The 62029-nt window shown below is 32.0% G+C and overlaps 4 protein-coding genes and 1 non-coding gene across 9 annotated transcripts in view; 2 read left to right on the plus strand and 3 right to left on the minus strand.

The window, feature by feature from the left end:
* The window catches only part of LOC21386354, a 4170-nt gene extending 3424 nt beyond the window's left edge, over positions 1-746 (minus strand). For all 3 annotated transcript variants that reach the window (XR_002903594.1, XM_024175762.1, XM_010113653.2), the window contains exons 1-2: positions 508-746; positions 396-427 (exon numbers count right to left, since the gene is read on the minus strand). Coding sequence is in view for 2 of the 3 variants with exons in the window: in XM_024175762.1 (XP_024031530.1) it covers positions 396-427; positions 508-603 (128 nt within the window). In the remaining variant the exon portion in view is untranslated. The remainder of the gene's footprint in view (positions 1-395; positions 428-507) is intronic.
* A 5257-nt stretch (positions 747-6003) lies between these two features.
* On the minus strand, positions 6004-9506 carry LOC21386355 (probable fructokinase-7). The gene is made up of 7 exons (XM_010113654.2): positions 9263-9506; positions 8232-8425; positions 7575-7787; positions 7269-7466; positions 6986-7126; positions 6650-6766; positions 6004-6315 (listed from the first exon to the last, which is right to left on the minus strand). Exons 1-7 carry the CDS (start codon positions 9282-9284, stop codon positions 6181-6183), a joined length of 1020 nt encoding a protein of 339 aa, XP_010111956.1. The 5' UTR covers positions 9285-9506; the 3' UTR covers positions 6004-6180.
* A 14670-nt stretch (positions 9507-24176) lies between these two features.
* Positions 24177-31323, minus strand: LOC21386356 (MADS-box transcription factor 17). 2 transcript variants are annotated; one of them, XM_024175761.1, is made up of 8 exons: positions 30980-31323; positions 28807-28888; positions 27820-27881; positions 27437-27536; positions 26653-26694; positions 25133-25174; positions 24832-24983; positions 24177-24446 (listed from the first exon to the last, which is right to left on the minus strand). In XM_024175761.1, the coding sequence occupies exons 1-8, from the start codon at positions 31159-31161 to the stop codon at positions 24347-24349; spliced, it is 762 nt and encodes a 253-aa protein (XP_024031529.1). In that variant the 5' UTR covers positions 31162-31323; the 3' UTR covers positions 24177-24346. The 2 variants fall into 2 exon arrangements, with proteins under 2 accessions (XP_024031529.1, XP_024031528.1); XM_024175760.1 differs by having other exon boundaries at positions 24179-24446; positions 27820-27887; positions 30980-31321.
* Positions 31324-37685: 6362 nt separating this feature from the next.
* On the plus strand, positions 37686-42737 carry LOC21386357 (phosphoglucomutase, chloroplastic). Of its 2 annotated transcripts, XM_024175759.1 has the most exons (22): positions 37686-38027; positions 38149-38214; positions 38330-38374; positions 38457-38549; positions 38680-38732; positions 38927-38978; positions 39092-39160; positions 39363-39431; positions 39586-39708; positions 39805-39857; positions 40043-40121; positions 40212-40276; positions 40363-40430; positions 40623-40741; positions 40838-40912; positions 41031-41146; positions 41463-41604; positions 41726-41807; positions 41892-41938; positions 42054-42131; positions 42253-42358; positions 42448-42737. In XM_024175759.1, the coding sequence occupies exons 1-22, from the start codon at positions 37782-37784 to the stop codon at positions 42513-42515; spliced, it is 1914 nt and encodes a 637-aa protein (XP_024031527.1). In that variant the 5' UTR covers positions 37686-37781; the 3' UTR covers positions 42516-42737. The 2 variants fall into 2 exon arrangements, with proteins under 2 accessions (XP_024031527.1, XP_024031526.1); XM_024175758.1 differs by having other exon boundaries at positions 41726-41938.
* Positions 42738-52354: 9617 nt separating this feature from the next.
* On the plus strand, positions 52355-52458 carry LOC112094560. The gene has a single exon (XR_002903595.1). It is a non-coding gene; the product is annotated as a small nucleolar RNA R71 (small nucleolar RNA).
* The last annotated feature ends 9571 nt before the right edge of the window (positions 52459-62029 follow it).

A 62029-nucleotide genomic window follows, 5' to 3' on the forward strand; every position in this document is an offset into this window, starting at 1 on the left:
CTCTCAAAGAAGTTGATTGAAAATTTAGCTGACTTCCTAGTTCCTACAACCTCTGACAAGGTTTTACTTGCACCAATAAGAACCTTAAAATAATTTGAAACCTATGATAATGCGGAAACATTCATACATTCTGTAATTTCATATTTGTAAGCCTAATACTTGCATCCCAAAGTACCCCAATTCATATTTTTTCTCCCATAGATCTCAAAAATTTAAGCAAAAGAAATTCTAATTTCAAATGATATATTGCGCAATCATTAATGTAATAGCATCAGAGCTAAATCAATCACTCATTTGATGCATTACTCCAATATCAGTTCAGAGAAAGAAACAGTAACGGATCTGAATAAAAATGAAAGAAAATGTGACAAAGGAGGGAATTTGAAGAAACTCACTTCCTTAATTGAAGTTGCTCTTCCTCGATTATCTGCCATAGAACCAACATATTCAGGAAATTCAAGCTCATACACAAACGAGAGAGAGAGAGAGAGAGAGAGAGAGAGAGACCTTCTCAGTGTAGGCAATGACGGGGGCTTCGCGAGGGAGGCCATCGGGGCCGATCTCGGGAAGCAGTGAAGGATTTAGCGGTGGATTCGAAGCCATAATTTCTCCAATGTTGAGGGGGGTGATTGAACTCGATTTTGAATTAGGATACTACTTGTTTCTAATCAACTCTGAAACGTACAAATTCTCGCCTCTGTCTCTTTCTTTCTTTCGTTTTTCAGATCGCGTTCTTGCTCTCCTCTCACAAGTCTTGTCGTTTCGCTTTCGTTTCAAGAAGAAACGTGAGTGTTGTGGTGCTGTGGTGGTGGGTGGGCCCCCGAAACGACAACATGGAATATCATCGTCATATTCTATTGCAAAAATCGTTATTCATATTACTGTTTGCAACGTCAGATGTACAATTTTGTTATTTTTGGGTATATTTATATATAAAGCGTGTGTATTTACATATAAAGATATATATGTTAAGTTATAAGAAACGACAATGTATATTAATCCTCAAAATATGTATTTTTTATAACAATTAAGTGAACACATAGATAAAAGTATGTATATTGACTGATTTGTTGTATTTCATGTTAATGAATGTAAGCGACAATGTATATAGCGAAATATGCTTTTAATATCTTGTGTTCTTGATAATATTAAAATGATACCTCAACATTTTTAAAAATATATTCTTGGTGCTCTGAAGTTGATTTTTAAGATGTAAAATGACCTTAGTACTCTTTTACTTAATCAAAATCTAATAAATTTAGCAAAAAATCATGAACTTTTTATTTTATTATTTTCCTTTAAATATTTTAATGTCTTAAAATATTTTCATTTTTTTAAGAAACTAGTAAAAGTAGGCACGTGCAATTGCATGAATTTGACTGTTATATTTATTGTCTATTAGAAAAATAATTTTATGATGTAAACAAATAAGTTCTAACTAATCGCCATATTCTATTATTTTTCTTAATATTTAGACCGCACAGCTTATTTTGATGGGGTGAGTTTTGTAGATTCAGAAGCCACGTTTAGAACGTAATTCAAATATTATTTAATTTGACCACTTTTTTTAAACTCTAAATAAGAGAAAACAGTAGATAACAAATAAGTAAAAAGTACAAAAAGTGAATAACATAGAAGGAAACACAAATTAAACCGTTTTTTCTTAAAACTTAAGTAAGATAAAACAATAGATAACAAGTAGATTAAAAATACAAAAATTGATAAAGGCATAAATAGAAACACAAAACTAGTACATAACACATAAATAAAAAGTACAAAAGGTAAATAACATAAATGGAAACACAAATTAAACCGTTTTTTTTTTCTTAAGCCCTAAGTAAGAGAAAATACTAGATAACAAATAAGTAAAAAATATAAATAGTTAAGGGTACCATAAAGAGATAAAAATTAGTTGACACATGCTTGCTTCATCACATTTATTATATATAATAGATATTGATTTTTATTTAACTAATAAGAAAAGTAATTTGGACATTACATGTCCCAAAAATTAGTTTTAAGGTATTAAAAAGATATTTTTAAAAAGATTAAAATACTGTTTTAATATTATTAAAAATATAAAATTTTAAGAGCATATTTCGATATAATATAAAATACCAAAATTTACATTTTTATTTATGTTTTACATTCTAAAATTAATATATGATTTTTAGAAATTAATGCAACAAGCGGCACTATTTTTTTTATGAATATTCTATTTTTTATGATTTTCTTTATTTTTCGTCTTTAAAAAATAAAATAAAATAAAAACGACTTAAAAAAATAATGAAATTTTACAGACACAATCCTTATATTTTTCTAGGCATGCCAGAAAAAAATTACCTCAAAAATTGACAAAAAAGTAAAACCTGTCAAAAAGCCGCCGGCTCGCGTAGTGGGGCACCCAGGGGCTAGCTAAAGGGTCGGGATGGGTAAAAAAATGTACAGTTTTATTTATTTTTTACATTCTAAAATTAATATATGATTTTTAACAATTAATGCAATAAGTGGCACATTTTTTGATAAATATTCTATTTTTTATGATTTTTTTTATTTTTCATCTTTAAAAAATAAAATAAAAATAACGTCAAAAAATAATAAAATTTTACATACACGATCCATACATTTTTCGCCTACTGTAAAACTGTAAAAGCTGCTATTTTTACTAAGCTCTTTCCCCTCCATAAACGATTAAGCCTCACACCCTTTTTTTTTTTTTTTGCTAATCAAACCTCTTTTTGTTTTGTTCAAAAAAAGAGCTTTTTTTTTAATTGGGTTTCACATTTTTTTTAATATATTTTTTCCCTGAGCCATCTCCCTTGTCTCTCACATCATCCATTGTCACTCACATATACACGTGGCCACCAACCTCACTCTTCCTTCTCCCTTTTCTCTTCATTCAATACATGGGCAATAAAAGCTGCCACTTGCAGTGTATGGAAGCTAGCACCTGTGAATGCTTCTGCAAGGATGTGATGAGTCCCACCCGTCCATTTCCATCGAACGGTTGAAAATCACTTACCGGATAAGTCAGGTAAATAGTTGCTTGCGAACTAAAGACCATTCCTATTAATATATTCATACTAGTTTAAGAGCCTAAGGAGAAATTTATTTATACAATTATTTAAAGTCTATTTATATTTTATTTTAAAAAAATATGTATAAAGATAATAATTGATAAAAAAGAATTAAATAGGGGTATATTTGAATAAAAATTATTTTAATTAATTAAAAATAAATGAGAACACATGTAAAAAAAAGTTACTCTCATAAAAGTAAATTGAGCAATAATATATTTTGAAAAAATACACAAGAAAATTAAAATGTAAAAAAATAAAATAATGAAAAAAATAAAAAAAAGAAGTAAGTAGAGCATAGAAAAATATTTTAACTCTTTTATTAATATGAGCTTTGATTTTTACCCATAATTTTTAATTAATATTTTGATTAATATAGTTATTTGACTGATTAATATAGTTATTATTATTATATAGTAGTAAAAGTGCAAAAATCGTTAATTATTGCCTGAGTGCAATATTCATTTTCATTTTTGTTTCTTTAAATTGTCATATCACTTTATTGTTTTTGTTTTTGGTCTGATGACATTAACAGAATGCATTTGGTTAATTAATGATATTCCATTGCAAAAGTCTTTTTTTTTTTGCTAGTGAAATGAAAATTTCATTAATAATTGCCACAGTATAATCTACATTTTTTTTTGTTTCTTTCAAGGGAAGATTCATTTTGAAATTTCTCGCCGTATTACGTTTTATGTCGTTTAATAATTTCGTCGTTTTCCAGCTCTCCTGGCTTCTTTTTGTTGTTTTCTATTCGCTGTCTTTTTTCGCTTTTGCTGTTGTTTATTAATGGTTGTACATTTAGTGTCGTTTTCTGTTGTATGGTTCTTATTTTGTTGTCGTTTTCTCATTGTTGTTTCAGCTCTGTCGTGGCGCCTTTACTTTTTTGTCGTTTTAACCTGCAGGATGTTTTACTTTTGTTGTCGTTTCTTACATGTCCCTTGTGCTTTTTCGTCTTATTTTTACTGCTTATCTGCTTTCGGTTGTTGTCTGTTTTTCAGTTATTGTCCTCTTCCACTGTCCTAGTCTTTTACATTTGTTATCGCTTTTTGAGTTATGGTTTCCTTTTTTGCTGTCGTTTATCGTTATTCTAGTTTTATTGTCGTTTCTTCTTTTTTGTCGTTCTCAGTTTTTGCTCCAGTTGTTGTCGTTTTTACTTCTTGACTATTCCGTCTACTCGGGTCTCTCACTTTAAACTTATGTCAATACCTTTCAACGTGTTTGTCGTTTTGCAGTTTTGTTTTTACAGTTTTCTTGTTTTTATGTAGTTTTGTCTTTCTCTATTTTTTATGTCGTTTGTATATTTCTTGTCTTTTTTTTTTCTTTTCTATTTTGTGGTTGCTTTCGTTTTCAGAGGTAGCCAACTTTATTTAGTGATATTTACAATTTGAGCGGTGTTTGTTTCACCCCCATTATGAAGTCCAGGAATCTCGACTCCGGAATGTCGGACAGCATTTTTGTTAAATTTGTCCTCTTTTTTTTTTTCTTTTGTTTTCTTGGAGTTCTTATCTTTTAACTGTTAAGTTTGTTTTCCTTTCTAGTTTGTCGTCTCTTTCTTTCTTTTTTTTTTAGGGGTCGTTTCTTTTAAGTTGTACGGTTCCGTGCCATTCGGACGTACGAAAATACAATGGTTTGTGCCGTTTGTTTTTATTTTTGCTTTTTGAGTAGTAGCAAGTTGTCATCAATCCTCATTCCGAAATCTTATCCCGTTTTACGATTTCTTGTTGTCGTCTTTTTGTTTGATATTTTATGGTGCTTGTAAGATTTATTCGTCGTTTTTCCATTTTTTTTTTCCGTTTTATGCTTGCTGTTGATTTTTTTTTTCAATTTTGTTGTCGTTTCCTAAATTTTTGTCGCTCAATATTACATGGTTTCTGCGTTTTTGGAATTCGACTATTCGAGTTTAAATTTCATTGTCGTTTCCAACTCTAATCGTCGTTGTAACTTCGCCGGGTCGCTGGCCTTGAAAGTTCCGACGCCTGGAGTCTTCTCGGTTCATGCATTTAGACTAATTTGATTGGGATATACGTAGATGAACGCACATGATCAGCACGTGAATTGCTGCGAAGCTGGTGCAGCAAATAAAGGGGTGTGACTGAGAAGTCCCCACTTTTTTTTTTTTTTTCCTTATTTCTCTCTTTTTTTCTTTTTATTAAGATTATTATTTTACAACCTTACAATGAGGGCAATGCACTACGTAAAATCAGTATTTAAACGTGCTCGGTTTTGCATTTTTAAAATTTATCATTTTGTTTTATATATATATTTTTTTTTTTTTTCTTTTAAGGCGTTATCATGCATAATCTACTAGGCATATATACTCGTACATTTTAATCGTGTACTCAAATAAATTTAAGTAAAAAAGTAAATTTATATAAGAGAAAATATTGTAGGAAAAAAAGTTGAATTTAAATTTTATAAATGAAAAAATTATAATAAAAAATTGAGTTATGATTCGAACTAATAAAAAAAACGAAGGGCCCGTTTAGTTCGCTGATTCGAGTTTTTAATTCGAGTTGAGATGTGATTTTATGTGAGAGCTTTTTACTGTAGTAAAAAAGTTAGATGTGATTGTTTGTGAGAGCTTTTTACTGTAACAAAACTCGAATTCTAAACTCGAATTAACGAAATAAACGGGGCCGAAACCTGTAAATATGTAACAACTTTCCAAAAGATCATATTCTCACTGACGTTCTTTTCCACATTTACCAGCCATTATTATTGCTGGACCACTCATTGGAGGCTCCATTATTAAAAATAAAAGTTGCATAATTGACTACAACTAAAGAGACTGAAATTTATTAAGTTTTATTTTATATCCCCAACTAACATGAAAAATGCAATAAAAAAAATATGGAAAAATCAGTTTCAAGGTGCAAGTGTTGAAAAAAAAAAAAAAGGGAGAAAAGAAAGAACAGAACATGCATTGCAGCGCAAAATGGAAACTTTTTATAACGGGTGAACAGCAGAAGAACACAAGGAGCAAACGCTAAATTGATTGCTCTCGTTAAAGGAAAGTCGGATTACATAGTTTTTGGACTTTGGTACAAGGGGGAAAAAAAAAATACAAGTATTTTAGACTGCTGTGTCTGCCTTTACTTCATCAAGCAGCAACTTTTTGTAAGAATTGGATCACAGTATCTTTTGTGGGCAATGCAGGGATGGCTCCTCTTTCTGTTACCGTGATTGCACCGCAGGCATTGGCGAATGATAGAGCTTCTCGTAGACACTTTTCGTCCTGCCAAAACACAGTTTATGGAGATTGATCAAAGAATGTTCATAACCTGGGTTAAAGAAACGGAAATATGATGCACTTATGTATCATAACATCCCAATTTCTATCAAGGCAACCAAATTTGAGAGCGCTAGCTAGTTTTAATAACTTATTGACCACAAGATCAAGAATCGACTCTATGACAGGGCATGCTTCTGAGTTATTTTCTCAGGAGCAAGGCATAAAGTAAACGGTAAACCACAAAGATTCAAGTAACACTTGATAACAACCCGATGATATCAAAATAAGGAAATGGAAGTTAAAAGGGCAAAAATAAAATTAAGATGGGAGGTTGGACCTGAAATAGATTTAGGTCAGAAGCTAGGCTGTACAGTATCCCACTCACAAATGCATCGCCTGCTCCTGTTGTGTCAATGGGTTTAACTGTAACGCCATGGACCCGGCCCTTGAACTCCTGTACATAATTTTGGTTAGCATCAAATTTAAATGTTCTAACTGATAGATATGTTAACCTTAACTGCTATATGACAAATGCATTGATGTTAGTTTAGCAAAGAAATTTAGGAAATTGTTATACACCAACAAGCGGCAACGTGATGGAGACAATTCTGTTTCTGGAAAGGTAACAGACAGAGTAATGATTATACATAAGAAACTAAATTGATAAAATTACCTTAGTGTAATATCTGCAACCTGCTGACCCTTCAGTCACAATCAAAAGCTTAAGATTTGGATGAAAAAGCTTGGTTAACACCGCATTATCATCATAGGGATCATCACCACCAGTGAGGAATGTGATTTCATCCTCACTTATCTGCAAATTTTGTATGAGAATCCAGCTGTTTTAGACAACAGGTACAATCGAGTTGTGTGTGTGTGCATGATGGTTTTATAATGATATAGAAATCGGCAAATAATTTCCAATTGTACGAACATTACATTTTCAGATATGGTACCTTAATTAAATCAGCCTGATCCCAGATACTCATTATGCCCTTCAGAGCAGCCTCGTGTGAGGGCCACAATGGCAATCTTAAGTTTGGATCATAAGAGAGGAAGCAACCATTCTTTTTGGCAATGCCCATTGCAGCAAGATGCGCCGATCTGCTTGGTTCCTCAATCAAACTAATTGAACCATAGTGGAAGATCTTTGCCTGCAATGAATTTCAGTTGTGCAGGCATAATGTCAACCAAATGGAGTATTATAGCAAAACCATCTTTCCTTTGATGTTTACCGGTTAAAGTAGAAAAAATGCACACACCTGTTTAATAAGAGCAATATCCAGTTCTGCTTCGCGGAGAAGCATATCAGCACTTGGATTTCGGAAAAATAAAAACTCACGCTCACCATCAGCTCTGAGTGTAACAAATGCCAATGCAGTTCTTGCAGTTTGGTCAAATCGCACACCAGAATTGTTTACATTGTTTTCTTTCAAAATGTTAGATAACATGCGCCCAAATTCATCGTCGCCCACCTATGATGCATAAAGCGGAGAACTTGAGATTACGCAATGTAAAGCATAACATGCTAACAGAAAGCTATTTGATCAGGAAACGGGTATGCTTCTCCCTATCACATAATCACATACATATTTTTTGCACTGTACAATTTAGGCGAAAGGAGGTGTAACCGAGTAAACCAGGACAACTAAACACACCGATAACGGAACTAATTTCACATATTCTGAAAACATACAATACTTAAATTTATCCCTTTATTTTCAATAGAGTAGAGGGTGAATCATCTTATATATTGAAATCAAATATCTACGCATTTTTGCAACTAAAAAGTTAATATAAAGTTTTCTGCCACATAGATTTGCAGGCACATATGGACTAGAAAAGTATGTGTGGCAAAAACACATCTAATCTAATATTACCGTTCAACAAAAAAAAAAAGGCAAAATATTATATTTTACCTTGCCTATAAAAGCTGATGAGCCACCAAGTCTTGAGACGCCAACAGCCACATTAGCAGGAGCACCACCTGGAGCTTTCTTGAAAGCAGGAGCTTCAGCAAGCGACACTCCAGCAACAGTTGGGACAAAATCAATCAACATTTCCCCAAAGCAAACAACCAGTGAATTGTTCCTTTCTGAAACTCTATTTGTATCTGAGAAAAGAATAAACAAAAACAAACAAAAGTGATTTCCTTTCCCTACTGATAATGAACTGCACAAGGAGTAAACATTATGCAAATTTTGCTTGTCCTGTTTTGGGTAACTGGCAGGTGGCCACCATGGGGGCCCAAGAATCCATTTTTTGCCAGAAGACCAACAGATTTGTGTTGACATCCGATATTTCCAAAGTGACATATTTATAAAATCAAATGTAAAAGAGAAGCCCATTCATCATTACCATATTCGGTAGCTTTCCAAACATAAAATTTGTACTAAGATTTTACAAATTTTGTTAATAAGCCTAAAAAACTGTTCGAGTAATTAGACCAGTAAAGGTTACTCCATATAGTGAACCCATGTAGAACAAACGCTTTTACGACAAAATAAGATTCAAAATCACTTTCCAAAAAGCGGATAAGAACAATCACATATATCAAACACGAATTCTTGTATATATATAGATTCATAAGCCAGTGTTGTACTTGTGATTGTGAAATCGAAATAAACTCAAAATATTCAGATACCATAGAAACGAATAAGAAAGGTCTATTGCAAAAGAAAATGATCCAACAAACAATATGGAAAAGGCCTGGGAAGAACAATTCCTATATATATATATATATATATATATGAATTTAACAATAAAAAGAAGAAAGAAGAAAGCAAAGATCTTTATCTCGAAAACCAGCTAGAACCCAGATGCCAAATTTCGTAAAAACTCGTGGCAAAAAGATTCGGAATCTCGCCAGAATCTACCGAGAAGGGAAAAAGCTTATGCATGTATATACAATAAACAGTGAAAGAGCTTAAAGAAACGGTGACATATATACCTGATGTGGGATTCTTCGCCATTTTAATGATGAAGATGAGAGCACCGGTAGTGCAATGAGAATTGCACGGAGGAGAGAGAAAGAGAGAGGAGAGAGAGAGAGAAGGTTAGGAATTGGTGTTGAAGGGGACGAGGAAAGAAGAGGAAGAAAAGTAGAAGGGTGGTGGGTTGAAAATCTTGATTAATCTTGTTTTTCTTACTTTTCTCGTTTGAAAGGTGACAAAAAACGACACAATTCATCGGCCACCCGTGATTTTTTTCCACCACTTTTTATAACCCATCGCCCCCACGCCCATTTTAGTCTTTTTACCTTTTTCCTTGTTTTCCTTTTTTTTTTTTTTTTTTTTGAGAGATTTGTCGCCCTTTTCCAAATAATAGAGGGGAAAAAAATTAAGGAAGATTTTTCTACTTTTCTTTTCCTATACCTTGCGTATAATATCTTATCTAAATATTGGTATATGATTTCTTTTCTGCAAGGAAGAATCTTATGATGGGTACAAAAGAATAATCTATGATTATATTTATGTATTAATGGGCAATCAATTCATATACTTGAAGAGTTTAGATTTTAAATAATATTCCACCAAATCTGTTTATTTCCCGAAAGAAAATTGGTTCCAATAAAAAAAATAGTCGTTTTTACTTTCTGAATTTTTTATGAAATGAATTGAATTTTGTATAATGGCAAAATTCTTACGTTGTTTATCAAATTTTATATAGTAAATAACTGAGTTCACATTTCTCAACTTGCTAATCTGTTATAAAAAATTATATTTCCCAATAAAAGATAAAATTCATTTATTAAATTATTTAATATAACATGGATAAGTAAAATGTAAATAGTTGGCATTATTACTATACTTGACCTTTTTACTGTATCATCACTCCATCAAGATTCATTAACTTTTTTCTTTCGCATAATTTGTTAAAATTTGTTAAATAGTTTAATTATATATAAACTTTTGTAATTACTATAACTGGGGTCCACCTTTTGTGGCATCCCGCCGGCCCTAGGTTATCTTTCTTTTTTCGTCCTCTTTATACTTTATATTTCAAGCTACGGCGTTTGTCCTCTTAAGGTGGACCGGACCGTAGGTTATCTTTTTTTTTTTCCTCTTTCTATACTTTTCATTTCAAATTGCGGCGTTCTTCCTCTTAAAGAGGGAGATTCGATCCCTTTTTTATTTATGTACATTTGTAGTTTTACTTTTTATATTTCTAATAAAGATAGGTGTCTACTTAGATCTTGATTTGCAGTGTTGATGAGTTTTCTCCACTCAAATTCGATCTAGTACTAATTTCGCATTTTTTAAGCATTTCTATGATTTTGTATTTTTTATCATATTTGTAGCTTCTAAAAATGTTTTGAGTTTGTTTTGTTTTTATTTTTTACATTTTTCAAAAAAATAAAAATAAAAACAAAAGAGAAACGATATTTAACACAATTAAAAATAAAAAATAAAAATAAAAATAATTTTTTAATTTAGTGTAAAATATGAAAAAAAATAAAAAATAATTTTTTATTATTTTTATTTATTATTTTTATTTTCTCATCTATCGAGTACAATTAAAAGACGTTTTGAAAGAGATAAAGATTTATTTCCCGTGGAGCTCAATGTTCTTTTCTTTTCAGAGATATGTACGCACCAATTCAAATAAGGTGCGCGATAAATTCCTCTTTGTTCTTTACCCGAAATAATGGCTTTGTACTTTTGCTTATCATTACAAATATTTTATTATATTAATCTCAGTGTTTCTTATCATAACTATAGTAATATTCGGTCTGATTGAATGAAAATTATGACCTTTATTTTAAGAAAAAAGTATATATGAAGTTTGACATATAATGTAAGCGTGAATATTTTATTTCTTTCGAAAACAAAGATGAAAGAGTATAAATAATTTCTATGAAGTATTTTTCAGGGAAAAAATTCCCTTGTAGTTGTGATAGTACGATGCAAATGTGAACACTTGCTTCTAGTGTTAATTTTTATATGCGTGCATATAAAAATTAACAATCCTGAAAATATGTTAAAAACCCAATCTTATATACGATAGACGAATAAGATTTTATCAATTTATTCAACGGTTATGCTGGTCATGAGATGTGAAAAGTAATCGTTAATTAGCAAATGTGATGAAGAAAAGCTAAGAGCCCGTTTGGTTGGAGGATTCGTTCTCTGATTCGAATCATAGTTCATAGTTCGTTACAGTATTTTTTCACACAAAAAATGTACGTAAATAAAAAATGATTCTAATCTCATGATTCTAATCCATGAACCAAACGGGCTCTAAGACACTAAGTCGGTGGTCAGCCAACGGGGATTTAGCTGTCCGGTAGCTTCTACATTAAATCCAATTCTTTCATCCTTTTTCTCCTCTTTAAACCGTGGGCAGAAAATGAAAAGAATTTTGTGTGAGAAAATTGCTGCAATAGATTTAGAATTTTATCTCTTATTTGTTCTTATTGATACCCTTTTAACTAATATAATTATATGACTACAAATAAATGGGTTAGTATTTATGGAGTAAACGTTAAAAGAATACTATTTAAATAGGTATTTGTCTCTTTTTTTATGTTTTATTGTGAAAAGTTATGGAAGTGTAATAAAGGAAGAATTTAGGCATACTGCATATATAAACTTGGGAAAATATAATTGCGTTAATTGACCATCAATAATATTTAATCTTTCTTTGCCCCTCCAGTCATGAACTCTCCTAGATGGTTTCGGGAGGAAAATTGTTTTTCCTACAAAACCTTTAAACTTGTGATCACAACTCACCGGAATTATTTGTCAATTTTATTAATAAAATCTTTATTTTTCTTATCTCATGTTTATCACAAACTTATATTATATTTCTATGTTATCAAGCTAGTTTTTTTGATAATTATATTATGGGAATAATTATCAAGCTTAGTTACAATATTCGTAATCTTTCTTATTAAAAAGAATTTTGGATCCATTTGATGGTATACATGTTGTGTTGTAGTTAATATGTTGCTATATATGTAGGCTATATCTTATACCCAATATATATGACAATATTATTATAAATTAACATCTTTCTCAAGTATAAGTTTGATCTAAAAGCCTACAACTATTTGAAGTTTTTAACTATTGTTCCGTTTATTTCACTGATTCGAGTTTAGAATTTGAGTTTTGCTACAGTAAAAAGCTCTCAGAAACAGTCATATCTAAATTTTTTACTACAGTAAAAAGCTCTCACATAAAATCATATCTCAACTCGAATTAAAAATTTAAACCAGCGAACTAAACGGACTTATAAGTTTCTGAATCTTTGTTAATTATTACCGATCATAGTCTCTCAAACGCATCTAATGTCTCTCAAAGTTTGACTTTTTCTAATTCTACAATATTGAATCAAACCATTCTCCACATTTAATCTCAATTGTCCATTTCCATCAAAAGATTAGCCAAACTCTTAACAAGAAACTAACGAGTATTAAAAGATCATGCATATGATAAAGATCATGTATAAATATGTGACTTTGTTTTGTTTTTTTGTTTTTTTTTTTATTGACATGACATGATCCTATTATTCCAAATTAGGACCATAGACCAAACACACTAATTCTCTCAGTCCCATCAAACATGAACTAGATTCCCGTTCTTTTTATCCCCAACACAAACTATTATTCTACGAGTTAAATTCAATTCCCTGATCACATGCATCTTTTGATCTTTCTCTCTCTCTCTCTCTCTCAACGAGTGGAGATAGAATTTGCGTAATCCCAATTCCCATGCATATTTGTTCCGTATTATCCCTATGTGACCCAAAAAAAAAAAAAAATTCAGGCAAAATTTTCTGCCTAAACTAATTATTTATTTGGTGTATCGCCGGCTAAACTTATCTGTTTAGAGGTAAAAAGAAGAATATTAAAGGAAGAAAAAAGAAAATAAATAAAAACTTCTTACTTTTGGGATCGTTATATATATGTCCCAACTAGAGGCACTGCCTTTATTGGTGTAAGATGCTACTATATCTCTTTTAATTTACTGTTTTTTTTTTAATTGAAAAATTCTATATTCTGTTTCATCGAATAATAAAAATAATAAAATAATAAAAAAACTTTAGAGTGATCGTGTTACAATAATATTTCGGTGGCGTGAGAAGCACATCTTGAAGCTTCGTGTCACCATGCATGCCGTGGGTTCGTCAAGAAAATTGCATTTGTTTTTCCCAAATACGAAACCTAATTCGAAAGGGACGTTTTTCTAATTTTTTTTTTTTCCCCTTTGCGCTCTTTTTCTTCCCAGAAATATCTTCCCACTAAATTCCAAAACATTTTAAAATGTAAATGGACGATTCTTGACATTTTTAAGATTAGAATGGAAAATACAAAATAGGCATAATTAACAGCAATCATATTCGAATTTGTCCTTTTCTTTATGAAGCAAGCCTTTCAGAAGTGAAATGCATTTAATGTACATATTATACATACTATTAAAGAGGCACCCAGATTACTATTCTTAGAATAGTGCCCGATCCTTCTTCTCTCTATTCTTTAGAAAAATTTTGGTTGTGTCCTAAATTTGTATCTTTACCGTTTTATCCTTAGTTGCTTATTTTTGCTTTGGTTTTTGTTTGAGTATTTTTGTCTTATCCTCTCAGTCTTCTCAGTTGCTTTTTTGGTTACGTTGTGTGAATTTTCCTTTTTGCCATTAGTTTTTTCCTCATTCATTTGTGCTTTATTTGACCGTTTTCGTAAGTTTGATAGAAGAGAAGTTTCGGGTCTTATCTTTTCTCCGTTTGTCGTTCACCTGGCATGTCTTGGCAAAGAGTTCTTTTCATTTGCTCTGAAAATGTTTTTCCTCCTTTTCCTCTCTCTGTCTGCAGCTTTTCTCACGCGTATTACCCCAGCTCCTTTTTTCTTTTCGTGAATGTTCTGGGTTTCATTTGTTCTAAAAATGCTTTGTCCCCTTTGATTTCCTGCTTCTTGCTTTTGTTTAGGGGTTATTCGGCCTTTATGGTTTTTTTCCAGTAAATGTTTCTAGGCTTCTTTTGTTCTTAATATGTTTTTCGTCTTCTTCTTCTCTCCTTTTTTTCTTGGTCTTTTCGTTTGGCCTTCTTACCCTTTGTGTTGATTTTGGTTCAGTGAAGCTTCAACGAGAAACCCTTTACGTTAGTGTTTTATGTCCGTCAAATTTTTTGCCTTCATTTCCTGCTTCGATTTCCTTTTGTTTATGGGTTATTCTGCTTTCTTAGCCTTTCGCTTTATGCTTTTCTTCCTCTTAAGTTTCTGCTTTTGTTTAGGTTTTTTTTTTCCATATTTTTGTGTTTTGTTCTAATCATTTTCTTTTCATTTTTGTTAATCTTCTGGATTTTGGTTCGGTGAAGCTTCAACGGTTTATTATATTTGAAATTTTTCCATCCATTTTTTTTCCGTTTGCATGTTCTTTGATTATTTTTGTTATCCCTTTTTTTTCTTCTGTTTTATTTTTTCATTTTTTTTCTTCCTTTTTCAATCTTCTATTTCTTCTCTGAATAATTTATCTTTTTTTTTCATCGTTTGTTTTGGTTTAATTTGTTAAATTTTTTTCCCTTTTCATGTTCAATGTTTTTTCCCTTTTCTTTACGGTGTCATTGTCTCTTTCATTTCCGCTAAACATTTTTTCGCTTCGTTTTCTCAATCTCCATTTTTTTTGCTCTTTTTCTTTTTCCGTTCTTTTGCTGCATTGTTATGTTGTCGTGTTCTTCTCTTCTATTGTCACGTGTTTTCATCATTCTATAAATTTTAATAATGGATATATATATATTTTTTTTTTTTTACTGTCGGCTGAATATTGGTTTTTGTAGCCTGTAACACCTGTTCTTAACTACTGATTACATCGCTTGATCTTTGTTTGCAGGAAATTTTAGCGGTCAAATATTGCTTATTTCTTTTTTACCTGTTGAATTTCTGTTTAACGGACTGATCATGTTTGTGTCCGTTAGTTATTGGTTATTGGTTGTAACAATTTCTTTTAAACATAGCCACACAACAAGCACGTGCCTAAGGTAAGGCAATTGTAGCACCTAGAAATAAAACAACAGATGAAATAAATGACTATATGTTATCTTTAGTACCTACAGAGGAGAAAATTTATTATAGTTATGATACAATTATCTCCTCATCTGAAAACCTTGATGAACTAAATCTATTATATCCTCCCAAATTTTTACACACATTAAATTTTAATAATTTACCACCACATGAATTAAAATTAAAGGTTAGAATTCCTATTATGTTACTACGAAATCTTAATCAGTCACAAGGTTTATGTAATGGTACTACATTGATAATTACCCAATTAACAAATAGAATTATCGAATGTCATATTATTAACTCTGTTGATACAAATACTAAAGTTTATATACCTAGAATAGAAATAACTATAAATGAATCTAAATGGCCATTTGTTTTAAAAAGACGACAATTTCCTATAAAATTATGTTACGCAATGACAATAAATAAAAGCCAAGGTTAATCATTAGAAAAAATTGGTATATATTTAGAGAATGAATTTTTTTCTTATGGACAATTATACGTAACTTTATCAAGAGTTACATCACCAAAAGGTTTAAATATTTTAATACACAAATCAATAAACAAATATCTAAATTATATAAAAAATATTGTATATAAAGAAATATTACATAATATTAATAAACATTAATTCATTTATTCTTTATTACATTATAATTAAATAATTAAATCAATATATGAAATATCATTTTTATCAACTTTATTTTAGCAGTGTCAAATTTTTGCAATATTATTATTATATTCTAATGTATATAATCTCATAACATTCTACAAAACCATTCTCTGATTTTTAAAGTGTTATTATAAATTTTTATAATACAATATTCTTTTTCATTTATATATTATGAATTTTTATATCTTTTATATTATTTCTCAGTTTTAACAAGATGTTTGCACCAATAAGAATCCTGAAACCTGGTGAAACACACTTGACTATTCGTGCTCGAATATGTCGTTTATGGAGAAATGTAGATTACAAGACAGGATAACTTATTAGTCATGATATATTGTTGGTTGATGAAGAAAGAGGTAATGTAATATACTCTTTTTATATATCATATAATTAGAAATATATAAATATATATATTTATTACTCAATTTATAACAATAGAAAATCTAATTTATAATTTTACAGCACGAACAATACATGCAGTTATCCGATCAAGAGATGCTGACTACATGAGGCAAATAATTGAAGAATGTAGTATATATGAAATTAATAAATTCTTCATCGATCGGAACAAACTAACATATAAAATTGTTCCCCATTTGGTAATGTTACGAATTGCTAGAGCAACAATTTTTAAACATGTTCCTGAAGACATGCCTGAAATACCTCGACAAAAATTTAATTTTGTCAAATTTGATCTAATTTCTCAAAGAATCGACGTAAACGATGTTCTCTCAGGTTTGATTATTTGATTACTTATTTATTTATGACTATTCGTGCTCGAATATGTCGTTTATGGAGAAATGTAGATTACAAGACAGGATAACTTATTAGTCATGATATATTGTTGGTTGATGAAGAAAGAGGTAATGTAATATACTCTTTTTATATATCATATAATTAGAAATATATAAATATATATATTTATTACTCAATTTATAACAATAGAAAATCTAATTTATAATTTTACAGCACGAACAATACATGCAGTTATCCGATCAAGAGATGCTGACTACATGAGGCAAATAATTGAAGAATGTAGTATATATGAAATTAATAAATTCTTCATCGATCGGAACAAACTAACATATAAAATTGTTCCCCATTTGGTAATGTTACGAATTGCTAGAGCAACAATTTTTAAACATGTTCCTGAAGACATGCCTGAAATACCTCGACAAAAATTTAATTTTGTCAAATTTGATCTAATTTCTCAAAGAATCGACGTAAACGATGTTCTCTCAGGTTTGATTATTTGATTACTTATTTATTTATAATTTTTAATCAATTATTTCTTATTTTATAACAGTTAAAACTAATTGATTATATATGTAATATTTGTATCAGATATAATTGGTCGACTTATATCCTTCCATGGTATTAAAGAATTGACTATCAGTGATAGAATTGTCAAAAGAAGAAGTTTCACAATTCAAAACATAAGGTAAATACAATAGAAATTATTATTATAATAATCAAAAAAAAAATTTATTCATATTTAAATATTTATAATTATGTTTTTCATTGTTCAATACAGAGAATAACAATTAAATATAACACTTTGGGGAGAAACGAGAGAGCTTTTCGATGAAACTGTTGTGCGGTCAATGACAGAACCAATTGGTATTGCTTTTACAGCAATGGCGGCCAAACAGTACCAAGGTTATTATTCATATTATAATATATTATTCCAATTTCTTATAAAACTAACTGTAAATATCTATTTATTACAGGAGGTCTTTATTTATCAAACACATCCGGTACTTTTTTATTTTTTAGATCCAGAAATCCTAGAAACACAGACAATTAAACAGAGGTATAACAAAAAATACTCATTTTCCCACTGTTGACATATATGTATTTTCTCATTTTCATTTATTCATATAAAAAAAATTATTTCCATATAGATTTTGTCATTTCGTTCAGAGTTTAGATTACATTGCTACATCAACAAGGCCAGCAATACCATTAGAAAACCAGAAGATTGCAAATCACATTACCATCGTAAAATTATGAGCATTGGATCCATTCTAAAATTAGATATAAACTTTATAAATATAATCCATTAAATATAATATTATATATATTGAATTAAAGTGTTTCTTCCTCTACTTAACAGGAAACAAAGTATACAGTTAGAGCAACTATAACTGACCTGAATACGTATCAAGGATGGTTTTATTATGCCCGTACAAAGTGTTACAGACAAGTACAAGAATCTGGAACATCATGGTGGTGCGACACTGACGGATATCTATCTACAATGCCACTAACTTGGTAATAAATTCTATCACAAAAAATAAGCGAATTAATTTTCTATTAACAAATACAATAAATTTAATTTAATTTTTTTTACATAGGTACAAAATAAATATACAGATTGAAGATAGCATTGGAAGAACAGACTCTGTAATGTTCGGTAAAACAGTGCAGTCACTTATTAACAAAGCTTGCTTTACGCTTACTTACGATGAGGGATACACTGATTGCTACATGATTCTTCCTATTTTAGAGGAAATAAGAGGAATGTCAAAAATATTTGTCATACAGTTTCGTACTCGAGGAGCTTTTATCGATAAAGTTATTTTAAAGACTTTCAATGACGATCAACCTCAGTTGTACTTACCACCTACAACAATTGGGTCTTCAAAAGAAATAATATCAGTTTCAAAGCCAATTCAGCCTGTTTCAGTCCCTTGTGAATTTACCTCCTTTGCAAGTTCGTCAAAAAAAGAAAACAAATCAGGTAAAATCATGTATTATATATTATATTAAATATTTTAGTAAATATGAACACAATTATTAACATTTGTTACAATTTAATAATAACTATTTTGCTATTTCCTTCTTTCTTAATTGCAGCTCAGAAGAAAGAACAAGCAAAAGCAAAAAGAAATAAGTATATGAATAAACCTCTGTATATCTGTAAATAAGTATGTATATTTTTATTTACAAAGATAGACATATAAATAAATGTGTATATATGTGTTACAAATTTACAGCAACTTATAAACATATATATATATATATGTGTGTATGTGTATGTGTTTTTATACATTTTTTTATTTAAATTACTGTTAATTAAACTATTACATATTCGTGCAAATGCATGGGTAATCCACTAGTTTTACTATATAGGAGGTAGGCTTTCTACTGTTTAAAAAATAATGTGAGATTTTTTTTTGTTCCTTAAAATTGTGAAATTTTCGTGTGTTCTCTCACTTTTATTTTACCATTTTTTCCTTAGTTTATTATTCCTTTACTTTTTTTTCTTTGGACGTTTTGGCCATTTCAGCTGAAATGTGTATTTGCCCTTTCTTTCGGTGAAGCTTCTAGGCTTCATTTTCTCTCTTTTCCTTTCTTTTCTCTGTCTGGATCTCTTTCGATATTCTGTTTTTTTTCCCTTTTGTTTATGGGTTCTTCTGCTTTAGTTGCCTTTCATCTTCTTCCTTTCTCGATCTTCTCTTTCTGGCTTTGTTTGGGTTTCTTCCCTTTCTTCTCTCTGTCTCGATCTCTTGCGATCTTCAGCTTTTTTTTCCTTTTGTTTATGGGTTCTTTTGGTTTGTTTGCCTTTCGTCTTCTTCCTTTCTTGTCACAACCCCAAGGATAGGGCTGTTATTATTGGGATATAATTAAAGAAAATTACCTTAATTAAATTGGATTAATTAAGAAAAATCCATGAAAATAAAATAAAATATTAAAATACCAAAATAGATATTAAAATATATTGCTCCGAAGTCTTTCATTTACAAATAATATTTGAAACAATCCATAAAATCCAAGGAAAATAGTACAACTCTGGGACAATATCGACCAATACAGTTTATATACAGAAATACATTACATCTCAGAATCAAAAACTGTAAATTCGAAACAAACTAACCACTTTGAATCTCGCGCATTCAATCCATTAGCATCCACTCGCCATGTTGTAAATCTAAACTGTTAACTCTGGAGGGGGCTTTAAAACATTGAAAACAGAAGAAAAATGAGCGGAAGGCCCAGTAGGATATAATTCTATAAAAATTTAATAATTAAAGTACTCACGGTCTGAAGACATACACCAGGAACTGATGATCTTTTAAAGAAAGGAAATACTCACGTAATAGTAGCAAAATATTTTAATAATGAAAATATGCAAAGCCATAATATCACCACTGAGTAAGAAGTGGCCCGTACGGGTTTCGAGACCTGCCCCCAAGGATACGATTCCCATATCCCGATCTCTGTGGCCATCATGCGTTTTATCATTTCTTAAAATATCTCATTTTAAGAAAGAAAACTCTTTAAAATCTCATTTCCAAATTATTAGAAACTCAGTAGCATTATTCATGCCATTTCCTTTAAAATTATTTCTTTCTTTAAACATGTTTTGTGTTTAAAACATTTTTATAGGCAAAAATCATTTAAATCATAGCTATCAAGGATATGTACAAGAATATCCTACCTCTCATTTATCAAACCTGAGCTAGCCTTTCATTATCCTAGCCTCCGCTTTCCTCAAAGCTTTTAATCTGATCCTTCAACTAACATTGTCACAAAACAAAGTTTTAGGACACAATCCTCATTCCTAAAACAAATCAAGTTCAATTATGTCTAATTATTTCCTATTAGTGTGCCTCGATCCAAATTCAAAGTTTACAACTTATTTCATAATTCAATTTGGAATTCTTTAAAAATAAAAACTCAAACAATTAATTTGGTTTCAAATTGAAATTTAGCTCAAAAATAAGTTTTCTAAAGAATTTCGGTAGCATTCTGACAGCAGGAAGGAAAAATACCAAAACCTGCTATTTGAGTTCAGTTCTAAAACAAATCCTTAGGAAATCATTAAAATCAGTTTCCAAACACTTCAATAAGTTCAATAACTGAAAATCCCCAAATTTAATCCAAGTTCAACCCCAATTTGTTCAAATCTAAACCCTAACCAAAATTCATCAAATCTAACCAAAATCACACTTCCTCAAGTTTGAAATTCAAATCAAAGAGTGGGTTTCAAGGGGTTTTACCTCAAATTAGTTGATGGAGCCTTGCTCCCTCTGTTTCTCCCGTTTTCTCTATTTTTTGCTTGTTGTTTCGGCAGAACCAACGACAGAGAGAGAGAGGGAGGGAGGGAGGGAGAGAGAAGAGGAGGGAGGGGGGGAGGGGGGGAGAGAGAGAGAGAGAGAGAGAGAGAAGAGAAGAGAAAGAGGTGGCCGGAGAGAGGGAGGGAGTGGTGGCCGGTGGTGAAGGAAGAAAGAGAGAGAGAGTTACCGTGGAGAACCAGAGGAGAAAGAGAGAATAAAATGAAAGAAAGAAAGAAAGAGAGAGAGGTCTGGGCAGCCACAGGAAGGAAGGGAAGGGAAAAAGAAAAATAAAAGAAAGAAAAGAAAAGGAAAAAGAAAGAAAAAAGGAAAAATAAAAGAAAATACATTAAAATTAAGTGTATTTTCAAAAACTTTTGGGGTGAAAATTGAAAAACTCAAAGTAATTTATAAGTCCTTAAAATAACTCAAAAACTTAATCTTTAATCACAAGATTAATTAGAAAAAATTAATTTTAGGCACATTAATATACATAATTAACATAATTAAACATGTTTAATTCTTAAGGGCACTACATTTCTCGATCTTCTATTTCTGGCTTTGTTTGGGGTTCTTCTCTGACGTTTCGGTTAATCTTCTGGGTTTTGTTTCGGTGAAGCCTCTACGGTTCATTTTCTCTGAAAATTTTCCCTTTCATTTTCTTCTCTTCGTCCGGATATTTTCTGATATTTTGGGTTTTCCTGCTTCTTTTTTATTTTGTTTTTTGGTTTTTATGCTTTATTTTTTTTTGCGTCTTCTTCCTTTCTCGATCTTCTCTTTCTTCTCGGAATAATTTAGGGTTTCGTTGTCTCCTTTTTTTTCCTTTCATTCTTTGATTTTATTTTGGTTTGGTTCTTTATTTTAGGGTTTCGTTGTTGTTCTTCTGTCTCTTCGTTGTGGTGGGTCGGTTGAAGATTTAAAAAGATCGAATTTTTCATCTTCTTCTGTTTTGTTTTGTCCTTTAATTATCATTTAGGGTTTCATTTTTTTGATGACTTTTTGATATTTTTGAGGGCTTTATGGGTTTTTTTTCTTCTTCGGAGATAGGTTTTCTTCTCTATTTTTTCTCAGTTATTTTTTAAAAAATTTTCTTTTTTTACTTATTCCTTATTTCTACAGGTTATTTCAAGAGTTGTTGTTGTGTTGTCGAGTTTATTTTTTGTTTTGACGCATGTTTTCCTCATCCTGTAATTTTTTTTGTCTGTTGATTATTGGTTCTGTTGTCCCGTGGTTTTCATGCTATGTAACACATATTGTTGACTAATCATTACATGGGTTGATCTTTGTTTGCAAGATATCTCATCGGGGTATGATCAGAAATTGGGTATGTTGGTTATTAGTTTCATTTTTCGGTGGTTTTCATGCTGCGTACCACTTATTGTTAACTAATTATTACATCAGTTTAGCTATGTTTGCAGGATGTTTTATTGGGAAATGATCAAAATTTTGTTTTCTTTGTGTATATGTTTATATTGTGTTTTATTTTATCATTAGTGTTTCTCACTTTTTCTTCATTTTCGTTCTCAGACTATTATAATCCATATTTTCTACCTTTTTTTTTTCTCCTGGTCAGTTTTGAATACTGAGTTTTTCTGTTTGGTTGTCTTTGTTTTGCAGTTTTTGTTGTTGTCCTGGATCTACTCTGTCCACTGCCCTTTTTCGGCTGAGGTATCTGTTTCTTAAATCTTACATGTGTTTCTTAACTGTTTTAAATACTGTATGTATTATGGTATTAGGATTTGTTTTGTGAATATGTTACGCTGTTAATATATCTGTTACTATCCTATGTTGTTACGATTGTGTTCTTATTGATTTTGTTAATATTATTTGTAACCTATTGTTTAATACCTATGTTATTTAAGTTATTGTTATTATTTAAGTATAAGTTAGGTTTATAGTTTATTTGTTTTGTTGATTTGTGAAGAGTCTATTTTTTCTCAACGTTTTATTCTTCTTTGGTGATGATGATGTATTTTTCTTTTATTGTTGTCATGCATTCAGTAACTATCAATACTAATTTGGCAGGTTTTGATGTTGCCCAGATTATTTGGGATTTATACTGTTATCTTTTTCTTCTCCAATGTTTTTTGAACCTATACATTTTCATTTGTTGTTTACTATTTATGTTATTTAAGTTATTTTAGTCACTGTTATTTAAATGTGATTTAAATTTATAATTTATTGAATTTCTTACTGTGATGTTAAGGGACCTAACATTTTCAGTGTTATTAAATTTCTTACTTAATTTCAATCACTGTTTATGTTGTTTTCTAGTTTATGCTCTTAATTCAGTCACTGATTTATGTTGTTTTTTTGTTTGTGTTGTTATTTAAATATGAAATTCAATCACTAAATTTCAGTCTTTCTTCTTCTTTCATTTTATCTTTCTTCTGTTCTTCTTTTTATTTCATCGTAATTTTCCTTCTTTGGTAGTTTGTGTAAATCTTTTATTAATTTAGTTGGCAGTCAAAGACATTGTTAATTCACATTACAGTTACTCATGATAAATGTTGTTAGCGACAGAAGAATCTCAACCTATTCAGGAGGAGGACAGAGCCCTAAACGACGAAAAACAAAAAAGAAAAATGGCTCTTTCCGGATTGCTCTGTCTTAACAAGAGGAGCATTCCCTCTTCATATATAGAGCGGACCTATCAAAGGTTGCATCTGGATCAGGAGAAAGATCCACGCATCCTGATGGCAGTCCTAGATAAAATCGACGAGTTATGTTATAAACATAATGGGTGGAATGGCGGCGAAGCCTACGGTATCAAACGTGAGGAAGTCAATAAACATCTAGTTAAATGGCTCAAAAATCTTCGAAAAAAATAGACGGCCAGAAGATGAGTAGGGAAGGGGGTCTCTAGTGATGATGATGTATTTCTTCATTGCAGCTCAGAATAAACAAGAAAGAAAAGTAAAGGTGAATATATATATATATATATATATATATATATATATATGTAAGTAAATATGTACCGTTTACAAACTGAACTTTTATTTTGTACCATAAAAAAAATTATAAAATATTTAAATGTTAAATATAGAAATATATATCCGTGCAATAGCACGGGTATTTCTACTTGTCTTATATATAGAGAGCATAATAAGCACATAAAATGGTTCAACAAATTATGTACTTATTAGTACTGATCAGTCACACACTAAACCAGAGAAACAAATTATAGCACATCAAACTATATATTATGTTTGCACAAACATTAATTAATTTATTAATACACCCATCAATATATAAATATATTTATATATATATATATATCATGTGATATAAATTCATGAAACTTCAGAGAAGCCAATCCTGGTTGCGGCTATTAATCCCACTCGCCATGGTCCTTGCTTCATGATGATCAATTGCATTTTCTTGGATCATAGACCTATAATACCTACAACTCAAAAGCTGTACTTATTAAGTACATATAATTTGAAATAGGAAAAAGAAGATAAATATCTCTTAAAATGCACGAGACTTAGATTTTTATCATTTACACTTGATTAATATCCTTTAATTAAAAAACTTATTAGTAGACCCAAAATGATATTAATCAAAAGTAAAGTGTAAAAATTTTAGAACAATGCATTTAAAAAGGGAGTTCACCAATTTTCTCTCTCAAAAATAAGGAACTTTATATAAGCTTTAAACGTTGATGTATGATTGAAAAACATGATTGGAATTTTAGTGTACTAGTCCAAATTAAAACTAGATCAAATGATCATGTAGTGATTTTCGTTAAGGAATTTTAAAAGGAGAAAATATCAATATTTGCTAACCCTTGGTCTATGACAAGTTGAGATTCAACGTGACCATTTGGTTGTGTTGAGTGCAGTTTAAACCCCTTGTTGCCAGAGCCAGAGAGTACTATGTTAAGATCCCCTTGATCTTCCATATTTGACCGAGCTTTTCTTTCTTCTTCTTCTTCGAGCTACAATTTCCAACCACCAGACACGTGCTAAATAATGCTCGTCATAATATATATATTCACACACATATAGATATATATGATAAAAATTCATATGGAACATATAGAGTCAAAATGTATCTATTCATCAAATAATTAATTAGAGAAAGAACCTTGGACGTGAGCTGATTGTGTGTTTTTAAAAGATCGCTCTCCTGTCAATGCATATAAATTAAAAGCCATGAGCGCAATGGATAGATGATTAATAAAATTAAAACACAGTTTAGAAGATGCTAATCTTTTTGGTTATGAGTAGTAAAATATATAGGTGTCAACTTTTTTTTTTTTTTTTTTTTTTTGGTGGAAGAAAACAGTAGGTGCTAACTTGCCATGCATTGAATACCAAATGATATAATAATACCAACTCAAATTCTAATTAGTTAAACAAGCGATATGTACAACTAACTGAAATATCAGTTATATTCAATTGTATCATATAAAAAGTAAGGGGTTATACTGATATACAATATTGATATTTGACATTAATGTATTAGCTACTTAACCAGCTGGTAGCTGGCCTTTGTAGTTTTGAGAGATTATGAAACGAGCAACTAAGTCATATATATATATATATATATATATGACTTTAGGGAAAGTTAACATTTTCAGTTAAATTAATTGTTTTGAATTTATTTGTTTTTGTGTCTAAATTAGAAAATCTTTTGATTTTAAAAGATTCAAGAGTCTTAGATAATTTATGACTTTTACTTGAATTTGTGGGTCCGATCTCCTTTGTGAGTTTTCTCTCTTCTCTTAGTTCGTGGGTGCAGATGAAGTTAAACCACATTGAATATTTATGTTCTCTTATTCTTTTTTTTTTTTTAATATGGTATCAGAGTGCTCTATCAACGAGCAACACTCTCATGGCTCCTATTAGGGAAAAAAAAAATTTCCTAAGACTCCCTGCGCCCTCAACGTTTGTTGTCCTTGCGTTCCTGCCTTCTACACGCGTCGCGGCCTTGCACCAATGAGCCACCGGCTACTGCTTCAACATCCTCTCCTCAAATCTCAATGTGTCACTCAAGTTTTAATGGTACAGTGTTTTCTCTTGTAAAAATTTAAATTCAACTTTTTTATCACAGTATTTTTCTCTCACATATGCACAACTCAAATTATAATTCAAGTTATGACTTAAATTGTGAAATTTGTGAAAATTCAAATGTCTTGTGAAAACCCAACTCCCAAATACCACTAGCCATATCCACATCCCCCCTTCCCACCACAAGCCGTTATCTTGTTGCCGACACTACTGTCACCAACATCCATATATATTGGTTCCTTTTATTGCAGTCCAAGATTAAAATCTACTCCATCTTTCGTGCATATATAGTTATATTTATTAGTAGTTTTGAATTTATTTCAAATTAGGAATTCTTTTTATTTTATAAGATTTTGATATAGTCTCAAGTCACTTACATGATTTTCTACTTGTAATTTATATTTATGTAGAGTTCATTCATAGTGTTTTTCATTAGTTCTTTCTTTTTATATCCTAGTCCATGAATGTAGGTACATTATTGTGGAGCCATGTTAAATCTTTGCGTTCTCTTATTTATTTATTTTCCTCTTTAATTATTAACAAAATATGCGGACGTGGCATTGGGCTTGAGAGAGTGATGATTAGTGTTCTCACCTTTTTCCGCAGTTCTTCCATTCGTTCCGCCAACATGTCATTCTGCATTGATAAGCAGTAAATAGTTGATCAATTATGTACTAATCTTTGAAGTGTTACTAATCAGCGCTGTAGCACAATTTGTATTGAATCTTCTTAGAATCAGGCAAAATATCTAATTACAGTAACTTTTCAAGGAATCATGCGAAATGGAGAATTATTTATATATATATATATATATATGTCATATATAGATAATTAATTCACCACAACATGAACACATGTATAATTGGTCTATACCTATACATAATCGCCACTCAGCATGATCACATATCTAGTTTTAGTAGAGGTAAACTTAATGAGAAGTAACCATCACGTTATCCTTAATGCATGACAATCGATCCAATAAGTCAGTACACAATTATCAAAAACGAGAATATACGTAGATATGTATGTATAAATACAATTAATTTGACTAATTATATCTAATAAATTTGACATTTAACTTATTATTATTAAATAGCTGGAGTACGTACGTAGTGCTAAATATGAAACTTAAGTAACTGATATAATTTGACGCCATCTTTCTTTCCTTTTTGCTATTGATCATAATCTCCTGAAAATTATAGTAATTCAGTATTTGCGTTTTCGTTTCAATGAGAGCAGAAACATAGATTAGCAGCCAACTATATATATATATATATACACACACACACACACACACACACACACACACACACACACATCTATTCACAAATAAAAAAAAAAAAACTATATACATACATCTATATCTGTATATACGTACCTTCCGCTGTCTAGTTTGTGATAGAGTCCTATCAAGCTGTTTCTCAAGATTTTGCAAATCTCTCAGATTAAGCTCCTCGAGATTTTCTCCCAGATAATGCCTTGAAACATGTAGTTAACCATATATAGGTCATTATATGTCCAAAGTATTATGGCTAAAAATGTAGTTATAGGTATAGTCTGGCTACTCTAGAAAACCAATTATTTGAACGCTTATGTTTTGTGGGAAAACCATTGATAAAAGTTCTCATATGTACATGGCATGCCAGAAATCTAATCGAATTATTTGTACTAATTCGATATGTAGTTTATTAAGTTATTGACAATACTTTTCATGAGTATATTGCAATTTTAGGTTTATGGAATATTCAGATATATGAAAACCTCTCTGCCCGCTGAAGAGTTTCATATCTGAGCTTCAGTTTTGGAATCTCCCGGATTAAGTCCTGCAACTTGATCAAGAGAAGAAAATGTAATTAATAATAGGATCGGGAAAAGTGCTATCTTGTAGCTGTTCATTACCACAGAAATATATATAGTACAGAAAATTTTTCATTGATCAAATATAGTACAGAAAATTAGGTCTTAGCAAAAGGAAAATGACATATATATGTTTCTAGATGTTCTTAGAGGCGTATATCATTACAAACTTATATGTTTCTAGAAGTTCTTCGAGGCGTATATCATTATAAACTTAATCAAAAGTTAATTAACTCATCCAGGAATAAATTGAATAACAATTTGGGCTAAAATCATGATTTTACTTCTGTGAAAGCGTTAGCTAAATATTACCCTTTCAGAATGTGTAGATCTTTACTCGTTATGAAAACGAGTAGATTGATAGATGCTGTGCTTATATTAATATTATTTAGGATAGATTCTATGCTGAATTGATATTATCCTTTCATTTTATTTTTAATAATATTTGAGTTGGGAATTTAGTATTGGGTGATATTTCATATAAGTGTCAACTTAGTTAAAATGCACTAGTAAGATCTGATATTAGTTATTATCTCTCGTCATTTAAAAAAAAAAAAAACAAATAGAAGTCGAGGCTTAATTTAGCCGCGGAACTTTTAGTGGCGACATTTATAGTCGCTAGGAACAAATATACAGCAACAACAGAGAAGAAAAAATGCTTCAATTCGTCTGGTTCAACTCATTTTCTACAGGCACAGTGCAGGGACACAACAATGTTCATAACCACTGATCACCTTATTCTAATCCCAAACCCCAAAGTTCAGCCAAAAAAAAAAAAAAAAGAATCCATTTGAAGGATTAATATAGTAATGAATGATGAAATCATGACCGTAATATATATTGAAAATGAGTAACTCCACATGCAAATGGAAGAGCTAACTATATCCAAACCTGCGCTTCATCTCCAACAATATTATTGCTGTCTTGAGAGGAGTAAGAAAATTGGCGGTAGCGCTCCAGAATCATATCCAAGCTGATAATATATATACACCAAATAATAAAAGCTGGTGAACTATACTATTGTATGCTGCCCTGCTATAAAAAAACTATATATAGCAAAATAATTAATATGATATAACACAAAAAAATAGATTAACATCATAAGAGAATTGAAGGAATGCAATATTATTACTAAACACAGTTTTATAAATGCTATAGTCCCTTTTGATTTTTGTACTGATTAATTTAATTAATTAGGGGCTATATGAGTTTAGAAACTGAATCATTACTTTAAAATCCGGTCTGTACCTTTTGTGTTTTTCGTTTGTCTTAAACGACAGAAAACAAATATAATATGTTGCCAGACGATCTTTTGGAAATATCTAGAACTTTTCTTTTTTTTGATAATTTAACGAAATCAGTTTTCTAATATTTTTGTTGAAGATACTAGTTGATCAGATGAAATAAGGTACAGTTACAGGAATATATAGACAAAACTAAATAGAGTCCCGGCGTATTGCAATTACAAATCAACAATAAAACATTAGTGCTAAAAACAGAAAAGTAAAATTGAGAAATAATTAAGAGAAGATTAAGAAGAATTGATCAAAACAAGGAATTATGATCACTTGACAATCAGAGTACTAGAAAACAGCCGTATCGTACTATAATATAGCTACTGACTTACTATAATTTAATTAGAGGATCGACATCGGAGAATACAAATTATAAAGAAAAATAAAAAAAAAAATAAAAAAAAACATAGAATGTCATATGTCAATCAATTACGTTGTGATAATAAATTGAGACGAGACAGGGAGTACTAATAATGCTGTTTTATCCTTTTTAAACTTAGAAATTAATGTTAATATAGTTAGTACTTTTCACAATAATACAACATTATTCTTTAACATATATATTGTATTATGATACGTACTTAGTAATTACAACCTAATAAATAAAATAGAAAAGCATAATGTAAAGTATTGTTTGTTCTGACGGTACCAAAATAAGATAAAAGATTAACGGAAAAAAAGGAAGTAAACTAAGAATGAAGAGTACTCGTGGTGACGTAATAATAACCAATTAAACACGTCAAAAAGCATTTGGGGAAATAAAACACAAAATGTTGTAAATGATCGTTTCGTACGGCAATATAGTTTCCTGAGATGTATAAAACATACAATAATACTTGAAAATTTTCGAAACTAACGCTATCAAAACGTTAGAATTAAAGAAAGAAGATATTGTTTTCAAAAGCCAGCTGCTACGGTTTTAAGACAGAGTTTTCTACCTCAATAAGTATAAGAATAATTTAAACTTCTTCTTAAAATAGGAAAAGAAAATAGTAATTTTCGCATGACATAATAAATTAAAGATCCTGGAATCACCGGTAAATCTTTTTGATTAACCCCCTTTGAATTTGAACTGTTTAAATGCAAAATGAGCGTAAATTTGAAAAAGACTATTTTTCAGAGAGAGAAATCCTCCTATGAAGCTCTTGGCCTCTTGCGTTTAAAATGGTAGAGAGAGAGAGATAGAGAGAAATAGAGAGAAACAGAGAAATAGAGAAACCCTAAGAGCAAATTCAGTAAAGTGGAAAAAATGGTAAAAACCCTAGCCTTGAAATATCTGTCACGAATGACAAAAATTTGTACTCTAAATAGCAAAAATAAATGAGCAAAGGTAAGAAAAAACGAGAAAAACGATATTATATAATATATTAATGCGAAATATCTTAATTAAGCTGCGATGGGGGTGTCAGTATCTAGTCTCCTCCACATCCAGTGACCAGCTTTTCTTTTCTCTTTTTGCTATATAAAGATGAAGCAAAAACAAAGCAAAACAATATTATAGGTTGAAAGTATATCAAGTTCGCCTCTTAATATGGCAACCTAAAACTCTCCTATAGTACTGATCAATATCTTAATAATGATTTTGGCCCCAAGCCTATTTGTGGGTGTAATGAAACCAAATTAGTATAAAAAAAAAAAAAAAAGGAAAAAAAAAAAGAGAGAGATTTGAAAAGTACAGATCTAGACCCCAACTGAAAAATAAAACAAGCTCAATCCGTATATAGATATAGATATATAAATCAAGAGATCATCAGAGAATTGTTATTAACTCAGTGCTTCCAAACTCATAGAGCTTTCCACGGCTTGAGAAAATGATGAGACCCACTCCTGCATCGCACAACACAGATAGCTCGTAAGCTTTCTTCAGCAAACCATTTCTCCTCTTTGAGAAACTCACTTGTCTGTTGATCTTGTTCTCTATTCTTTCCAACACCACTCTTCCTCTTCCCATCTCTCTCTCTCTTCTCTCTCCGTCTCTCTCTCTCTGATCTCTCTGTGCTATATTTATGTCCAGCTTTTGTTAGATCAGTGTAGTTCAATATATATTGGAAGAACAAAAAATATCATAATATTGCAAGTGGACAGAAATGCCATAGATTAGTACTGTTCCGAGAATGTGAATATGTTTCTCTCTCCAACAATTTGACCTCTTTTTTTTGGGTGCATTTAGAGTAAAAAGACTATTTTGCTTTAATAATAGAAACTGTATTTTAGCCGTTCGATTTAGTTTTTTAACAATCTGATATAAAATATGGGCAGTTTTTTTATTCTTTATTTGTATATTTTTATTTGTGAACATAAAATTCTCCCCTTTTTTTTCTCTTACTTTTAAGAGGAAATGTGGGGTTGACATGAAAACTTGAGACGTGGACTTATGATTAGTCCTAATGGTTAATATTTGTGGAGGAAAAGAAACTTTAGAACTAATATAGTACTATTAATAATTCTTTCAGTTTATAAATTCAGAATCATAATTTATATTTTTAATTTTTAAAATTTAAATTTTTTATAAAAAAAATTATAATAAATCAAAAATCGTAATCTTAAATCAGATTAAAATCTCAAAACAAACAGAGCATAACATTTGCGTGTGTCAGTGTGTGTTGGGTTTTGTATCTTTTCAATGATATAAATGATAGCAACTCCTACGCAGTACTAGTGGAGTGCTTTGTCATGGTCTTGTGGTTGTAGACCTAAAGGCAACAAGATTGAATGTAGTACGGTATCTGTCACTTTTCAAAAGGTTGGCACGTGTCAATATACTACAGCTACCGTTAGCAGAATCAGGGACTTGTGTCAGCAACTTGTAGTCTCGACCAATGGAACGCCGACGCGCGTTGAAGCTCACAGTAGATATAGTACAGAAGATAAAAAATTCTGCAAGCAAATTGTCTGGGCCCGGTTTCCTTTATATATATATATATATATATTCTCTCTTTCACTCTGTCTCTTTGCTCCATGCTTTGCTTATCTTTGAAATTATCATTATTCTTCTTTTTGATGGCATGAGGAATTGAGGATTCATTCTTCGTTTGTTCTTTTTTTTTTTGAGGAAAATATTAAAAGTACTTATATTACCGTGTGGAATGAGAAAAAAGATTTTGATGATAATATATAATTGCATTGGATCAAGTTTGGGTATATATATCTGAGTTATATTGCATGCGAAGAGGTGCGCTAATTAGTTCCATGGCACATTCTTTTTTTGTACCGTAGTTAGAAGGTTTTGGAGCACGTTTAATTCGTTGATTCGAGTTTTAATTTGAGTTGAAATGTGACTTTTATGTGAGAGCTTTTTACTGTAGTAAAAAAGTTAGATGTGACTGTTTCTGAGAGCTTTTTACTGTAGCAAAACTCAAATTCTAAACTCAAATCCGTGAAATGAACGATGTCTTAGAGAATTTGGAGAATATTGGCTATATGTTTACATTGATGTGAATATCTATATATACAAATTGAGAGAGCACACCTAGTGTCTCGATGCGTTTAGAACTCGTTCTAAAATGATTTTATTTTTTATATGAAAATGAAAATAAAAACGTTTTCAATTTCAGACAGAAATCATTTTTAAAACTGCGTTTGATAGTTTTATCAAGAGATTATTTTCAATATAAAAAAATTCATTAATGTCTCTCTCTCTTTCTCTCTACTCAAGAGAGGAGAAAACGGAAACAAAAAAAATTCATGAAAAGTCGTTTCTCATTTTTCTCTCATTTTACACTAAACCAAAAAATCCTTTTCATTTCTTTTTTTGTCTTTAATTGTGCCAAACGTCGTTTCTCTCCCATTTTCATTTTTTCTTTCTCGAAAAACATAAAAAATAAAAATAAAAACAATTCCAAACACAGTCAATGTATCAAAATTAAAACATTATTCTAACCTAATCAAATCACCTATAATCAAGCTAAATCAGCTAATTTCTAATTACATAAATACATTCATTTATCCTTATCATCTAGTACCCATCTAATTTTATTTTGAAATATTTTCAAGAGAAATTAATTCTTGAGAATTTTCAAAAGTTGAAAAAAGTTGTCAACGTATGCACGGACCTTTTTTGTTATGTGGAACGGAAATGTTGGTCATACGACAATATCTATACATGACATTATTAATGATGCTTATTATAATAGTACCGTTGTATTAAGGAAGAAAAACATTCATTTATTAGCTAGCTAGCTAGCCACCAAATGACAAGAAATTGACGTTATGTCATTATATATATATATATATATGTACGTATATATGATCAGCACGTATGTACTTGTGTTTGTATTTCCCCCTCAAAAAACTATACATTTACGTGATGTTTGGTAGAGGGATTCATTCCCTGATTCGAATCATGATTCGTGATTCGCTACAGTATTTTCTCTCACAAAAAATACACGTAAATAAAAAATAATTCTAATCACATGATTCTAATCCATAAACCAAACGGACTCTGGAAAAGATAGCACACTTTGTATTCTCACGTTTTAGTAATCCTTAACTTCTATTCCTAGAAGATACATCCGTAAACACCACACATTTAAACTTTTAATTTCAGTGTTATAAGCCTAATGATCCACAAACCAGGAAAAATTTGGGAAAATATTTTAAATCTCCAAAGCAAACATGAATAAGTTTATTTTATTTTATTTTATTTTTTTTAATGTCCCTAATCCTAGTACACACGCAGCTCAAACTGTAACTAAACATAACCAAAAAAATCTTTTTATATTCTTTTTTCCTTCGTTCTTGTTGGACATGTATAGTGTGCGAACTAGGTTATAATACTGGTGACCCCGCACTAGGAGGATGCGCCTTTAACTAGATCTAACTGAAAGGTAATTTCCACTCTTAGCAAACATAAGACGAGACTCGCATGAGGAACTTTTTCTTGTCGGGGGTGAGACTAATACTTTATTATCGAAGAAGCTCATCTCATTAATTTGTGCCATCCTCGTGCTATATTTGTATCGGAGAGCTCGCCGAGTTTGGTTCCCTCAACATAAGAAGTGTAGCCTCTCACAAGGCAACGCTGAAGCATCTGACCATATGTCCTGATTTTAACGTTTGTGATAGGATTGTTCACGTTCCGAAAACAACCAAACCGAATGTACCCGAAATCGAACGAAACAAGTTTTTCGATTTTAGAACCGAACCGACCGAATTCACTCACGGTCGATTACGATTTAGGATATTTGGTCGTCGATTTTAACTGAATCAACCGAACTTATTTTTTTTAATTTTTTTTTAAAAAGATGTGTAAATATATACATGGCAGGAGTACCGTTAAGGCTTATGGGGTTTGCGGTTGGAGAATATGTCAGTTTAAAGATTGGGCCTTTTGGCCATTAAAAAAAAACACTACTTCCTAAAAAAAAACTTACCACTCTCTTATTCTCTCTCTCTCTCTCTCTCTCTCTCATTATTGTCATGCCTCCCCTCTCACTTTCACTTGAGTCCCCTCCCTTTGCTTGTCGTCCTCATCAGTGTCGACACCATCTGATCAACTGTCACCTTTGTCGTTTGTTTAATTACCTTTTAAAAAAAAAAAAATTGTATGCAATCTTGATTGTTTGTGAGATTGAGAATATGTGATTGTTGATACTTGATCTATTATTGAGAAATTTTAGATATGTGAACTGCGATTTTGGTGTTGAATGTTTTAGCCTTTTTTTTTTTTTTGGTTTTTATATTCTAGAATGGGGCTTACACCGGTGGTTTTAACCGTAACTAAACTATCAAGTTTTTGAATAATCATTCGGTCCATTATCTTCTCCAGGCGGTTCGGTCATGGTTTTCTATTTATGCAAAACTGAACCGTCCATTCGATTGGTCCAGGGTGTAAAAAACTGTATCGACCGAACCGTTCCAATATAAATTTACTCATATTGAGAATTTGAGTCTAATTCAAATCTACTGTTTAAAGGATCAAATGGTTTTTTCAAAACTTAATTTTGGCCTAAATTTAGGAGAAGGTTAAAATATTGAAACCAAAAAGTTCAATTGATATAAGACTCGTGTGACTTAATTTGTAAAATAGGGAATAGATTTTACTTTAGCAAAAAATAAAAATCATACTAGTGAAGATGTGGTCAACACAAATGGTATTATGGCACTATATTGCATCTAGAAATCTGACCAACGAGGACGTTGAGTCCCAAAAGATCGATGGTCTTAACTCTCATAATCCCATAAGATAAGAGGGTCAAGAAAATGATAAATTGTCAAGTCTCACGTTATTTGATGAAGATTATAAGTGACGTTTTAAAAGTAGAAAAATCTAGAGGAATGGCCCTATAATAAGAGAGCATATTTGCATCGTTTCTTAAACAATATTAGACCTCTTCCTTTGTTTTTCTAAATAAAATCCCAAAGATCGAAACTCTCTCTCTCCTCTTTTTGTTTCCTTTTCGTTGAAAAACTGTTGTGCAATATTCTCGAAACTAAAGACCCATTTGATTTATGTGTTCAAACCAACGATTCTTGATTCTGACATTTAAAATTTAAATTTTCTATGAGAGAAAAATATTGTAACTGAATCAAAACTATGAGTTTAAACGCACGAAATAAACAGGTTCTAAAATTATACTAGTTGGCTGGACACCGATGCAGAAAAAATGGAGATATGGAGAGGATTAAAGTTTTTGTTTTCCGTGAATTTAGAAAACTATCCTTTCAAAAAAAAAAAAAAAAGTACATAAATCATCGGCTTGAAAGAATAATTTTGAATTTATTACTCTTTTACTTTGCCCTTAAAACTTTAATAATGTTAGTCAATTTTCCCATCTCTTCACTTAAATGGACAGAAACGCTACATGACACTACAAAGTTGAAAGAGTTAAACCTAGCAATTGCCATCGGAGAAATACTATTGAAAGGTTAAGGTTTCGTTCATTTCATTGATTCGATTTTAGAATTTGAGTTTTACTACAACAAAAAACTCTAAAAAACAGTCACATTTAACTTTTTTGTTACAGTAAAAAACTCTCATAAAAAGTCACATCTCAACTTAAATTAAAAACTCAAATTAACGAATTAAACATGCCTTAAAACTCTTAAAATACATAACACTGGTAGAGATACTATTGAGGTATACTATACTAACGAGGAACTTCGAAGAAAATAACCGTACTACAAGAACATAAATAGCAGATGAATTTGTCCTTCTATATGCTGTGTTGATGAAAAAAAAATATGGTAGAACTGTAATAAAAAGTAAAAAGCGGGTTATAGTGATGCTTTATTTTTATAGTAAAGCGGCATGACATATGGCATGAGAGTGAGAAAAATAGTAACAAAACAGCAAATGACTATTATTTTTCAAGCGAGAATATCAAATTTAACCTGCCATTTATTTGACCATCTAAAAGCCTCACTTTTTTTGTGTGTGAAAATTTTCTAGAATTAACCTTTAAAAATTAATTTAAAAACAATATTTCTCTTATGTTCAGTATTGCACGTTTTGTTTTTAATTTATTTAACTTTATCTATTCTAATAAAAAGATTGTTTTAAATTTTTTTTTTATCATTCACTGCACTTTCTATTTTTTTTATATATATTGTCCTAATTCCTAAAATTATCAATAAACACTCCTAATATCTTTAAAATTTACAAAAAAAAATGTAAAATACAAAATTACATGATTATTTTAGTAAAATTTCAAGTTACCCATATCACATTATCTCTCTATTAAATTTCAATAATTCATTTTTAAATATTGAAAATAATATATTTCTTTTTTTTTTAAAAAGATAACTCAAGGTACGTCAGAAATAAAAAATGATTCAAGCAAGTCATGTTTTAGGATGTTTCTTACAAGAATTCGTCACTGATTTTGAATCATAGTTCTTAGTTTTTTTCTCATAAAAAATTTAAATTTTAAAAATTAAAATCATAAATCATGATTCTGAACCCATGAACTAAGGTCATGTTTATTTCACCGATTTGAGTTTTGTTACGGTAAAAAGCTCTCAGAAACAGTCACATCTAATTTTTTTACTATAGTAAAAAACTCTCACATAAAATCACATATCAACTCGAATCAACAAACTAAACGAGTCCTAAGGGCTCGTTTAGTTCGCTGATTTGAGTTTTTAATTCGAGTTGAGATGTGACGGCCTCGTTCACTTCGCGGATTTGAGTTTTCAATTCGAGCTGAGATGTGATATTTTCTGAAAGCTTTTTACTGTAGCAGAAAAAGTTAAATGTGATATTTTTTGAGAGTTTTTACTGTAAAAAACTTAAAATTGAAAACTCAAATCAGTGAAATAAATGAGATTATACAAGAACTTTTTTTATTATAGTAAAAAAATTAAATATAATTATTTTTTTACTCTAATAAAATTCAAATTTTAAAATAAGTGGAATGAACGGACATAAACCTCTCGAAAGAAAACCGGAAAAAGCAGTTCACGTGGGGAGAAACAATTATTAAAATAGTGTTTTATTGTTTTCCACAAAAAGAAGTACATGTGGCGATCAATAGCCGCTCTCAGATTGTACAGATCAGCCATCCCTCTGCGATCTTCTCCAACTCCTCACTGATTCTCTCTCACTCTTTCTTTCTCTCTCTAAACTCATCAATGGCTACTCTCTCTCTCCGCCTTCACAACCTTCTCTCCTCCAAATTCACATACAAAACGCCACAACTCTCACTCTCGTCGTCTTCTTCCTCACATGTCGCTCTCTTTCCTTTCCTCACCTCTCCTCAACTTCGTCTCAGAACCTCACATTCCCTCTCCATCAAAGCCTCTTCTTCCTCCTCCTCATCATCTTCATCGTCATCTTCTTCTTCTCCGACCACCATTGCCCAACCACAAGGAATCAAGGTCGAGCTCAACTTTAATTGAAAAGTGGAACGATTTTCCCTTTTTATCAAATATTTCTGTATTGTATTCCTTCTCTTTGCATTCGATTTTTTTTTTGAATCTTGGTTTTATTGCGTTTCAGATTAAATCCATTCCCACTAAGCCGATTGAAGGCCAGAAAACTGGAACGAGCGGTCTCCGAAAGAAAGTAGCCCTCTTTCTTTTCTTTTTCTCTCTCTCTGTTACATATTTTCAATTTTAAATTTAGTTTCTTTTATTTTTTTTTCGTCTTGGATTATAATTTTGATTCATGTGCTCTGTAGGTGAAAGTTTTCAAGCAAGAAAACTACCTTGCCAATTGGATTCAGGTATGAATTTTCTTCTGGTTTGATAAAATTCATGCTATTGCGTTTCAATTCTTAAAATTGTTTTGAATTTTGTGTTGCATAGGCATTGTTTAATTCGTTGCCTCCAGAGGATTACAAAAACGGAGTTTTGGTTTTGGGCGGTGATGGTCGGTACTTTAACCGTGAAGCCGCACAGGTTTTTATTTATTTATTTTTATTTTTCAAAGTGTCACGATTTAGATTTATAATTTATGTGGGAAATATTGGTTTGGATAGTGTATTTTCATGCGTCTCTGAATATTTTTGGTGGACTTAAAATAATGCAGATCATTATTAAAATTGCGGCTGGGAATGGTGTTGGTAAAATTTTGGTTGGCATGTAAGTGTTCTACTTTGATGAGAACTCACATGACATTGCCAAACTCCTTTAATTATTTTCCCGGAAAATTTTTGTCACATCTCCAATTGAAACTTTTTTATTTTTTTATTTTTTCATACCTCCCTTTTGTGTTAGTTTTTCAGTAGTGTTTCTTGAGATGAATGATCATAACTAGGATAAAATTGTGATTACAGGGAAGGCATTTTATCAACACCAGCTGTTTCGGCCGTAATCCGGAAAAGAAAGGCAAGCTTGTGGCTCTCTCTCTCTCTCATGTTTGAGCATTTTGATACAACATATAACATTATACTAGGCTCCTTTTTATTCTCTTTCTAACAATCAAAATTTCCTTTTCATAGGCCAATGGCGGTTTTATTATGAGTGCAAGCCACAATCCTGGTGGGCCTGATTATGATTGGGGTATTAAGGTGTGTTTCTAATTTCAGAACACAAACTGCGAATAATGCACTACAATTTCACTGTACACTTTTTCATGACATAGTTATTGAAACTTATAAAGTGCAACTAAATAATATCCAGGCTTATATTGTGATAGAAATTTTGTTTCTTAATCCAAATTGCAACAAGTTCATACAATGCAGTCCACTAAAAGTTATGTTTTATTCACAGTTTAACTACAGCAGTGGCCAACCAGCACCTGAATCCATCACCGACAAAATCTATGGAAACACTCTCTCTGTAAGTATCTGGTGTTTAGCATAAGCTTCTGCTTCACTCTGCATTCATTGGTCTCTTTTTTTTTTTTTTTAAGACTTTTAGCCTTAAATTTTTCCATTAAGTATGACTTCATTCTGCTCTTTGGTAAAGCTTGAGTCGAATAATTTCCATGCAGATCTCTGAGATAAAGGTAGCAGACATTGCTGATGTTGATTTATCACGTCTTGGAGTTACAAAGTTTGGAGACTTCACTGTTGAAGTAGTAGACCCGGTTTCTGACTACTTGGAGCTATTGGAGGTGTGAAATGTGAAACAAATCACATGCATCTCTATAATGTTTTAGATGACAATTAAATACAGAATGGAACTCAGTATTTTATGGTATTTTGTGCAGAGTGTATTTGATTTTAAGCTTATCAAAAGTCTCCTGTCAAGGTCGGATTTTAGGTATGATTTATCTGTTCTCTACCAAGCTGGAACTTTATTTTAGCTGTGCTCACATCCTGACATGATTTACAGGCTTCTACCATTTTTTCTTACGCTTTGGTTTTTAATTTATTCTTTGCAATGCTTGAGTCTAAGATGGCCTGTGCGATCGAGATTTTTACGTTTTTGATCTGTTTCAATTTTAGGTTCATATTTGATGCCATGCATGCTGTTACTGGTGCATATGCAAAACCTATCTTTGTGGATAAGCTTGGAGCCAATCCGGTATGTGATTACTTAGATGGAACAAGTTGAACGCTTTATAATTTTCTGTTATTGGAGATGTAGATGTGAGATGTCGGGTGTTTTGCGCAGGATTCAATTGCAAACGGAGTGCCTTTAGAGAACTTTGGACATGGTCATCCAGATCCTAATCTGACGTAAGCTTTATCTATGTTGTATAAATGCTAATATCCTACCAGTTATTGTTTTTGGGCACTGCTAATTTTGACTTTTATTCAAACAGCTATGCTAAGGATTTGGTCAACATTTTGTATAGTGAAAATGGACCTGATTTTGGTGCTGCAAGTGATGGTAATATTTCATAACTGGGAACTAGAAATTGCAAACAATCATTACATCATTTCTTTGTATTTCAATGTTCATTGATATCATTCATACTCTTTTATTATAACATATTTTCGTCATTTACATGGCAATTTGATTTTTCCTGATTTGTTGACTGTATAGTATATCTGGCGTCTTGAACTTTTCATCTTTAATCAGGTGATGGTGATAGAAACATGATTCTGGGTAGAAGTTTCTTTGTTACTCCTTCAGACTCTGTTGCAATTATTGCAGCCAATGCACAACAAGCAATCCCATATTTCCAAAGTGGCCCAAAGGTAAGAAGTGGTGCCACTTTTCCAAAATTTCTCTCTGAATTGTTTGATGTAGAACTAGAAGGAAATGTCTCATTGTTGTGTTTCTAAATTTTCAAGGGTTTGGCCCGATCTATGCCAACAAGTGGCGCTCTTGATCGAGTTGCTGAAAAGTTGAGTCTCCCATTCTTTGAGGTTTGTCTCTCTTTGTACTATTGTATAATGATACTGTAAGAAAATTACTGCATTTTTAATCGTGGGATTTCACTGATGACATATTTCTTTCCCAACAATGAACCTTTTTTCGAGCCAGGTCCCCACTGGTTGGAAGTTCTTTGGGAATCTTATGGATGCAGGGAAGTTATCAATTTGTGGGGAAGAGAGTTTTGGAACAGGTTCCGATCACATCCGTGAGAAGGATGGCATTTGGTAAAAACAACACTGCACACTTTTACTGCTTTCAATACAGTTTCTATCTACTTCTAGATGAGAAACTTGCTAGTGTGTCCATTATTTTGTTCCAGATGAACTTTTGTACAATAAATGAGCCTGAAACCTTAATTTAACTTCAAACTTGCAATCTAGTGTTTTAATATTATTTTGGGACAGTGTTTTCATAGATTTTGGGGAAGACAGAAAACACGGGAAAAAATGCTTTGTTGTTTCTTGTACTTTTTCGTGCCTTCTCTCCTCCAGTGAATTGTCAATTACCATGTGAAATGACTTGAGTGTTTCCAAATTACAGGGCTGTGTTAGCTTGGCTATCAATCATTGCATACCGAAACAAAGACAAGAAACCAGGGGAGAAGTTGATCTCCGTTGCCGATGTTGTGAAGGAACATTGGGCAACCTATGGAAGAAATTTCTTTTCTCGTTATGACTATGAGGTCAGCATCATCATGATTATTATTTTTTTCTGTTATTATTATTTGTTATGGCTGTCCTTTGCCAAGTAGCCAGTTTATCGGGATAAGTGCAGCTTTCTAATTGTTCTGTGTAATGATCCAGGAATGTGAATCTGAAGGTGCCAATAAGATGATAGATTATCTCAGAGATCTGATCTCCAAAAGCAAGCCTGGCGACAAGTACGGTAAGTTCATATCTCTCCTTTCTCTTGGTATCATCTTCATGACCCGCTGGCTGGGTTTGGGTACTAAATATTGTCATGTCTCAGGAAATTATGTACTCCAAGTTGCCGATGACTTTACATACACTGATCCTGTAAGTTGCCCTTCTTGCGAAGTTGCAATTCAAACAAACGAGTCAGTCAAAACTTAAGACTAAAGCTGAATCCACTCCCTTTTTCTTTTAACTCATATTTCATCCATTTATCCAGGTCGACAGTAGCGTGGCATCAAAACAAGGTGTTCGGTTCGTTTTCACGGATGGCTCGAGAATCATATTTCGTTTATCGGTATGTTGGCACCTTTCCTCATACTCAGATCCCCCTCTATTGTCCTTGAATATTCTTATTCTTAAAAACTTTGGTTTGATTTACTATGGGAAGTAAAACTTTTGAGTGTTATATGTAACAGGGGACTGGTTCAGCCGGTGCAACCATCCGAGTTTACATCGAACAATTTGAACCAGATGCCTCTAAACATGATGTTGATGCTCAAATAGCCTTGAAACCGTTAATAGGTTAGTTTTGTATTTGTTCTCACTTTTATAGTAAAAGCCTCATAAAAATTACACAAAATTTTTTTTCTTTTTCTTTTGTCATGGTTTAGATCTGGCATTATCCGTATCAAAGCTGAAGGACTTCACTGGAAGAGAGAAGCCAACAGTCATCACATAAAGTACGAGTAGATACAAATCAATTTTGCTTATCAACTATGCCCTTAAAGTTGCCATCACTTTTTTTTTTTTTTTTTTTTTTCCAACCTTGTCTAGTTTTATCATTTTCATATTCCTCCTTTTCAGTTTTGGTTGTATGCAAGGTAATAATCTGGTTGAGGAATAAATATTACAAAGTTCATCTGCGTAGAACATGTGAATATATAAATGAGAATTCCAGTTTCTCCGCTCAAGAAATAATGTCTTTATGCCTCTTTGCTTTAATACATGTTACATGTACTATCCTATTCCTAGGAGCTCAATCACCAATCAATCATGTTCAATAGAGTGATGATAAGGCATGCAAATGAGACGTTGATGGCTTGATAATGAGAACTCAGTGTTGAAAAAATAATGGCATCGAGTACGCAGCGGAATTTAAAAAATTTAATCAACGTCAAAGCCAACTAAGAACATGTTCATGATGCTATATAACATAAATACTAAAGATTTAAATCATACCTTTTGAGATTTAGAAAACTGCACGTCTGACAGATCAAAGCGTTCCAAACAGCAACCGGAAGAGCCTCAACCAACTTATCTTCTTTACTATTCTCGTTTCTACGATCGGAGTGCGGGTGGGCACACGTCGTTCAATTTCCTCTTGGTATTCTTGATCTCCTTCCAATCACAAGAGAGCCAAATAAAAAATTGTTCTTGAGAATTAAACAATTTTTTCTCTCAGGAATCTTTTATCAATAGCCTCCAAAAAGTCTCTCAAGTGATCTTATGAGTAATGTGACTTAATAGGCTATTTATAGTGTTTAGGAAGTCATACTTTCGTAATAATTAGGTTTCCCAAAGTCTTAATCGCATCCAGAGTTGATTTTGTCACGTCAGCATGCATTTTACGTTACAACCGGTTGACCGGTGACAGAGACGTTATAACTCACCGGTCAACCTGTCTTCACTAACCAGTCGACCGGACCGGTCGACCTGTCTGCACTGACGAAAGTTATTTTCCTAGTTTTTCAACACGGAAAACTTGCATAGAGCCCCAGTTTTGATTCAAGCAACCCAATAGAGAAATTGTCTGATCAAAACAGTCATATAATAGTCTTCCCATATTAAACAACTCTTAAAACAATAATTCAACCAATTTATCTAGAATTAATTTATCAATTAATTCACCCGATAAATCATCCATGAATTAACTTTGAACCTCTTTTACGGAATAACACAAGTTACCAATGTGTAGGAAATACGCCGTATCGTTACAGGAAATTATGTGAGCTAGCAAAGGGACCCGATGGACATATATAAATCAAGCTCCTATAATCACAACGCTACTTGTAAACCAACAAGTCCGTCTCATGATTATAAAACTCTAGCACTATTCCACTAAAAGCCTAGAGCTGCACTCTTGATTTATATAGCGTATTTACAAAGCTCTGATTAACTCTAGTCCATGACTCAATATTTAGTGTATCATCCTTATAGGATATCCATAATCGACTTGAGGTCAAGTTCCGTTTTACCTTCCCAATTACATTTATCTTATGTTCCATTATCATACCATCAGAAAAATACTATTCGTACCATTACAAACAGTAAACCATTAGATAACACAGAGTAGTTTAATGGCCGAGCGCTCGTATTTTCCAATCCACTGATAATGAATAAGAGAATATCATTGACTCTTTATAGGAGCTATGGATTCCACTATCTATGAATAACGAATCTACGCATACACGAGTCATACCCCCAATGTACCGGCAAGCGTACCTTTACATAATGTCAGAATGTCTCCCTTTAGTACATCAAAGGATACAAGTCAAGCATATGAGTTCATCATCCATCTCAGGATTAAGATGACAACATATAATTCGTCAAAAGTGAATTGTTTTATTCAAACAGAATTATTAATTAAAACAATTCAACTTTGGTCCGATCCAATATAGATTTCACCATTAGAAACTATATCAATGTCTCCACTGATGGAGTCCCACCTCCGACGATCAAGACAAGCCGTCTCCGTTAGGAAGTAGACAACATAACAATCTTAACATGAATAAAGTGCCCAACTTTATTCCCTCGATTGTGGATCATAAGATTTAGACTATCATCTTTAGATTCTTGTCTTCCGCATGTTCTTCACATTATATGCATGACCTAAAGATTTAGAATGACAGCCTCAGACTTTCAGTTTGCTTATCATATATTCAACTATTATAAACATAAAGAGGACAATACATAGATATATGAAATAAATAAATCTTTATTAATAGTCAAAATGTCTCAAAAAATATTGTTACATTTATTCCTAAGGGCATAAACGCTAACACTCAGACCCAACCCAGATCTTTATACATAATGGGCCGATCACTGGGCAAAAGAGGTGGTCCACGAACCGGCCTTTTTGGCCCAATCCATGTTCACACCACTAAATACAACTAAAAAACCACCAAATATCAGCAAATTGAAAAACGATGACCGTGTTTGAAATTGATTCCGTTTTTTTCACGTTTTTTTAGCAAGAAATAATGAAAACGTTTTCAAAACGGCGTTTGGCGCAATAAAGATGAAAAACGGAAATGAAAACGATTTTTTAGTTTAGTGTAAAATGAGAGAAATAAAAAACGACTTTTAATCGTTTTTCATTTTTTGTTTTCGTTTTCTCCTCTCTCGAGTAGAGAGAGAAATAAAGACATTAATTGGTATTTTTACACTGAAAACAATATCTTGATAAAACTACCAAACACATTTTCAAAAATGATTTCTGTATGAAATTGAAAACGTTTTCATTTTCATTTTCATACAAAAAACAAAATCATTTTGGAACGAGTTTCAAACGCGCCCGATATCCTTTACAAAAGAAAAAAATGGAAAATACCCTGAGAGTGCATGAGTCTAGACTTTTACATCTTACTCTTGATAAATATATTTTTGTTAGTGTAATTATTTAACTAAAAAGTTATAAATTAAAAGTAAAGGGTAAAAATCTTGACTCATATACTCTTAAGAGATATTTATTAAGATTACCCTTTACAAAAATACAAGAACTAAAATTGAAGAAAAAGACAACTTGCTCGAAAATGAGAATTTTACGAACCATCTAAAGAAAACGGTTTGAACTAAGATCGACAAATCGGGAAACGATATAAAAATTTAAACTGTATGGTTTAAATTATAGTTTGAAGCAGAGTTTAAATGTGCAGTTAAAATTTTAATTTGAACAGGGAATAAAATTGAAATTTGTATTTGGTAGGTGTAAAAACCAAAGAGAGTGGGCACCTTTTTATTGTTAAAAAATAGTTTGAACGGTTGAATTTTGGGGGGTAATCTTGGACAAATACCCCTTGAAAGTGCACGTGTCACGATTTTTACCCTTTACTCTTGATTCATAACCTTTTTAGTCAAATAATTACACTAACAAAAAGGTATTTATCAAGAGTAAGGGGTAAAGGTCCAGACTCATGCACTCTCAAAGGTAAATTTTCCCCTTTTTAACTTTTTTTTAGGGAATAGTTAAACTCTAAGTTGGACAGTTTAACTCAGTCAAACGGGAAATATAATTCAGACTGTGTGCTTATCAAATATGAATTTAAATTGTGCTCACTGTATAAACTGAATCGAGCGAATTAAACCAGTGAAACAAACAGGGGTAAAAATATTATAAAAAAAAAAACGACATCAAGTTAAAAAACGGCAAGAACTACAAAGGTGAGGAAAAACCGCCACACCATAAAAGCCGCGGTTTAAAAACATCTCCAGAAAACGATATGAACTTATAAACAAAATACGTGAAGAAACGAAAGAACGACAGCATAAGTGACAATATCTAAAAATGACATCATCTGGTAAAACAAAATAACCACAATACTGAAGAAAACGACATTATTTGAAAAAAGAAGAGCCGCAAAAACGAAATTATCGTTAAAAACGACAAGAATCACAAAGCTAAAAAAGTAGTCTTTTCTGTAAGCGACAGTGTCGTTGTTTTAAGCATAAACATCAGCAGACTTGTAATGGAGGAATCACACGTCGTTTTTCCACTTGAGCGATAATTTGACATACCAAACTTTTTAATAACAAACTACATGTCGTTTTTTCAAACAACAGTAAAAACGACCGAAACATGTTCTCTACCGAGCGAGAGCATACTGTCGTCGAGGGGAATGGGATATGTTGTACTGTCAAGCGTACAGCCAAAACTACTACTTTAAATACTAGTTTTGATGCACGTCCGTGCAGTAATGAGTATAATCTTACATTTTTTAACATTAAATTAAAATAATATTGGTGTTAATTTTTATCATCTTTTCTTACTTTTGCACATGATTTTATATTCTTTTTTTAAAAAACTTTTTAGTAAAATTAATAATTATATTAATTCTTGACGTAAGAAAATAATTTCCCCTTTGAAATCACACATAATTATAAAAAGTTATAAGAATATATTGTGTTAAAGCTAAACTATTCCACTCATACATTATTTAAATACAAATATAATCACAACCTTATAATATTAGGTCACCCCACTTAAATGGGTTAACTTTTTAAGATAAAAGTCTTATACCTTATAAAGTACAATTTTTCTTTCTCACTTCTCTCCTCAAACTCTAATATGGCATCATTGCTCAAACGGAGCTAACTTGATCCATAAAAAATACAATATTGGTGACTCCTCTTGCGGGGGCATGTTAAGAGTAAATTACTCGAGTCTTGTTGTGAAAAATCGTAACGCAAGTATACGCTATCGCAATCAAGTAATATAATAGTGAATAAGAATATCGTCCCACGAAGATTGTTGTTTACTAATTACTGAAATTATATTAACCCTAATTTTTTTTGAATAGTCGAAAAGAGAGTTTATACAATTAAGTAAAGTAAAACTAAAACGATTAAATAAATCAAACAACGCTACGCAATGGAATAAAATTCAATAGATTCAGACTCTAGGGTTTCCAATTTCACCAAAATTAAGCCTGTTCAAATTCTCATAATTCAAGAAAATTAACATTCAATCCTATACTGACAGCAATTTCTCTAAAACAATTATTATTCTTTCTCAAGCAACAATAATATTAATCCAACAAACAAAATCTACATCTCTGTCAGACTTCTAAACCTGTTGAAAATCAGTAAGTGCAAGAAATTCAAAAGAACTGCACAAGCATCATAAATATCTCTATCCTATGAACAACTCATGGTATTTCAATTAAGAGCTTATTTAATTATCACCTCTCGGTCTCAAATCAAATACAAAATCATGTAATAGTTGGCCAAACAATCACAAGCATTAAGAATAAATTAAAATACTCAGCATATATGGATTAAACATCAATTACTTAAAAAGAAGATAGAGAATCTGAACATTCATAATCTGGCTACGATGTAGCCCTAGAAAAAGAAATTAGTTCATCTCTAAACAAAATAAATTCCTAAACAAAGTCTTAATCATTAGAAAGGAAAGAAAAGAACTAGTTTGGAGTTGAATTGAAGCGTCTTCGGATCTTAGCCGTTGTTCTTCTCCGTACTCAATTCTCCTTTCTCTTATGAATCGCCTCTCAAAAGTCAACCGTCACTCTCCAGTCTAAAAGTTCCCTTTTATTGCCCTAGAATCATCTATTTATAGGTTTTCAAGCACTAGGGTCAAAACGGGTAAGTTTTCTCACGATTGGCCTTCAAAACGCGTCTTCTCTCGCGTAGTAGCGCCGCGGCGCTGAGCTCCTAGCGCTGCGGCGCTGTCTGTGAAAAATCATGGGCGCCAAAACACTACCCATTCTGCCCAAATGCCCTGATTCCGTAAAACTGAGTGCCAAAACGCTACAAATTGGCGCCTAAGCGCTATGTTTGCTGTCTTTTTCCACCAAAAGTTGTCCAAAACCTTCCAAATCATAGACTTTCACCTAACCTTCAAACAAAGAATAAAAACACACATAAAAACTAACAAAAACCTCGAAAACTAACTAGATATTAAGTGTAAAACGATACTAAATGAGTGAATAAAACTCACTCATCAAATATTCCCAAAATTAATATTTTGCTAGTCCTCGAGCAAAACAAAAATAAAGAAAGAAAACTAAAAAAGAAATGAAAAATGAATAATACGAAACATAAATAAATGAAACCTTGTTTGAGTATTGATCCGGCGTTGTTTCACAAAAAAAAAAATGCCTCAGAGATCTCACATACGTTATAGCTCAAGAAAGACTTTAAACTTTTTGAAAGTTTAGAATTTCAACTCGAATGCTAATCTCACCCCCACCTAAGACTCCTTATGTGTGTGCGTGAATTATCAATTACACATACCCAAATGCAACTCAGATGAGTTTATGTAATTAAGTGAATCAAGGTAGATCTCTGATTTTTTGAACTCCATAGGCTTACTTTTCTTATCACTCTCCACTAATGTCGGTCAACAAACCACCAAGGGTCAATAGGACTTTATTAAGCTTGAATTGAATGGCTAGGGATTAAGGTAGGATAAAAGGATATCAATAAGGGTTTAAATTTCCTAAACTCATCAATTACTCTAGGACCCTCTTGTAGAACTTCTAACTCAATATCCCAATACATCTGCCATTTGCCATCAACATTCTTGTCTCCACTATTTATTTCTTTCTCTCTCTTTTTTTTCATTTTTTTTATTAATACGAAAAATATAGAATTTCAGTGGAGACATCAATCAAATTATACAAAATATCAATACACCTCCCAATTCCAAACACAACTCAACGTGCATCCTAGAATAATCAACAAGCTCAAGGAAAATGGTGAATGATAGGATTTATTTAAAGGCTAAGCTAATAATGTGGATGACAAAGAAAAGTTTAATCAGGCTCAAAGAGGTGACTAGGGATATTATTATAACAGGGTAAGCTCAAACGGTTCAAACGATCCAAAAATGGCCTAAATAATTTCCTTAGTGATAAATTGCCTGGGATTTCTCCTCGAGTGATAATCAAACAAGTTCTAGAGTCCGGTGAGATCTTAAGAAACACAAAAATCACAAAAACTTTCTCTAAGTTCACAAAATGGTCAAGTGCTCTTAGTTATGTGCTCAATAATACAAGGAAATCATAAGTAGAGCAAAACCAACAAACAAGTCAAGCACACAAAAAAATCAAATTATTCATTCTCTCCCAGAAGCCATAGTTAAGTTCAATCGTTGTCTCATCATCGGCCGGGGGCGAAACAAACCGAACCAAAGCTCAAATTTTTTTTTAATAAACTAAATAAAATAGCATAAAATAAGATAGTTAACTCCCCCAAACTTAAAACTGACATTGTCCTCAATGGAAAAGTAAAACAAGAAAGTGTAGAGGACTTTCCTAAGTAGTTGCCAGTCAGTGTCTTCATTGGGTGCAAAAGGAGGTACGGAAGTTGCAAGGTTATTTTTTTTTTTTTTTTGGAGGCAGCTCCAAGGCGCTCCATGGTAGCGCCAAAGCGCTACGTGCTCTGCCACTTTTGCCCAAACCACTCTATTTTGAGCGCCAAAACGCTACTGCTGCTGCCAAATCCATGCTTTCATGCCTGCTTGAGCTTCATTTCAATTGTAAATTCTTAGAGCAACCCCTAAACTTGTTTATTAACCTATCAATCAATTTAAAACACAACTAGTAAACTAAAAATAAAATAAAAATAATAATAATAAAAATAAATAAAAGATTTTAGAAGGTTCGGGTTGCCTCCCGAGAAGCACTTGGTTTAACGTCATCAGCCTGGCGTCTTGCTTCTTATGGTAAGTTCAGGAGAATGTTGGTCTTCTTTTGATCAAAGCCACTATTAATATATGGCATCAAACGTTGTCCATTGACCTTGAACGTTCCCTTTGCATCATGAGTGACTTCAACTGCTCCATAGGGAAATACTCTCACCACGGTAAATGGCCCTGACCATCTAGACTTGAGCTTTCCTGGAAATAAGCGCAGCCTTGAATTATAGAGCAATACTTGTTAGCCTGGCTTGAACTCTTTTCTTAAGATGTGCTTGTCATGCCAAGCCTTAGTTTGCTCCTTGTAAATCCTACCTTTCTCATATGCATCATTACGGAACTCATCCATCTCATTAAGCGTCTGTGGTTTCTCAATTGATGGAATAGGGTGTGATGGGCCTCGTCCCAAAGCTTCAAAGTACCTCTGATTGTTAGGTCCGAAAGAATCCATCCAGTCCATAAACTTCATAGCTTCATGATCTTCTATTGCACTAGTTTCCGGATAACTTAGACGAGCTTCCAAAGGTTCTTAAGGTTGGCCAAGATGCTCAGTGACCAAGGTGTTAATTGTTTCAATTTGAAAATAACTATCACTCGCTTACGGGTATTTGGGAACATTAAATACATTGAAAATCACCTCCTCCTCTTGTACTCTTAGGCGAAGTTTACCCTTTTGCACATCAATGAGAGCCTGACCGGTTGCCAAAAATGGTCTCCAAAGTATAATGGGAATTTCCTCGTCTTCTTTTATATCCAAGACAATAAAATCGGCCAGAAATATAAACTTATCAACCTTGACGAGTACATCTTCAATAATTCCTCTCGGGTGTTTGATGGAGCGGTCGGCCAATTGTAATGAGACTGTAGTTGGTCTTGCTTCTCCTAGCCCAAGTTTTTTAAAAATTGACAAAGGCATTAAGTTAATGCTTGCACCTAAATCGCATAGTGCATTTTCAAAAATAGAATTTCTAATAGAACAAGGGATGGTAAAACTCCCCAGATCTTTGAGCTTCTGAGGCAACTTCTTTTACAAGATGGCACTGCACTCTTCAGTAAGTGCAACTGTTTCATAATCCTTAAGTTTCCTTTTGTTTGACAGGATATCTTTCATAAACTTCACACAGCTCAACATTTGTTTAAGAGCTTCGGCGAATGGGATGTTTATATGCAATTTCTTAAAGATGTCCAGAAACTTTGAAAATTATTTATCAAGCTTACTTTTTCGAAGGCGTTGAGGAAACGGGATCCTTTGTGATGGCTCCACCGGCAAAGGTTGTTGAGTTGTAGGAATTTCACCACTCTTCTTCAAAGATTGAGTATCTTTAGGTGACGAAGCCTCTTCACTACTTTTGCTAGACTTCTTAGGCTCTGCGAGTGTATTTAATTCTTTCTCGCTTCTCAAAGTAATGGCCTTGCATTGCTTTATTGGATTCACCACTGTTGTACTTGGCAAATTACCTTGTTGATGATCATTTAACATGTTAGCCAATTGATCGATTTGCACCTCCAAGCTTCTGATCTGAGCCGATTGATTCTGGAAATTTGTCATGGTTTCATTCATAAATTGTGTGTGAGAGGTAGCCAATTGAGCCATTGCATCTTCTAGATTCACCTTTTCCTCTTGTGGTGGGTTACTCTGTTCGGGCTGCAACACATTTTAAGTGTTTCTCCAAGACAAGTTTGGGTGATTACGCCATCCTTAATTAAACCTGTTGGAGTAAGGATTGTTCTGCTGCCTATTGTAATTCCCCACATATTGAGCTTACTCCATTTGTACCTGTGCAAAAGGGTTGTCAGCTTGACATTTAGAACTTTGGTGAGATCCTCTGCAAAATTCACGCACTGGAGAGGATGTTTGGATGGCATTGGCTATCAATTGAGTATCCTACAATTGTTTGGAAAGAGAAGCAATTTGGGCAGTCAAATTAGTGATGGCATCAATCTCATGTAGTCCGGCTATCTTCTTTGGTATGCTTCTTTCACTAGGCCACTGGAAATAATTGGTTGCTATATCTTCTAGCAACTTATATGCTTCATCTTCAGTTTTCTTCATTAAAGCTCCTTCTGCAGATGCATCAATTAGAGTTCTTGTAGTGTCACTCAACCCATTGTAAGAATTATGGACTTGCATCCATTTAGGTAGACCATGATGAGGACATCTTCGCAGTAACTCCTTATATCTCTCTCATGCTTCATATAGAGTTTCACCTTCATATTGAGCAAAATTGTTGATCTCAATGCGCATATTTGTTGTTTTAGCCGGTGGGAAAAACTTAGAAAGGAACTTCTGAACTAAGTCTTCCCAACTAGTGATCGAATTTGGCGGCAGTGAATTCAACCAACTTTTTGCTTTATCCCTCAAAGAGAAAGGAAACAAACGAAGGTGAAGAGCTTCGTCATTAACTCCATTGTATTTGACAGTATCACAAATCTCTAAAAAATTTGTGATGTGAGCATTAGGATCCTCATTCGGTAATCCATTAAATTGGATCGCTTGAATCATCTGCAACATCACCGGCTTCAATTCAAAATTATTCGCCTGAATAGCAGGCCTCCTGATCACTGATTGAACACCGGTTGGTGGCAATGCATAATCTTGCAAAGCCATTGGCTGATTGACCACCGGTGGATTGTTCAGTGGTATGTTGTTGTTGTTGTTCTCATTTATTGCCCCTTCAGGATTAGCCATAGTTTCTTGCGACTGAATGACAGTTTATCTCTTCTCTTTTCTATTTCTTCGACAAGTATGCTCAATTTCTAAGTCAAGAGGAAGTAGAATACTGCTCCCAAACTTTCGCATGCACGTAGAGTAAATTCCTGTAGAGCACAAAACAAGAATAAGAAAATAAATAACAAAATAAAATCCAAAGTAAAACTAGAGTTATTTGGTATCGATATCAGTAAAAACAAAATAATCCCCGGAAATGGCGCCAAAAACTTATTGTGAAAAATCGTAACGCAAGTATACGCTATTGCAATCAAGTAATATAATAGTGAATAAGAATATCGTCCCACGAGGATTGTTGTTTACTAATTACCGAAATTATATTAACCTTAATTTTTTTTGAATAGTCGAAAAGAGAGTTTATAAAATTAAGTAAAGTAAAACTAACGATTAAATAAATCAAACAACGCTAAACAATGGAATAAAATTCAATAGATTAAGACTCTAGGGTTTCTGATTTCACCAAAATTAATCCTGTTCAAATTCTCATAATTCAAGAAAATTAACATTCAATCCTATACTGACAGCAATTTCTCTAAAGCAATTATTATTCTTTCTCAAGCAACAATAATATTAATCCAACAAAAAAAATCTACATGTCTGTCAGACTTCTAAACCTATTAAAAATCATTAAGTGCAAGAAATTCAAAAGAACTGCACAAGCATCATAGATATCTCTATCCTATGAACAACTCGTGGTATTTCAATTAAGAGCTTATTTAATTATCACCTTTCGGTCTCAAATCAAATATAAAATCATGTAATAGTTGGCCAAACAATCACAAGCATTAAGAATAAATTGAAATACTCAGCATATATGGATTAAACATCAATTACTTAAAAAGAAGATAGAGAATCTGAACATTCATAATCCGGCTACATCGTAGCCCTAGAAAAAGAAATTAGTTCATCTCTAAACAAAATAAATTCCTAAACAAAGTCTTAATCATTGGAAAGGAAAAAAAAAAGAACTAGTTTGGAGTTGAATTGAAGTATCTCCGTCTCCGGATCTTAGCCGTTGTTCTTCTCTGTACTCAATTCTCCTTTCTCATCTTGAATCTCCTCTCAAAAGTCAGCCGTCACTCTCTAGTCCAAAAGCCCCTTTTATTGCCCTAGAATCATCTATTTATAGGTTTTCAAGCATTAGGGTCAAAACAAGTAAGTTTTCTCACGATTGGCCTTCAAAACGCGTCTTTTCTCGCGTCATAGCACCGCGGTGCTGAGCTCCTAGCTCTGCGGCGCTGTCTGTGAGAAATCATGGGCGCCAAAACGTTGTCATGGGCGCCAAAACGCTACCCATTCTGCCCAAATGCCCTAATTCCGTAAAACTGAGCTTCAAAACGCTACAAATTGGCGCCTAAGCGCTATGTTTGCTGTCTTTTTCCACCAAAAGTTGTCCAAAACCTTCCAAATCATAGACTTTCACCTAACCTTCAAACAAAGAACAAAAATACACATAAAAACTAACAAAAACCTTAAAAACCAACTAGATATTAAGTGTAAAACGATACTAAATGAGTGAGTAAAACTCACTCATCAAGTCTCACATCATCTGAATACAAATATAATTACAGCCATATACTTATAAAATGTAATTCTTCTCTCCCTCACTTTCCATACCTTATAAAGTGTAATTCTTCTCTCTCATTTTTCTTCACATCAAAGAAGCCATGTATGCTAATCTAAGCCACTTTTTAAAATTAAGTAAAAAAAAAATCAATTTTAAACTATTAGATTGATTTAAAAGTAGGTTGAAGTACAAAAACTATGCTCACTTCTATAAATGTTATAGATAGATTATAGATATAGATAGATTTGTTCTATTTAGTATTAATTTTCGTCAAACAATTTCACTTTGTATCTATATGTAAAAATATTGGAACGTGCACGTCCATACATGCTCACATATATGGTATACACGCACTACATGATACCTATGTTTCTATGGGTGTGGATGTTTACACGAGCAGAATTTCGTCTAATATCATATCAATATTAAGAAATTGGGATTCTTAAACGAACCATGATGCAAAGAATTTTGGGTGAACACTTATAAACTGATAAGAACCAGCTTGCAAACTATAAACAAGTAAAAACAAGAGCAAATAACGGCTACTCAAGGCTTTCGTATAGAAAATTGAGCGCGTAATCTTTCCTCTAATTTACATAAAATTTATAATATAATTAGGATAAAGGAGTTTAATTCTCCCATAAAATATCCGATTGTTTAGTCTCTCTTTAATACAATGAAACCAATCTCATTCAAGAGTTGTAACTTATAATTAGTCTTCATATGAATCAACTGATCCGAATGTTGGAATGTCTTAGAGCAATCACCATTGAATTGTCTTGGGCGGAGAAATATTGGTGCTTGGATTGCTCCAGTCCAGTTGCTCCGGTTACTCCAGGTGCTCGTATTCTTTTGTGCTTGGCGTTCCATGGCTCATTTGTGGTCAAAATAAAAATATCATAAATATCATTTTTATGAAGGTGAAGTGTGACAACCCAACCTAGGAAGCCATCTCTTAAACTTACCATTATGAATTCGTTTAAAATACTTTTAATAATTAAAGTGAAATTTACAGAAATTTTTTTTTTTCAAAAGATCATACATTAACTTTTAAATTATAAGTGAAGTCTCGGTCTTCTTAAAACCATACTACATACATATAATTAAAAAGGTCTTATTATAGTAAAACATATTGCGGAATAAAATGCAAGCGATATCCATTTCTCATTCTCCACATTGCTCGTCTATTGTTGCGCACTGTCCATCATTCACTTTTCATTTGTTGTTTTCCTACAGTATAAATACATATTAAGGGTGAGTTTATACTCAGTAAGTAAGAATTTAAGTCTCGCTAACTAAAACCAGAGTACTTAAAGCATAACAGTAATGCATGTACCAATTATGCTCTTTTATGAACATGACTTATTAATTCTTATGGGCCCGAGTGTTCGTACCAATTGCACGCGATCAGCGGGTAGAGAGGGTTTGCAAGGTTCCCAACTACACCGTGACCATAAATCATTTTATCATTTTTTTCCTGAACATAAGCCCCCCAATCTCGAGAGGTTGGTACGACACTCAACTTTTATCTACTCTCATTAATTTCATTGGTGAGCATGTTACATGACATGACATGACATTCTCTATCATAGAACATAAACATGTATATAAGACATGTATAGTATTTCACTTTAAAACGTATTCATATTGTAGGCAGGATTCTCACTTACCTGCTATCAGCCAAGGTTGATTATATTACATTACTCACCGAGTTTAACTTCTACTGTTGTGTTCTATAAAGAAAACTCACTGAAAGTGTGAGTTTGACTCATTATAGGCTAGTCTATTTAGGAATTCATTCCTATACTTAGAAATATTTCATTTTTAAATAGGAATCATTTAACTTCTTTCACATTACAAGGATTATTTTAATAAATCCTTATCATATACTTTTTCTTAATTGCCTTTGCTAATCAGTCCTACGTTAATAACTTATTTATCTAAGTTACTATTTCATATTATTTCTTAGATTGGGTCCAAAATTTGTATTAAGGCCCATTAGTCTCAAACATGTCTACAACGGTCTTTTATACTAGTGTGTCTAACTTAGGCTTGAAAAGTTGGGGTTGTCTTAGTACGGGTGTTGGGCCCGTACTTAGTGTTAAAAATTCTCAATCCAAATCTTATTTTAAAATCATTAGTAAATCTCATTTTACCGCTAGTAATATCGTCGATTACTAAGAATTGAGCCCGGTAGGCACTTAGTGATTATTTTTTAAAAAATAACCATAAGTTTGTAACACTTTTAAAACTTATTATTTCATCTTAATGTGATCTAAAAGTTTTGTGTTTCACAGAAAATGAGGTTCGGCCTCAGAAAGGACCGAAATCATAAAAATAGTGGGAGCACAAATATTATTTCGCGCAGTTTTTGAAAACGTCCTAGAGTCGGAACTGTGATTTTTCATAGTCACAAAGATTTATTCGTAACGTCAAAAACTTTAAAATTTATGTCTCAAAAATCCCAAAATTGCCCTCTAAAGGGTCCAAAAACAGCAAAATAGAAACTAGTTCAAGTTGAGCTTTGGATAGTTTTGATGAAATTCTGGGCAGTTTTAGAAAAACGTCTGAAAATACATTTTAGGTGCAGAATTGAGATTTTTCTCAATCACAAAGAAATGTTTAGTACATCAAGATTTATAAATTTTGTGAAATAGCATTTTTCTCAATTTGGACTCTAACAACTCAGAATTTTAAGTCAAAGTGGACTAAAAAATTTTATCCGAAAATAAAGCTTACCAACTTAAATTTTTTTCATCTTTATCCTCTTAAGGTTAACATAAAAAGTTTAGAACTTATTCCAAACACACAAAACAACAACCTTAAAACATGAAATACAATTTCAAAATATAGATCTAGCATTAAAAATCCCATGCATGCGAAGATCTAACCTTTTAACACACATAAACATAATTTTATAAACAATCCAAACTTTATTCTTAAAGTTAAAGGATCAAGATAAGTTTTGAAAAGTCTTACCACAAGACTTAGGAGAGGAAGGGTTTTGACCACCAAAGTGAGAGATTCCTATAAAGATTCAACTTTTAAGAAGAGTTGGAACTTTGAACAAAGAAAATTAAATGAGAAATGTTTTGATCTTTACCCTTGAATGTGCTAGGAATTCCTACACAAATTTCTTCTCCTTCTTCTAGATTGTGGTTTGAAGTCTCCTTTGTGTGAGAGAGGTGAAAAATTTTGAGAGAGAGGGTTTGTGAGTTGTGAGGTATGGCCAAGAGAGGTGAAAAGAGAGAAAGAGTGCAAAAAAAAGAGGAAAATGGTAAAATGAACTCAACTTTAAATGGTGGTATTTATAGACAATTGTTTAATTATACTTAACCATAATTCTTAGGCTTCTTAGCCTCACTAATTAGACAAAAATTTTAATTAACCATGCTAATTATGGGCTGCCCAAGATTAAGAGAGAAAGAGAGAGAGAGAAATCTCCTTAATGATGACTTATGACACCTTTCAACTCAAGGTCAAATCAAGTTACATCCTTATCTCCCACTAAAGTCATCTATCGTCAAATCAAACTTATACTGACATTAATTTTTGGATCAGTTTATAGGACAAATATTTTCTAGTGATTTTCAGTACACTGTTTAAAACACAGTCCTACACTATATTCGGTAGAAATTAATACCGGTTTAGATTTAAAATCGCATAGATTATTCGGGCTGTTTTTTTATTTTAAAATATGTCTTAAAATAACTTAAAATCTAAGTTCAACATGCTTGTCTTAAACTCTCGGTAAAATATGGTAACCGACCATGTTGATTTCTGAGCCCGACGTTACGGTTTTACCGAAAACGTGACTCATGTAACTCCGATTTTATTAATTGGTAATTAAAGATTTCTTTAAATGTTAGAGTGTTTCTCAGAGCATTGCTAACACTGTATAGTACTCGGGAATTCTTATGAATAGAATTACGAGTCATAGTTGAATCGAAAATTTCTCGCGTCTTAATTCGCAGTGAAGATTGTCGACCGAGTCATAACATAAAATTTTATATATAGAATTTTGGAATAATATTATTTATTCCATAAATTTTTCATTACAAAATATGTCATTATCCAGAAAATTCATGATTTAATTACTTAAATTACACTAATTAAGACATGAAGATACCCTCTTGTTATATGTATATATAATGTCTGGATAATGCATATGTATATATATATATATGCACATAATACGTTTTGTCCACCATGCACATGCTATTTTGGAAGCTATTTTTTGACAATAAATTGTAAAGAGTAAAAATAAATCCGAGACTCACATTGTTCAAACACATGAATATACCATCAACTCATAAAGATATTGGACCACTACACTTAATATGTTGACCTTTTAAGATGGAAACTCTAACTTCTTAAAAAGTCCAATTTCCACGAAAAATTATTTTTCTAATTTTATTTTCTTCAACAAGCAAACACCCCTCACTCATTCCACATACTCCTACGTACTCTCTAATCACCAAAATAACTGTATGCTTATGAGCTAAAACTGCCCAATGAATTAAGCTGGAAAATATACATATATAAGAGTGTATTGATACAGGTAAAAAAGTTCAACGTGGTCATCATTATGTAATGTAATTCCAAATACGATATTATTGACAAATTATCTACGCATATAGGAGTAACGTTTGACAAGTTGCAGAAATTAAATTTGTCTTTTTGCGGAACAGTAAATTTTTTCAGAGCCCTGAGTTTGTCACTGATTTGGTACATTTCACTGAAGAGTAGTACGGCCTGCCGATCATTATCAAATAATACGTACTGCGATCTATTCAAAGTCTCCCAAAAAATCTCTCTGAATTAAGATCAGTACAAGTATGCTTAAACTTATAAATAGCCAAATAAGATGAAATTATAACCTATATATGTTCATAATTCGGATATTTTTATATATGGTCATTTTCTTGAATCAAATATCATATATATGATCATACAAATATATATATATATATTTTGCATCCCCACATATAACGCAAAATATAATCATCCAATAGAAGATTGCCGACCGTTTAAAATGCTTTCCGAGTATACAAGTTAGACAAGACATCCATCTCACTTTAAAGTACAATAAAATATATATATATATATATAATGGGGAAGAAAAGGATATTGGTTTCTACTAACATGACCTAGACTTGTCTCAAAAATTCAAAATCCCCCAAGTCATGACATAATATTGGTGGCATTGCACGAACTCGACATGGGACGGTGGTCTTTGTCCTTCTAGCCTGTTCATGCAACATCAAACCACATTCTCAAAGACTTTTAATTTTATTCTTTTTCACTCACTTAACACTTTTCTTAGGATGTGACATACTCTAGTTGCATTCTAGTTAGTTCGCAGCATGATTTGTTGCCGGCCCCATATATATATATATATATATATATATATTCCTATATATATAATGCAATATGATACACTATATACATTTATATAGATCTATATATACCAAAATTCAGTGCAAGAAAAACACTTGTAATATGTTTCATTAAACAGGGTATAATTTAGTTTATTTTATGGTGTAGAATATAGGCAGTCCCAAGCCACAAATTAAGTCTATTAATTTGCAGGCCGCATGCATATTATAATTAATCTCATTTTTAGAAGAAAAAAAAAGAAAAAAAAAACCATGATAATATTGGGTGAGTCATGATGATCTTTTAGGAGTTTTGTAGAGGCCAAGCCAATCTACAATATGCTAAAGTATGTATTAATAAATATAATAATTTAAAATATTATTTATAAAGCAAAGGTCACAAAGAGAAGGAGGAAGAATATTGGTGACAAGAAGTGACATGATTTGGGCTCCATTTGTCGAAGTAGAAGTTGATAGAAGGGCTCTATATATAGGAGTTTCCCAATTCTAGTAAAATTAGGACCCATTCTTGTGTGTTAGGATGAAACCTAAATTGGCCAGATTCAGCAGCATTGTTTTCCCATTCAGAGAGTGAACAAAGTGTAGCTTGTGATATTATTTGCCACCGAGGCCGGGCCTAGTCTACGAAAATCCAAAACCAAAATCAAGTCCAGATTGTGCTTGCCCCCCATTTATTACTCTGATATAAATCCCCAATAAAGACCCACCAAGCATATGGCAAAATAATGATCAAAACAGACCATGAGAGAAAAAGGCAAAAAAAAAGAAATTTGTAAAAAAGAAGCTGCCTTTATTTTTAAAGTGGATAATAAGAGGAATGAACTGTATTTGTCCTAAGCGTGACGTTGTTTTAATTAGTGCAGTTTGTTCCATGATAATATTGGGTGAGTCATGATGATCTTTTAGGAGTTTTGTAGAGGCCAAGCCAATCTACAATATGCTAAAGTATGTATTAATAAATATAATAATTTAAAATATTATTTATAAAGCAAAGGTCACAAAGAGAAGGAGGAAGAATATTGGTGACAAGAAGTGACATGATTTGGGCTCCATTTGTCGAAGTAGAAGTTGATAGAAGGGCTCTATATATAGGAGTTTCCCAATTCTAGTAAAATTAGGACCCATTCTTGTGTGTTAGGATGAAACCTAAATTGGCCAGATTCAGCAGCATTGTTTTCCCATTCAGAGAGTGAACAAAGTGTAGCTTGTGATATTATTTGCCACCGAGGCCGGGCCTAGTCTACGAAAATCCAAAACCAAAATCAAGTCCAGATTGTGCTTGCCCCCCATTTATTACTCTGATATAAATCCCCAATAAAGACCCACCAAGCATATGGCAAAATAATGATCAAAACAGACCATGAGAGAAAAAGGCAAAAAAAAAGAAATTTGTAAAAAAGAAGCTGCCTTTATTTTTAAAGTGGATAATAAGAGGAATGAACTGTATTTGTCCTAAGCGTGACGTTGTTTTAATTAGTGCAGTTTGTTGCATTGATCCAACCTCGTTGGGTCTATCAGTTTCATGGGATATATTTATATTTGCCCTATCATATATATATATATATATATATATATATATATTCGCTGAACTTCTTTTAGCTGCATGACATTGTGACAACTCCACCATCATGTTAGTTGCCTCAGTGATGGACCTTCATGTCTTGAATTTTCCCTCTCTTTTCTCCCAAGTCCCACCTACTGTCATTTGTCTTCTAGCTAGTCATTAGGAATTTGGGATATATGGGAATGTTTGAATTTTAGGAAGTTCTTGAAACCTATTTGGGACAGATGTTTCGAAACAGACACTTCAAGACATGGTGCTCAGAAACAGAATAAGGAGGGGAAAAAAAAAAGTAAAATAGTCAGATGTTTGTAATACAAAGCGGGCACTGTTTTGTTTTGTTTTTGTTTTTTTTAAAGCTTGAAATATTCGGAGCAAAAAAATATAAAAAAAGTAACGTATATTTATGCGCGCGGTTTGATCTTGATCGTCAATGGCGGAGTGCAAATGGAAGAAAGAGAGTAATTTTATTGATTAGGAGCATGTTTACATATTTCAATTATTTATTTTTTCCTTAAAAAGTTGGGTATAATTAAAATTTTAGAAAGAAATTAGGGAAAG

Source organism: Morus notabilis, unplaced genomic scaffold, assembly GCF_000414095.1.
Source record: "Morus notabilis unplaced genomic scaffold, ASM41409v2 Scaffold1640, whole genome shotgun sequence".
In the NCBI taxonomy this organism is placed as follows: Eukaryota; Viridiplantae; Streptophyta; class Magnoliopsida; order Rosales; family Moraceae; genus Morus; species Morus notabilis.

Excerpts from the sequence above, each read along its gene's own strand:
- LOC21386355 (XM_010113654.2), bottom strand. The coding sequence starts at position 9,284 with ATGGCGAAGAATCCCACATCAG. Across the intron at positions 7,788-8,231 it reads CATCAGCTTTTATAGGCAAG|GTGGGCGACGATGAATTTGG; the intron begins GTAAAATATAAT and ends TATGCATCATAG. Across the intron at positions 7,467-7,574 it reads ATATTGCTCTTATTAAACAG|GCAAAGATCTTCCACTATGG; the intron begins GTGTGTGCATTT and ends AATTCATTGCAG.
- LOC21386356 (XM_024175760.1), bottom strand. The coding sequence starts at position 31,161 with ATGGGAAGAGGAAGAGTGGTGTTGGAAAGAATAGAGAACAAGATCAAC. Across the intron at positions 27,537-27,819 it reads ACTCTTCAGCGGGCAGAGAG|GCATTATCTGGGAGAAAATC; the intron begins GTTTTCATATAT and ends ACATGTTTCAAG. Across the intron at positions 24,984-25,132 it reads ACAATCAGCTCACGTCCAAG|CTCGAAGAAGAAGAAGAAAG; the intron begins GTTCTTTCTCTA and ends TGGAAATTGTAG.
- LOC21386357 (XM_024175758.1), top strand. The coding sequence starts at position 37,782 with ATGGCTACTCTCTCTCTCCGCCTTCACAACCTTCTCTCCTCCAAATTC. Across the intron at positions 39,858-40,042 it reads CTGTCAAGGTCGGATTTTAG|GTTCATATTTGATGCCATGC; the intron begins GTATGATTTATC and ends TTTCAATTTTAG. Across the intron at positions 41,147-41,462 it reads CGTGAGAAGGATGGCATTTG|GGCTGTGTTAGCTTGGCTAT; the intron begins GTAAAAACAACA and ends TCCAAATTACAG.